Raw genomic sequence first — 72,089 nt, forward strand, 5'->3', positions numbered from 1 at the left:
TTCAAAAACCTTATATCCACGCGTTCAGTGAATGTTGCTGAATCTCCTGATATAGGCCACGCCCATTTTCGCCTACCGTTTTTTTTCGCTAGCTCGCGAAATGTCGCAAACCTACTTTTTCGAACTCCTCCCAGGCAATTTCACCGATTTGCACCAAACTTTGCACACAGCATCTGTGGACCCTCCTGACAAAAAGTTATTAAAAGAATTGTGCTATTCCAAACAATACTCAAGTTATTAAATAACAACTTCCTGTAGAGTTGGGTCAAAACAGGAAGTGTTGCATATCTCCACATTGGTCTGTCCAAATGACATGAAACTCAGAACACTACTTCCCCATGAGCCCCTAAGGCTCTGTGCAAAATCTTGGCCCATGACCACTAGGTGGCGCTATTTAAATTGAAGTATTTTATATCTCGACATCGGTTGGTCGGATTAACACAAAACTTGGTACACTCATTGCCAATGGCCTCCTGAGGACAACTGACGAAGGTGTTACCGATCTGACACTAGGTGGCGCTCTGGTGGCAGTTTCATTTTATATTTGGCACTGTGCCCACACCATAACACTTATGGATATGAAATTCATAGGGGTGGTATAGACTGGCCCCTGTAACTCACACACCAAAAATCACCAGCAGGTGGCGCTATTATCAAGAAAAAACGTTTTTTGCTAATTACTCCCACATAATATGGTGCACATTGTTAAACATTATATCTACGTGTTCCCTGAATACAGTCGAACCGTGTGATGTAGGCCACGCCCACGTTCGCAATGAATTTCCATTCGCAAATTCGCCAAATATTGCAGACCTACTTTTTCCAACTCCTCCCAGGCAATTTCTCCGATTTGCACCAAACTTTGCACGCATTATCTGTGGACCCTCCTGACAAAAAGTTATTAAAAGAAATGTGCTAGTCCACAGAACGCCCAAAATATAAAACAACAATTTCCTGCACATTGTGGTCAAACAGACATTCTTGTGTATCTTGATGAAACACAGTCCGATTAACACAAAACTTTTCCCAGTTGTGTTCCATAACCACATGACGATTTCTGACAAATTTGGTGCAAATCGGCCAATAGGGGGCGCTTTTATTGCTAAATGACTAAATAACAGCTTGACTGCCTTCACTTTTGATTCCTCAACGGAAGTTGTTGCATGAACAAGCCCCGACAGCAGCATGTCACGACAGCAGCATGCCCCGACGGCAGCATGTCCCGACAGCAGCACGCCCCGACGGCAGCACGCCCCGACCCGCGTGGACTGCGAGGGCCCGTTCATCGCTGCTTGCAGCTTTAATTATTATTATTTTTTGTTATTTTTCTTCTGACGAAATGATCGCATTTTTCACTGCCTGAATGTGAATGAAAACGCGATTTTATTTGGCAAAGTCATTAGGCTTGGCGAAAAATTTGATAATATGTTGTCGTTGTGAATTTTCACCACTAGGTGGCGCTATACTCAAGGAAAGTGTGTTTTGGCTAATAACTCCCACATACTTTGTCGCACATTCAAAAACCTTATATCCATGCGTTCAGTGAATTATGTTGAATCTCCTGATATAGGCCACGCCCATTTCCGCCTACCGTTTTTTTTCGCTAGCTCGCAAAATGTCGCAAACCTACTTTTTCGAACTCCTCCCGGGCACTTTCACCAATTTGCACCAAACTTTGCACACAACATCTGTGGACCCTTCTGACAAAAAGTTATTAAAAGAATTTTGATACGCCAAAGAATACTCAAGTTATTAAATAACAACTTCCTGTGGATTCGGGTCAAAACAGGAAGTGTTGCATATCTCCACATTGGTGTGTCCGAATGACGTGAAACTCAGGATATTACTTCCCCATGAGCCCCTAAGGTTCTGTGCAAAATCTTGGCCCATGACCACTAGGTGGCGCTATTTAAATTGAAGTATTTTATATCTCAACATTGGTTGGTCGGATTAACACAAAACTTGGTACACTGATTGCCAATGTCCTCCTGAGGACAACCGACGAAGGTGTTACCGATCTGACACTAGGTGGCGCTCTGGTGGCAGTTTCATTTTATAATTGGCACTGTGCCCACACCATAACACTTATGGATATGAAACTGATTGGGGTGGTACAGACTGGCACCTGTAACTCACACACTAAAAATCACCAGCAGGTGGCGCTATTATCAACACAAAGCAGTTTTTGACTAATAACTCCCACATAATTTGTCGGACATTGTTAAACCTTATATCTACGTGTTCCCTGAATTCAGCTGAATATTGTGATGTGGGCCACGCCCACGTTCGCACTGAATTTCCATTTGGAAATTTGCGAAATGTCGCAAACCTACTTTTTCGAACTCCTCCCAGGCAATTTCTCCGATTTACACCAAACTTTGCACGCAGCATCTCTGGACCCTCCTGACAAAAAGTTATTAAAAGAAATGTGCTAGTCCACAGAACGCCCAAAATATAAAACAACAATTTCCTGCGCATTGTGGTCAAACAGACATTCTTGTGTATCTTGATGAAATACAGTCCGATGAACACAAAACTTTTGGCAATTGTGTTCCATGGCACGATGAGCATTTCTACAAAATTTCGTGCAAATCGACCAATAGGTGGCGCTTTTATTGCTAAATGACGAAATGACAGCTTCACTGCCTTCACTTTCATTTCCTCAATGGAAGTTGTTGCAAGTACAAGCCCCGACAGCAGCATGTCACGACAGCAGCATGCCCCGACGGCAGCATGTCCCGACGCGCGTGGACTGCGAGGGCCCGTTCATCGCTGCTTGCAGCTTTAATTAGGGCCCGAGCAGGGAACCTGCGAGGTCCCTATTGTTTTTCGAATGATTATTTATTTTTTGTTATTTGTTTTTTTTTGTCGCAAATGATCGCATTTTTCACTGCCTGAACATACCCCAAAAGTCACCAAACTTGGAATATAGATCAGACCTGGCGAAAAATTTTATAATCTGTTGTCGTTGTGAATTTTCACCGCTAGGTGGCGCTATAGTCAAGGAAAGTGCGTTTTGGCCAATAACTCCCACATACTTTGTCGCACATTCAAAAACCTTATATCCACGCCTTCAGTGAATTGTGCTGAATCTCCTGATATAGGCCACGCCCATTTCCGCCTACCGTTTTTTTTCGCTAGCTCGCGAAATGTCGAAAACCTACTTTTTCGAACTCCTCCCAGGCAATTTCACCAATTTGCACGAAACTTTGCACACAGCATCTGTGGACCATTCTGACAAAAAGTTATTAAAAGAATTTTGATACGCCAAAGAATACTCAACTTATTAAATAACAACTTCCTGCAGATTTCATTCCAAACAGGAAGTGTTGTATATCTCCACAATGCTGTCTCCAAATGACAAGAAACTCAGTATACTACTTCCCCATGAGCCCCTAAGGCTCTGTGCAAAATTTTGGCGGATGACTCCTGGCGGGTGGCGCTCTTTAAATGTAAGTATTTTATATCTCCACATCGGTTGGTCGGATTAACACAAAACTTGGTACACTCATTGCCAATGCCATTCTGAGGACAGCTGATGAAGGTGTTACCGATCCGACACTAGGTGGCGCTCTGGTGGCAGTTTCATTTAATATTTGGCACTGTGCCCACACCATAACACTTATGGATATGAAATTCATAGGGGTGGTATAGACTGGCCCCTGTAACTCACACACCAAAAATGACCAGCAGGTGGCACTATTATCAACACAAAACCGTTTTTGGCTAGTAACTCCCACATAATATTCCGCACATTGTTAAACCTCATATATACGTGTTCCCTGCATATAGCTGATTTGTGTGCTGTAGGCCCCGCCCACTTTCAAGCTAGAATTCCATTCGCAAATTCGCAAAATGTCGCAAACGTACTTTTTCGAACTCCTCCCAGGCAATTTCTCCGATTTGCACCAAACTTTGCACACAGCATCTGTGGACCCTCCTGACAAAAAGTTATTAAAAGAATTGTGATAGTCTAAAGAACGCCCAAAATATAAAACAACAATTTCCTGCAAATTGTGGTCAAACAGACAGTCTTGCATATCTTGATGAAATACAGTCCCATTACCACAAAACTTTTGCTCATTGTCTTCCATCACTCGGTGACGGCTTCTGCAAAATTTGGTGCCAATCGGACAATAGGTGGCGCTTTTATTGCTAAATGACAAAAGGACGGCTTCACTGCCTTCACTTTTCATTGTAAATTCAGGCTTTCTCCAACAGATGGCAGTGCTGCCTTCCTAATGGATACAAACCTCTGTTTAACAGTCTGTAGGGTCATGCAGTGTAGTTGTCTCATTATTTGTTCTTCATGTACATTGGAGGGAGTTCTTCGAACTTCAGCGTACATTATTTACTACCGGTAGGAGCAGCCGACCCAAACACGGACAGTTAAGACATGCGTGCACAATAATTGGGCAATGGGGCCGGGTAAGAAGCACGGCCCGACGCGCGTGGACTGCGAGGGCCCGTTCATCGCTGCTTGCAGCTTTAATTAGGGCCCGAGCAGGGAACCTGCGAGGTCCCTATTGTTTTTGTATTGATTATTATTATTTATTATTTTTAGTTTTCCTTCGTCCCAAATGATCGCATTTTTCACTGCCTGAACATGTATGAAAACGCGATTTTTTTTGCCAAAGTCATTAGGCTTGGCGAAAAATTTGATAATCTGATGTCGTTGTGAATCTTCACCACTAGGTGGCGCTACAATCAAGGAAAGTGCGTTTTGGCTAATAACTCCCATATACTTTGTCGCACATTCAAAAACCTTATATCCACGCGTTCAGTGAATCTTGCTGAACCTCCTGATATAGGCCACGCCCATTTCCGCCTACCGTTTTTTTCCGCTAGCTCGTAAAATGTCGCAAACCTACTTTTTCGAACTCCTCCCAGGCAATTTCACCGATTTTCACCAAACTTTGCACACAGCATCTGTGGACCCTTCTGACAAAAAGTTATTAAAAGAATTTTGATACGCCAAAGAACACTCAAGTTATTAAATAACAACTTCCTGTAAAATCGGGTCAAAACAGGAAGTGTTGCATATCTCCACATTGGTTTGTCCGAATGACGTGAAACTCAGGATACTACTTGCTTATGAGCCCCAAAGGCTCTGTGCGAAATTTTGGCCGACGACCACTAGGTGGCGCTATTTAAATTGAAGTATTTTATATCTCAACATCGCTTGGTTGGATGAACACAAAACTTGGTACACTCATTGCCAATGCCCTCCTGAGCATAGCTGATAAAGGTGTTATTGATCTGACACTAGGTGGCGCTCTGGTGGCAGTTTCATTTTATAATTGGCACTGTGCCCACACTATAACACTTATGGATATGAAATTCATAGGGGTGGTATAGACTGGCCCCTGTAACTCACACACCAAAAATCACCAGCAGGTGGCGCTATTATCAAGAAAAAAAGTTTTTTGCTAATTACTCCCACATAATATGGTGCACATTGTTAAACATTATATCTACGTGTTCCCTGAATACAGCCGAACAGTGTGATGTAGGCCACGCCCACGTTCGCACTGAATTTCCATTTGCAAATTCGCCAAATGTCGCAAACCTACTTTTTCGAACTCCTCCCAGGCAATTTTTCCAATTTGCACCAAACTTTGCACGCAGCATCTCTGGACCCTCCTGACAAAAAGTTATTAAAAGAAATGTGCTAGTCCACAGAACGCCCAAAATATAAAACAACAATTTCCTGCGCATTGTGGTCAAACAGACATTCTTGTGTATCTTGATGAAATACAGTCCGATCAACACAAAACTTTTGGCAATTGTGTTCCATGGCACGATGAGCATTTCTACAAAATTTCATGCAAATCGACCAATAGGTGGCGCTTTTATTGCTAAATGACGAAATGACAGCTTGACTGCCTTCACTTTCATTTCCTCAATGGAAGTTGTTGCAAGTACAAGCCCCGACAGCAGCATGTCACGACAGCAGCATGTAACAACGGCAGCATGTAACGACGGCAGCATGCCGCGACGGCAGCACGCCCCGACCCGAGGGGACTGCGAGGGCCCGTTCATCGCTGCTTGCAGCTTTAATTAGGGCCCGAGCAGGGAAACCTGCGAGGTCCCTATTGTTTTTCTCGTGATTATTTTTTTTATTATTTGTTTTTCTTTGTCCCAAATGATCGCATTTTTCACTGCCTGAACATACCCCAAAACTCACCAAACTTGGAATATAGATCAGACCTGGCGAAAAATTTTATAATCTGTTGTCATTGTGAATTTTCACCACTAGGTGGCGCTATAATCAAGGAAAGAGCGTTTTGGCTAATAACTCCCACATACTTTGTCGCACATTCAAAAACCTTATATCCACACGTTCAGTGAATTGTGCTGAGTCTTCTGATGTAGGCCACGCCCATTTCCGCCTACCGTTTTTTTTCGCTAGCTTGCGAAATGTAGAAAACCTACTTTTTCGAACTCCTCCCAGGCAATTTCACCAATTTGCTCCAAACTTTGCACACAGCATCTGTGGACACGTCTGACAAAAAGTTATTAAAAGAATTTTGATACACCAAAGAATACTCAAGTTATTAAATAACAACTTCCTGTGGATTTGGGTCACAACAGGAAGTGTTGCACATCTCCACATTGGTGTGTCCGAATGACGTAAAACTCAAGATACTACTTCCGCATGAGCCCCTAAGGCTCTGTGCAAAATCTTGGCCCATGACCACTAGGTGGCGCTATTTAAAATGAAGTATTTTATATCTCCACATCGGTTGGTGGGATTAACACAAAACTTGGTACACTCATTGCCACTGCCCTCCTGAGGATAGCTGACAAAAGGGTTACCGATCTGACACTAGGTGGCGCTCTGGTGGCAGTTTCATTTTATATTTGGCACTGTGCCCACACCATAACACTTATGGATATGAAATTCATAGGGGTGGTATAGACTGGCCCCTGTAACTCACACACCAAAAATGACCAGCAGGTGGCGCTATTATCAAGAAAAAACGTTTTTTGCTAATTCCTCCCACATAATATGGTGCACATCGTTAAACATTATATCTATATGTTCCCTGAATACAGCCGAACCGTGTGATGTAGGCCACGCCTACGTTCGCACTGAATTTCCATTCGCAAATTCGCCAAATGTCGCAAACCTACTTTTTCGAACTCCTCCCAGGCAATTTTTCCGATTTGCACCAAACTTTGCACGCAGCATCTGTGGACTCTCCTGACAAAAAGTTATTAAAAGAATTGTGATAGCCTAAAGAACGACCAAAATATAAAACAACAATTTCCTGCATGTTGTGGTAAACCACACAGTCTTGCATATCTTGATGAAATACAGTCCGATTAACACAAAACTTTTTTGATTTGTCTTCCATGACCACATGAGGGTTTGTGCCAAATTCGGTGCATATCCACCAATAGGTGGCGCTTTTATTGCTAAATGACGAAATGACAGCTTGACTGCCTTCACTTTCATTTCCTCAATGGAAGTTGTTGCAAGTAGAAGCCCCGACAGCAGCATGTCACGACAGCAGCATGCCCCGACAGCAGCGCGCCCCGACAGCAGCACGCCCGACAGCAGCACGCCCCGACGCGCGTGGACTGCGAGGGCCCGTTCATCGCTGCTTGCAGCTTTAATTAGGGCCCGAGCAGGAAACCTGCGAGGTCCCTATTGTAATCGTATCGATTCTTATTATTAGGGCCCGAGCAGTGAAACTGCAAGGACCTATTGTAATTGTAATGATTATTATTATTATTATTATTATTTTTTTTTTTTTTTTCCTGCCAAAATGATCGCATTTTTCACTGCCTGAACATACCCCAAAACTCATCAAACTTGGAATATATGTCACACCTGGCGAAAAATTTTATAATCTGTTGTCGTTGTGAACTTTCACCACTAGGTGGCGCTACAATCAAAGAAAGTGCGTTTTGGCTAATAACTCCCACATACTTTGTCGCACATTCAAAAACCTTACATCCACGCGTTCAGTGAATTGTGCTGAATCTCCTGATATAGGCCACGCCCATTTCCGCCTACCGTTTTTTTTCGCTAGCTCGCGAAATGTCGAAAACCTACTTTTTCGAACTCCTCCCAGGCAATTTCACCGATTTGCACGAAACTTTGCACACAGCATCTGTGGATGCTTCTGACAAAAAGTTATTAAAAGAATTTTGATACGCCAAGGAGTACTCAAGTTATGAAATAACAACTTCCTGTGGATTCGGGTCACAACAGGAAGTCCTGCATATCTCCACATTGGTTTTTCCAAATGACGTGAAACTCAGGATCCTACTTCCCCATGAGCCCCTAAGGCTCTGTGCAAAATCTTGGCCCATGACCACTAGGTGGCGCTATTTAAATTGAAGTATTTTATATCTCGACATTGGTTGGTCGGATTAACACAAAACTTGGTACACTGATTGCCAATGCCCTCCTGAGGATAGCTGAGAAAGGGGTTACCAATCTGACACTAGGTGGCGCTCTGGTGGCAGTTTCATTTTATAATTGGCACTGTGCCCACACCATAACACTTATGGATATGAAACTGATTGGGGTGGTATAGACTGGCCCCTGTAACTCACACACCAAAAATGACCAGCAGGTGGCGCTATTATCAAGAAAAAACGTTTTTTGCTAATTACTCCCACATAATATGGTGCACATTGTTAAACATTATGTCTATATGTTCCCTGAATACAGCCGAACAGTGTGAGTAGGCCACGCCCACGTTCGCACTGAATTTCCATTTGCAAATTCGCCAAATGTCGCAAACCTACTTTTTCGAACTCCTCCCAGGAAATTTTTCCAATTTGCACCAAACTTTGCACGCAGCATCTCTGGACCCTCCTGACAAAAAGTTATTAAAAGAAATGTGCTAGTCCACAGAACGCCCAAAATATACAACAACAATTTCCTGCGCATTGTGGTCAAACAGACATTCTTGTGTATCTTGATGAAATACAGTCCGATGAACACAAAACTTTTGGCAATTGTGTTCCATGGCACGATGAGCATTTCTACAAAATTTCGTGCAAATCGACCAATAGGTGGCGCTTTTATTGCTAAATGACGAAATGACAGCTTCACTGCCTTCACTTTCATTTCCTCCATGGAAGTTGTTGCATGAACAAGCCCCGACAGCAGCATGCCCCGACAGCAGCACGCCCGACAGCAGCACGCCCCGACCCGCGTGGACTGCGAGGGCCCGTTCATCGCTGCTTGCAGCTTTAATTATTAGGGCCCGAGCAGTGAAACTGCGAGGACCCTATTGTAATTGTAATTAGGGCCCGAGCAGGAAACCTGCGAGGTCCCTATTGTAATCGTATCGATTCTTATTATTATTATTATTTTTCTGCCAAAATGATCGCATTTTTCACTGCCTGAACATACCCCAAAAGTCATCAAACTTGGAATATATGTCATACCTGGCGAAAAATTTTATAATCTGTTGTCATTGTGAATTTTCAGCACTAGGTGGCGCTATAATCAAGGAAAGTGTGTTTTGGCTAATAACTCCCACATACTTTGTCACACATTCAAAAACCTTATATCCACGCGTTCAGTGAATCTTGCTGAATCTCGTGATATAAGCCACGCCCATTTTCGCCTACCGTTTTTTTTCGCTAGCTCGCGAAATGTCGCAAACCTACTTTTTCGAACTCCTCCCAGGCAATTTCACCAATTTGCACCAAACTTTGCACACAGCATCTGTGGACGCTCCTGACAAAAAGTTATTAAAAGAATTTTGATACACCAAAGAATACTCAAGTTATTAAATAACAACTTCCTGTGTATTTGGGTCACAACAGGAAGTGTTGCATATCTCCACATTGGTGTGTCCAAATGACGTGAAACTCAGGATACTACTTCCCCATGCGCCCCTAAGGCTCTGTGCAAAATCTTGGCACATGACCACTAGGTGGCGCTATTTAAATTGAAGTATTTTATATCTCGACATCGGTTGGTCGGATTAACACAAAACTTGGTACACTGATTGCCAATGGCCTCCTGAGGACAACTGACGAAGGTGTTACCGATCTGACACTAGGTGGCGCTCTGGTGGCAGTTTCATTTTATAATTGGCACTGTGCCCACACCATAACACTTATGGACATGAAACTGATTGGGGTGGTATAGACTGGCATCTGTAACTCACACACCAAAAATCACCAGCAGGTGGCGCTATTATCAAGACAAAACGTTTTTTGCTAATTACTCTCATATAATATGGTGCACATTGTTAAACATTATATCTATATGTTCCGTGAATACAGCCGAACCGTGTGATGTCAGCCACGCCCACGTTCGCACTGAATTTCCATTCGCAAATTCGCCAAATGTTGCAAACCTACTTTTTCGAACTCCTCCCAGGCAATTTTTCCAATTTGCACCAAACTTTGCACAGAGCATCTGTGGACTCTCCTGACAAAAAGTTATTAAAAGAATTGTGATAGTCTAAAGAACGACCAAAATATAAAACAACAATTTCCTGCACGTTGTGGTAAACCACACAGTCTTGCATATCTTGATGAAATACAGTCCGATTAACACAAAACTTTTTTGATTTGTCTTCCATGCCCACATGAGGGTTTGTGCCAAATTCGGTGCATATCCACCAATAGGTGGCGCTTTTATTGCTACATGACGAAATGACAGCTTGACTGCCTTCACTTTCATTTCCTCAATGGAAGTTGTTGCAAGTAGAAGCCCCGACAGCAGCATGTCACGACAGCAGCATGCCCCGACAGCAGCACGCCCGACAGCAGCACGCCCCGACCCGCGTGGACTGCGAGGGCCCGTTCATCGCTGCTTGCAGCTTTAATGATTATTATTATTTTTATTTTTATTTTTCCCAAATGATCGCATTTTTCACTGCCTGAACATACCCCAAAACTCACCAAACTTGGAATATAGATCAGACCTGGCGAAAAATTTTATAATCTGTTGTCATTGTGAACTTTCACCACTAGGTGGCGCTATAATCAAGGAAAGTGTGTTTTGCCTAATAACTCCCACATACTTTGTCGCACGTTCAAAAACCTTATATCCACGAGTTCAGTGAATTGTGCTGAATCTCCTGATATAGGCCACGCCCATTTCCGCCTACCGTTTTTTTTCGCTAGCTCGCGAAATGTCGCAAACCTACTTTTTCGAACTCCTCCCAGGCAATTTCACCAACTTGCACCAAACTTTGCACACAGCATCTGTGGACGCTCCTGACAAAAAGTTATTAAAAGAATTTTGATACACCAAAGAATACTCAAGTTATTAAATAACAACTTCCTGTGTATTTGGGTCACAACAGGAAGTGTTGCATATCTCCACATTGGTGTGTCCAAATGACGTGAAACTCAGGATACTACTTCCCCATGCGCCCCTAAGGCTCTGTGCAAAATCTTGGCACATGACCACTAGGTGGCGCTATTTAAATTTAAGTATTTTATATCTCGACATCGGTTGGTCGGATTAACACAAAACTTGGTACACTGATTGCCAATGGCCTCCTGAGGACAACTGACGAAGGTGTTACCGATCTGACACTAGGTGGCGCTCTGGTGGCAGTTTCATTTTATAATTGGCACTGTGCCCACACCATAACACTTATGGACATGAAACTGATTGGGGTGGTAGAGACTGGCATCTGTAACTCACACACCAAAAATCACCAGCAGGTGGCGCTATTATCAAGACAAAACGTTTTTTGCTAATTACTCTCATATAATATGGTGCACATTGTTAAACATTATATCTATATGTTCCGTGAATACAGCCGAACCGTGTGATGTCAGCCACGCCCACGTTCGCACTGAATTTCCATTCGCAAATTCGCCAAATGTTGCAAACCTACTTTTTCGAACTCCTCCCAGGCAATTTTTCCAATTTGCACCAAACTTTGCACAGAGCATCTGTGGACTCTCCTGACAAAAAGTTATTAAAAGAATTGTGATAGTCTAAAGAACGACCAAAATATAAAACAACAATTTCCTGCACGTTGTGGTAAACCACACAGTCTTGCATATCTTGATGAAATACAGTCCGATTAACACAAAACTTTTTTGATTTGTCTTCCATGCCCACATGAGGGTTTGTGCCAAATTCGGTGCATATCCACCAATAGGTGGCGCTTTTATTGCTACATGACGAAATGACAGCTTGACTGCCTTCACTTTCATTTCCTCAATGGAAGTTGTTGCAAGTAGAAGCCCCGACAGCAGCATGTCACGACAGCAGCATGCCCCGACAGCAGCACGCCCGACAGCAGCACGCCCCGACCCGCGTGGACTGCGAGGGCCCGTTCATCGCTGCTTGCAGCTTTAATTAGGGCCCGAGCAGGAAACCTGCGAGGTCCCTATTGTAATCGTATCGATTCTTATTATTATTATTATTATTTTTCTGCCACAATGATCGCATTTTTCACTGCCTGAACATACCCCAAAACTCATCAAACTTGGAATATAGATCAGACCTGGCGAAAAATTTTATAATCTGTTGTCATTGTGAATTTTCAGCACTAGGTGGCGCTATAATCAAGGAAAGTGTGTTTTGGCTAATAACTCCCACATACTTTGTCGCACATTCAAAAACCTTATATCCACGCATTCAGTGAATCTTGCTGAATCTCCTGATATAAGCCACGCCCATTTTCGCCTACCGTTTTTTTTCGCTAGCGCGCGAAATGTCGCAAACCTACTTTTTCGAACTCCTCCCAGGCAATTTCACCGATTTTCACCAAACTTTGCACACAGCATCTGTGGATGCTCCTGACAAAAAGTTATTAAAAGATTTTTGATACGCCAAAGACAGCTCAAGTTATTAAATAACAACTTCCTGTGGATTCGGGTCACAACAGGAAGTGCTGCATATCTCCACATTGGTGTGTCCAAATGACATGAAACTCAGGATACTACTTCCCCATGAGCCCCTAAGGCTCTGTGCAAAATCTTGGCCCATGACCACTAGGTGGCGCTCTTTTAATTGAAGTATTTTATATCTCGACATCGGTTGGTCGGATTAACACGAAACTTGTTACAGTCTTTGCCAATGCCCTCCTGAGGACAACTGACGAAGGTGTTACCGATCTGACACTAGGTGGCGCTCTGGTGGCAGTTTCATTTTATAATTGGCACTGTGCCCACACCATAACACTTATGGATATGAAACTGATTGGGGTGGTATACACTGGCCCCTGTTACTCACATACCAAAAATCACCAGCAGGTGGCGCTATTATCAAGAAAAAACGTTTTTTGCTAATTACTCCCACATAATATGGTGCACATTGTTAAACATTATATCTATATGTTCCCTGAATACGGCCGAACCGTGTGATGTAGGCCACGCCCACGTTTGCACTGAATTTCCATTCGCAAATTCGCCAAATGTTGCAAACCTACTTTTTCGAACTCCTCCCAGGCAATTTCATCGATTTGCACCAAACTTTGCACACAGCATCTGTGGACCCTCCTGACAAAAAGTTATTAAAAGAAATGTGCTAGTCCACAGAACGCCCAAAATATAAAACAACAATTTCCTGCACATTGTGGTCAAACAGACATTCTTGTGTATCTTGATGAAATAGAGTCCGATTAACACAAAACTTTTGGCAATTGTGTTCCATGGCACGATGAGCATTTCTACAAAATTTCGTGCAAATCGACCAATAGGTGGCGCTTTTATTGCTAAATGACGAAATGACAGCTTCACTGCCTTCAGTTTTGATTCCTCAACAGAAGTTGTTGCATGAACAAAGCCCGATAGCAGGATGCCTCGACAGCAGCACGTAATGACAGCAGCATGTCCCGACAGCAGCACGTGACGACGGCAGCATGCCGCGACAGCAGCACGCCCCGACCCGCGTGGACTGCGAGGGCCCGTTCATCGCTGCTTGCAGCTTTAATTATTATTATTTTTCTGCCAAAATGATCGCATTTTTCACTGCCTGAACATACCCCAAAAGTCATCAAACTTGGAATATATGTCATACCTGGCGAAAAATTTTATAATCTGTTGTCATTGTGAATTTTCAGCACTAGGTGGCGCTATAATCAAGGAAAGTGTGTTTTGGCTAATAACTCCCACATACTTTGTCGCACATTCAAAAACCTTATATCTACGCGTTCAGTGAATCTTGCTGAATCTCCTGATATAAGCCACGCCCATTTTCGCCTACCGTTTTTTTTCGCTAGCGCGCGAAATGTCGCAAACCTACTTTTTCGAACTCCTCCCAGGCAATTTCACCAATTTTCACCAAACTTTGCACACAGCATCTGTGGACGCTCCTGACAAAAAGTTATTAAAAGAATTTTGATATTCCAAAGAATACTCAAGTTATTAAATAACAACTTCCTGTGGATTCGGGTCACAACAGGAAGTCCTGCATATCTCCACATTGGTTTGTCCAAATGACGTCACACTCAGGATACTCCTTCCCCATGAGCCCCTAAGGCTCTGTGCAAAATCTTGGCCCATGACTGCTAGGTGGCGCTATTTAAATTGAAGTATTTTACATCTCGACATTGGTTGGTCGGATTAACACAAAACTTGGTACACTGATTGCCAATGGCCTCCTGAGGACGACTGACGAAGGTGTTACCGATCAGACACTAGGTGGCGCTCTGGTGGCAGTTTCATTTTAGAATTGGCACTGTGCCCACACCATAACACTTATGGATATGAAATTCATAGGGGTGGTATAGACTGGCCTCTGTAACTCACACACCAAAAATCACCAGCAGGTGGCGCTATTATCAAGAAAAAATGTTTTTTGCTAATTACTCCCACATAATATGGTGCACATTGTTAAACATTATATCTATATGTTCCCTGAATACACCCGAACCGTGTGATGTAGGCCACGCCCACGTTCGCACTGAATTTCCATTCGCAAATTCGCCAAATGTCGCAAACCTACTTTTTCCAACTCCTCCCAGGCAATTTCTCCGATTTGCACCAAACTTTGCACGCAGCATCTGTAGACCCTCCTGACAAAAAGTTATTAAAAGAAATGTACTAGTCCACACAACGCCCAAAATATAAAACAACAATTTCCTGCGCATTGTAGTCAAACAGACATTCTTGTGTATCTTGATGAAATACAGTCCGATGAACACAAAACTTTTGGCAATTGTGTTCCATGACACGATGAGCATTTCTACAAAATTTCGTGCAAATCGACCAATAGGTGGCGCTTTTATTGCTAAATGACGAAATGACAACTGGACTGCCATCAGTTTTGATTCCTCTATGGAAGTTGTTGCATGAACAAGCCCCAACAGCAGCATGTAACAACAGCAGCATGTAACGACGGCTATCAGTTAAGACATGCGCGCACAATAACGGGGCATTGGGTCCGGGTAAGGAGCACGCCCCGACGGCAGCACGCCCCGACCCGCGTGGACTGCGAGGGCCCGTTCATCGCTGCTTGCAGCTTTAATTAGGGCCCGAGCAGGAAACCTGCGAGGTCCCTATTGTTTTTCGAGTGATTATTATTTTTTTTTTTCTTTGTCCCAAATGATCGCATTTTTCACTGCCTGAACATACCCCAAAACTCACCAAACTTGGAATATATGTCACACCTGGCGAAAAATTTTATAATCTGTTGTCGTTGTGAATTTTCACCACTAGGTGGCGCTACAATCAAGGAAAGTGCTTTTTGGCTAATAACTCCCACATACTTTGTCGCACATTCAAAAACCTCATATCCACACGTTCAGTGAATTGTGCTGAATCTTTTGATATAGGCCACGCCCATTTCCGCCTACCGTTTTTTTTCGCTAGCTCGCAAAATGTCGCAAACCTACTTTTTCGAACTCCTCCCAGGCAATTTCACCGATTTGCACGAAACTTTGCACACAGCATCGGTGGACCCTTCGGACAAAAAGTTATTAAAAGAATTTTAATACGCCAAAGAATACTCAAGTTATTAAATAACAACTTCCTGTGGATTCGGGTCACAACAGGAAGTGTTGCATATCTCCACATTGGTGTGTCCAAATGACGTGAAACTCAGGATACCACTTCCCCATGAGCCCCTAAGGCTGTGTGCAAAATCTTCGCCCATGACCACTAGGTGGCGCTATTTAAAATGAAGTATTTTATATCTCCACATCGGTTGGTGGGATTAACACAAAACTTGGTACACTCATTGCCACTGCCCTCCTGAGGATAGCTGACAAAGGGGTTACCGATCTGACACTAGGTGGCGCTCTGGTGGCAGTTTCATTTTATATTTGGCACTGTGCCCACACCATAACACTTATGGATATGAAACTGATTGGGGTGGTATAGACTGGCCCCTGTAACTCACACACCAAAAATGACCAGCAGGTGGCGCTATTACCAAGAAAAAAGGTTTTTTGCTAATTACTCCCACATAATATGGTGCACATTGTTAAACATTATGTCTATATGTTCCCTGAATACAGCCGAACCGTGTGATGTAGGCCACGCCCACGTTCGCACTGAATTTCCATTCGCAAATTCGCCAAATGTCGCAAACCTACTTTTTCGAACTCCTCCCAGGCAATTTTTCCAATTTGCACGAAACTTTGCACACAGCATCTGTAGACTCTCCTGACAAAAAGTTATTAAAAGAATTGTGATAGCCTAAAGAACGACCAAAATATAAAACAACAATTTCCTGCACGTTGTGGTAAACCACACAGTCTTGCATATCTTGATGAAATACAGTCCGATTAACACAAAACTTTTTTGATTTGTCTTCCATCCCCACATGAAGGTTTGTGCCAAATTCGGTGCATATCCACCAATAGGTGGCGCTTTTATTGCTAAATGACGAAATGACAGCTTGACTGCCTTCACTTTCATTTCCTCAATGGAAGTTGTTGCAAGTAGAAGCCCCGACAGCAGCATGTCACGACAGCAGCATGCCCCGACAGCAGCGCGCCCCGACAGCAGCACGCCCGACAACAGCATGCCCCGACAGCAGCACGCCCCGACGCGCGTGGACTGCGAGGGCCCGTTCATCGCTGCTTGCAGCTTTAATTAGGGCCCGAGCAGTGAAACTGCGAGGACCCTATTGTAATTGTAATGATTATTATTAGGGCCCGAGCAGGGAACCTGCGAGGTCCCTATTGTTTTTCTCGTGATTCTTATTATTATTATTATTATTTTTAGGCCAAAATGATCGCATTTTTCACTGCCTGAACATACCCCAAAACGTATCAAACTTGGAATATAGATCAGACCTGGCGAAAAATTTTATAATCTGTTGTCGTTGTGAATTTTCAGCACTAGGTGGCGCTATAATCAAGGAAAGTGTGTTTTGGCTAATAACTCCCACATACTTTATCGCACATTCAAAAACCTTATATCCACGCGTTCAGTGAATCTTGCTGAATCTCCTGATATAGGCCACGCCCATTTCCGCCTACCGTTTTTTTTCGCTAGCGCGCGAAATGTCGCAAACCTACTTTTTCGAACTCCTCCCAGGCAATTTCACCAATTTGCACCAAACTTTGCACACAGCATCTGTGGACCCTCCTGACAAAAAGTTATTAAAAGAATTTTGCTATTCCAAACAATACTCAAGTTATTAAAGAACAACTTCCTGTAGATTTGGGTCAAAACAGGAAGTGTTGCACAGCTCCACATTGGTGTGTCCAAATGACATGAAACTCAGGATACTACTTCCCCATGAGCCCCTAAGGCTCTGTGCAAAATCTTGGCCCATGACCACTAGGTGGCGCTATTTAAATTGAAGTATTTTATATCTCAACATCGGTTGGTCAGATTAACACAAAACTTGGTACACTGATTGCCAATGGCCTCCTGAGGACAACTGACGAAGGTGTTACCGATCTGACACTAGGTGGCGCTCTGGTGGCAGTTTCATTTTATATTTGGCACTGTGCCCACACCATAACACTTATGGATATGAAATTCATAGGGGTGGTATAGACTGGCCCCTGTAACTCACACACCAAAAATGACCAGCAGGTGGCGCTATTATCAAGAAAAAATGTTTTTTGCTAATTACTCCCACATAATATGGTGGACATTGTTAAACATTATATCTATATGTTCCCTGAATACAGCCGAACCCTGTGATGTAGGCCACGCCCACGTTCACACTGAATTTCCATTCGCAAATTCGCCAAATGTCGCAAACCTACTTTTTCGAACTCCTCCCAGGCAATTTGTCCCATTTGCACCAAACTTTGCACACAGCATTTGTGAACCCTCCTGACAAAATGTTATTAAAAGAATTTTGATAGTCCAAAGAACGCCCCAAATATAAAACAACAATTTCCTTCACATTGTGGTCAAACAGACAATCCTGCATATATTGATGAAATACAGTCCCATTAACACTAAAGTTCTTTTCATTGTTTTCCATGGCCCAATGCTGGTTTGTGAAAAATTTGGTGCTAATCCACCAATAGGGGGCGCTTTTATTGCTAAATGATGAAAGAACAGCTTCATTTTCTTCACTTTTGATCTTACATTTAGCACGGGGAGCATTTGACATGGTAGATCTCCAAGCCCACATGGCTGTGTTGATTCTGGATGGAGCTAACTTGGTAGAATCTGGTTGAAACCAAAAGTGGACACACGTCTGGCACAGGACAGAAAGATTCTATATTTGAACACCACTGAATTCACAGCTGATGATGGTTTGAGGTTGATGCTGCTGGAGAGCTGTGCGGTGTGTAGCTGCTCAAAGGACTGCAGAACAGGTTGAGTGCTGCAGAGGTGCTGAGGAATTGGTACGCTGAAGCTGAGTCACATGTGGTCAGCGCTCACATGGTGACTGTACACAAAGCAAGGCAAAGTTAGTTGTTTTACTGGAAAACACAGGTGCACTAGAGTTAGCCTAGAAAACACTATTGACAGAGCCCTATACCATGTGTTGTTCACAAAATCATCTGGCAGCAGCTACAGTGAGGATCAGGGCCTATAAGCGGGCGTTGATTGTCAACCTGCTGCAGGTGCGTGAGTGTCATGCTACGTGAGAGTGTAAACGACACCCTGCCTTTCAGTGCACATCTGCAAGCAAACACAACACACAAGCACAAAAAATACAACACAGACACTGCACCCATAGGTTGTGCCAAGATGATTATTAGAATTTTCAGTGTCTATTCTTTGTACTTTCACTGCAGTTATGCACGTTCACCACTAGTTAGAAACACTGTTCACAGTATTAAAAGCTGTGGAATAAAATGTCATTATGATTATGTTTGAATGATGTTTTTTTGTGGTAATGTAAGGGGTACTTTGATGTTGATTTTCTGTTATAGAGTTCACTCACACGTGTTATACATTTAATTGAGTCAAATATATCCTTTCATGTAAATGCCAGAACAATCAGCAGGACACCGCAGGGAATTGAACCCCATCCCAGTAAACCAGGAGTACCATTACCAGTGCCTTTTGCTTTTTGAGGCTACATGAAAGGTAAAGCAAAACCTGCATTAGCAACAGCACATGATTGGCAGCAATTGATATTATGCAATTACTGCAGTACAGTAAGTGCTATATATGAGCTTAAATGTTTTCTATGTGTATCATTGACATTAGTGATTAAAATTATTGTTACTATTTCTCATAACATGTTTTAGTTTAAAATGCTGTTGTAATGCAGGAAACGAAACCCTTTTACATCAAAGTTTTTTTTGTGTTTTTTTTTTTTTTTTGGTTATTTATTGAACACACAATATAGAACTACACAAAACTCCTAAGGAAAAGTGCATATATAAATAAATGAACATTATGAAGAACTTTTTTGTAGTGTTTTTCTATATTTTTTTGGTTATTTGTTTTTATTGAACACACAATATATAATTACACAAAAATCCTAAGGAAAATTGCACATATACATAAATGAACATTATGAAGAACTTTTTGTTTTGTTTTTTTATATATTAAAACACAAAACATAAAACTCCTAAAAGGACATATGCATATATAAATAATAATACAATATAAATACAATATAAACATTATCACCAATTATTTTTTGGTCATATATATATATATATATATATATATATATATATATATATATATATATATAGATATAGATATATATATATATATTATTACTGCTGCTATTTTTGCTCTTGTCCCTAACTTTTCTTCTAGGTCCTAGATGTAAAAGAACACATGATCCCCTCATGGTCACTGAAATAAGTTGGCACCACTAATGATTCAAAAATATAATGTGTTGTTTTCACATACACATGATCAATTAGAGTGCCGTTTTCTGTTGTCGGTTGTTTCACAAATTGAACAAACCCTTTGTTTGTCATGAATTTGGCAACTGACGATGATTTCAAAATGTCGTCATTGAAATCTCCCATGACTGCAATTGTGTCACTTTGTGGATTTAGCCAATCAAGTAATTTGCCTAAATTTGGTTTAAACAAGTTCATGGGATAAGATGGTGGTCTGTAAATTACTGCCATCAATATGTTGTATGTAGTGCAGTGGTAAACCAAACATTCTAAATTTACATTTGGTACCTGGAGAACATTACATGCCAAATTGTCTGCACTATAAAGGCCAACTCCACCATGTTGTTGGCCTTGAATTTCTGTCAATATTGGGTTGCTGCTACTGTAGGACAAATTCCTTGACTGATTATGAAAGACATAACCATCCATCTTTACAGTTTCAAATGAGGAAACTGCAGGCAGCCATGTTTCTGTAACAGCAATGCAGTTAAGCTGCAAATGCTGTGTACATAATGCCAAATCAGATACATGTTGTGTCAAATTCTGCACATTCATCAAAAACACAGTAAAGGTCTGCGTATTGAATATGTGCCTTGTAATGTTGGTGACCATGAAGGGAGGCATCTGTTCAATTGCTTCTTTAATTTTATCCTTACAATAGATGGCTTTCTCCTTAAAATCCCTAATCACTAACCCTGACAAATTTCTGACCCGACTTAGAGCTACATACGCCTGTCCAGCTGCGAAAATCTTTTCAAGCGACACTACCGCTTTATCTACTGTAATGCCTTGTACTTTGTGGACAGTACAAGCCCAGGCAAGCTTCAGTGGAAATTGCCTTCGCATTCCACCTTTCGTAGTTGCTCTGTCTTCTTCTGGTTCAATGCCCGTGGAACCCATTTCTACTGCATCGGCAAATGCACAACGCTTCCTCTTCTGTATGCCTACCCTATCGTCATCAAATTTCACGTACACCGTCTGAGGAAAGCGCCTTTCGTCATTCTCTGGATAAAGTATGTGTGTCACAGTGCCACATACCCCATTAACTAATCCGTCCGCCACATCCAAGTTTTTAAACAACATTACACGGGCATCTTTCCCTAAAAGCAGTGTCTCATCCAGACATGTGTCATATGCTCTGGAATGATGTCCACTTATCAACTCCAGCTTGCCTGTTTTCTTACTATTAACATAGTCCAGAGCCTCTATCCTAACATAATCCGGACAACTTTCAAACAACTGCTTCACATTATGATCATTTACTTGTCTATTTGTCGGAAATATGTGCAAATCTGAGCTGACTTCACCGGTTTCACAACCTTTTAACATTTCTATGTCACTCTCCAACATCGGGGTACCTTTTGAACGAACTCTAACTCTGTTCAACAAGTCTGCAAATACCTGATCTTTTTGACGAACAACAGTTTTCAATTCTGCAACCTTAAACAACTGAGACCACAAATTAACACCTTCGTCGTCTAAATACAGAGCTCTCCCTTTCACTGGAGGCAACTGATAAAAATCTCCAACTGCAATTACACTAACATTTCCAAACGGGGAATAGTCACCAGATTGCTTAATTTGTCTTAATCTTCCATGGATATAAGCCAATAGTTTGTGATCAACCATGGAGATTTCATCCATTATCAAAAGTTGCAAGCTACTGTATTTAGCACGTAAAGAATTCAGCTTCTCCTCACCCAATGGAGTGTAAGGTAAGCGTACATCTTTACCAATGCTAAATGCACTGTGAATAGTAGCCGCATTTATATTATGTGCTGCTATCCCCGTCGGAGCTGTTAGTAGAACGCAAATGTCGTCCGGATCGTGACACAATCTCGATAACAACCTCATTGCTTCGTACTGTAGAGCCCTGATCAAATGGCTCTTACCTGTCCCTGCACCACCTGTAATAAACACATGTATCGGATTTGGCTTTGCTCCATTTACCCTCTCTAAGCACCACTGCCTAATCTGATAAAAAATACACATCTGTGTCTCATTCAGAGACCTAACTAAAGCCAAACCGTCACGTCTGCAGAGGACATTGTTCCTCTTTTCTAAATGTGCAACATCTTTGCCAGTTACCGCTAAATCTGGAATGCTATCTACATGTTCGTCCACTATCTGCTCAGTCTCTCTACGTTCCTCTATACACTCTAAACGCTCCAACTCCTGCTCTGGGCACAACTCGCACCAGGCATCTTCTACAACACCGTCACTACTGATTCCAGTTTGGATATCATCCAACTCGTCTGCATCTCTTTCAAATTTGCATCTGTTCTGATCAACAACCGCTTTAACCAAATGTAGTGATTTATCACTTAATCTCACACGACCATGACTATAAAATTGCTCAAATGTCTCAAATCCAGCCGGTTTGAGCTGGCTGTCTTTACAATACGGCAGGAACAACTGCAAAATGCTCTGATGGAACAATTCCGGACTCTTAGTCTCCGAAAAGCGAACATAACGAACAACAGCGGGCTGCGAACGTGTTCTTTTCACAACAAAACCACAATTATTGTTCAATTTAACCCTATTGACACACCTTTCATTTTTACTCAGAACACGATACTCTGATGCAAATGTTGCCAAACACATGTCATTAAATGTACCATCCTTCGGCCTGTTCTTGTACCTGTCAACAGTGTTCCTCATCCACATATCTTCATCGTTAAGATCATGTGATGATGCCTTTTGTTTTAACAAACTTAAAGGCAAACTCATTCTAACTGTATTCTCCCCTACTGGCACAAACACAACTTTCCTAGAGCACTCCTTAAGATGCATGTTTGTCAATCTGTACACTGCCTCTTGAGCACAAACATCCCTGTTGTGTAAATACACACTTCCTAAATTTTTCAATGCATCTTTAGCATTACTATTACCCTCTTTAGCTGCTTCCCTCTGAGCATTTCCTAACAACAACCCCATCTCCTTTTCTGCCTTGGAGATGTAAGAAATAATGTACACGACACAAGCATAGGCATCAACGACATATTGGATGTCAATATTAGCATTCCAGCATTTTAAAAGTGGTTTGCTATACTGATTTATCCAAACCTCGTTTGCCTGCCTCTTCAAAACAACATGCGTCTTCCTGCCAACACGATTGTACGCAGCCTCAAAAACGGTTTGATTTAATCCTAAATGTCTAAACAACTGTTCCACACTATCAAAACTGGCATTCTCATCTGAAAGAGCTGTTTTAATTTTTGTCATGATGGCAACTGCAATCTCTTTTTTCATGATCTCTGGTTTTTTCTGCCCCACATTTTTGCACGCACAGCTGTCCAATGTCTGTGCTTCATCTATCTTACATTTACAAGATTTTGTGTCGTCCTCTTCACTGACTTGACGTGAAATAAAAGTTTTTGCGGACGGCGGCTTAGGAAAATTGAAACGACAAACAGTTTTATTCTTTTTACAAGATTTTGAATGTCGTTTTGAATGTTGTTGCACAGATGTAACAATGTCCAATAATGCTTCATCCTGTGCTGGTAATTCACATGTGACATACTGATCAATAAATTGAACCACGTCTTCATCTGTGTTTTTATCAATTACTGGGGCATTCTCTATCCAAAAGAGGCAGTGAACATGTGGTGATCCACGCTGCTGGAATTCCACCCTATAAAAATAGTCCTTTATTTTGCCAATAGGATTAGATGGAGACATGAGCACCTCTCTCAAAAAACAGTGCCAGCGAAAATCAAACATTGTGGCCGCAGTGACCGGATTGCCACGCAAAAGTTGACACCTATCTGCCCATTCTAACTGTTCAGCTGTCTCTGTTCTACCTGCCTGCTTCAAAATACTATTAAGGAGATTTTTCCACCGCATGTCAGCTGAAGAAAATGAACAAAACCAGGTGGGGACACCCAGCTGACGAACACAAGCCAACAAATCACGCTGGGCTCCCTGCCAAAAAGATGGGGTACCTCGAATAGGTTTAAGAAAACGAAACCCATCATCAAACTGCAACAACTTTTTCAAAGATTCTTCGTCATTCAATAAATCTCTGCTAACTTTTTGAGATCTAGCACCTCCTTTACCCTTCCGCAATGCTATTGATACATTTGATACAACCTGTTCGACCTCAGATAGGTACTGAGCAAAAAAGATGTATTCAACATTTTTTGCAAATCTACCATCAGCATGTAAAATCCTGTTATTAAAGTAACGCGACAAAGTCAAACGATGCTGTCTACTATCACGATATGTACCAACTCCACTAGGAAACAACACCGGGAAGCATTTTGCTTCATTTGTATGATCAGACAACAACCTGACAGGAGAGTTCCCTTCTGCTGGAGCCAAATTCAATATATCATCAAAATATTGATCCAGTGTTTCCTGACCAATATCTACAGGCATAAGACAAGTGTCCTGGAACATGCAATGTTGTTGTCTATCATGCAAAAGCTCATCTTCCCCAACATCTGCAGATGCTTCACCACCACCATTACAATCAGTTTCTGGTTCCCTAGAGAACTGGTTTATCCACGCTTCATTAAACTCTACATCTTTATAATGGATATTTGTCTGTTTTAAATATTGCAAAGCCTGCCTTACGCGCATACTATCAACAAACTGATACTCATAATGTCCTTTATAAGTCAGTTTCCGCTTCAACTTTACCGGCAACAAAGATCCTTCCATGTCTGTACGTGGCAGCAAATTGCTCGTCTGCAAAATATTTGCAGGAACACACGTTACAGGTCCATGTACTCCATTTTGCCCACCTTTAGGCAACGCCAACATCTTCATGAACGGAATATGCAACGCGATCAAATGTTGCTCTAAACTATTCAAACACGCCAATTCTGGTGGAATGGGACAAACCGCCAAATTGTTCAATGCACATTCAGGTGGCACTACACCTTTACTAATCTTAGAATGACATGTGCTACAAATCCACAGCTCTCCTCTAGCTGTATCCAACCATTTACATGGCAAAATGCAGACTTCATTACATTTATGTAAATACTTTTCACTAATACATTTATCTGCAATTAAACTTATTTCTTTACTTTTTGTGTAATCATCTCTTTTACACTTTAAAACCTGATTTTTAAACAACCCTCTGTGGCATACACAGCACACAAAATCTGGACCATCTTTAACTTTATCCCAAAACTGTTCTGTAACATAATCAAACTCCTCTGCCTTTTCTTTATTTTGTTCCCTCTTCAATTTGTTTCTAGCTATAACCCGTTTCTTATGCTCAAGACTTCCATAATACTTACTTGTACTGATGGCTTTTACATGCTGCCTGTGAACTTCACTGTCCCTATATTTCATTTTACTCATCTCCTTAACGTTATGCTTATGTACTAAATTTAGCCTATATTTCATTTTACTCATCTCCTTTACTTGATGCTTATGTACTAAATTTAGCCTATATTTCATTTTACTCATCTCCTTAACTTTGTGCTTATGTACTTCATTTAGCCTATATTTCATTTTACTCATGTCCTTAACTTTATGCTTATGTACTTCATTTAGCCTATATTTCATTTTACTCATCTCCTTAACTTTATGCTTATGTACTACATTTACCTTATATTTCATTTTACTCATCTCCTTAACTTTATGCTTATGTGCTACATTTTCCATATATGTCTTTTTATTGATTTCAATTACTTTCTTCCTATGCAAATCATTTACCTGGTACGTTATTTTTTTTTTTAAGTTCTTCTTACTTTTCAAATACTTAGAAGAATTAACATTACTTGGCTTAAATGTAAATGAAGTCTGCTCTTGCGTAGAAACAGTACTGTCCTGCTGTTTCAAAACATTATCTTCAATATCAATAACTTCTTCAGTTACACAACCTGAAGCTACAACTGGACCTGAACTCTCAGCAAAAACACTGTTCTCTCTACTTTGTTGTCTAAAATTGTACCCTCCAGAAGAAGACGCGCTCACTTTGCAGTACCTATAACAACTCTGCATCTGAGGCTGCATGACACAAACAACAGTCTCATAATGGTTACCGTTACAATTCTCCAAATACACTGCCTGATTGGACAACTGCTTATTCTTACAACTGTATTCAAGCCAGCGATCACCACAAAACGTGAAAATATTTACTCCTAAACAATCTGCTGCTGCTTGAATCTCCACTTCAGTGGCCCAACTACCAACATAGCGCATTTTTGATCTACTCAGATAATCTGCCATTGAGGAATACTCGGGACGCAACATATATGCTAGAGGATTAGCCTGTAATTGCTTAAACACAGCAAATCTAATTTTTTTATGATTATTCTCTGTGCCACACACAGCTTGACTAACCGCTCTAAAGAAACAATTACCATCACCAACTATTTGCTCGTTCTTACAAGGAGCCCCTAATGCACCAACCTCTGTCGATACCAGATCAAGTTTCTCCGACTCTACGTTCAACTGTTTGCACAAAGCTCGTGCAACGTCACTACGCAGAGGATTAAACTCAAGACTTTTACTTGTCACATCGCTGACAAATACAACGTCTGAATTAACCACATTAACATCCTTGCTTTTCAACTTTTTTGATTCACGATTACCCACTGAAAACTTGCGTTTCACACCTCTCTGATTGTTTTTGTCAAGTGTTACCTGTTCAGCCGACACTTTAAGTGCTGGCTGAAGAGGTAAGCTACAACCAAAGTCAACCACTCTGCTTTCCTCATTTACACTTTGACTTTTGTGAGTGACACAAACACCAGCAATCTCAAACGGCTTTGGAGCGTTCATTGCGGTGGCAAATTTGCACATGTGGTCAAACACACGGTCAAGGCAACTAAAATACACAACAACGCTTAACCCGTTCTCATCTACCATGCCATCTGCATCGCGTGCGTGGGAGTCAACAACGGCATACTGCCCATCTCGACCAATGATAGCACACGTGGTGCCACTCACAGTCAGAAAGCATGTGTCATATTTACTACACATCTTTCTCAAACCATTCCTGAGAGTGGTGTACACGCCTGCATCAACAAGCTGTCCCTCAACCACATCAACATCACCAGAAACGTAGTCACCATACTCAAACTGAAATTTCTGTCCATCAATAATTGACTCTTTGGGCAAATCTGGAACACACAGCAGTTCAGACGTCCCACTGATGGAATTACTTTCCCGCAACGACGTGTAGAGCTCATCCCCTAACTCTACAACCTTATCCAGATCACCAGACTGCCACGAAAACACAGAATCGATGCTGTGTTTGGCTAAAGCTACCAAACTTACAGCCATACACTGGAGCCCTCCATGTTGGAACCGATCGTCCCCTTGATGAAAAGTTCCCCTGATGGAACTTATGTCAATCTCTGGCCTTACTGAAATGCTGTCCTGGACCTCTGCTGCAACATCGACATCAACAGTCTCACCTACAAACAATGTAGCACTCTCCCTGTCGCCATCAACTGGACACAATACGACAGAAATGCCATGGACGGCATACCACTTCGCACCTAAAGACTCCTTCAAATGACTGATGTGAAGCATCAAGTCATTAAGGCACGTGTTGAACACAACCACAGATGTGCCAATACTAGATGCCATCCCAGATGCATCACGCGTACCACAATCAACAACCACAAAGTACTCGTTATGGAGAATAATGGCACTAACCGCACCCCCGAGGTTCAACAGACACGTGCCATGGTTAAACAAGTGCTCTTGAAGCTTCTCGTACATCATAGTGTCCTCATCCAGCCAATTAAAGTCACTACGTGCTGGAGGAGGAATCGCTACCTGCCACTGCCTACCAAACACATTGTGCTGTTCAATCAACTTGCACAACTCCTGTTTAGCGCCGCTCTTCTGCCTAGCTTCAATGTAACTTCCCAGTTTGCCACCTTCTACGCCTATGTTATCAATATCTGTCCCTTTCCATGTACACACTGGAGACATGACATGTTGCATAACTGCTGCAACACCACATGCCATGGGTGTATTTATGTCATAAGTGACTGGTGCACTTCTGACATAAATACCAGGGACAACAGACTGCAGGGACTCTGCACACCTGCAAGAAACGGGGTTAGCGTCACACTTACCTTTGTTGGACCTTGGTGTCGGAGAGACACCAAGATCGACGACAGGCTGAAGGTCCCCCCCCGGCGCAGCGACGACGGTGGCAGCGGCGGCGACGACCTAGGAAAAAAAAAAAACATTAAATGATCTGGATAAATAAACTATACTACTATTATTATAAAAAGGTACTACACACACATTTTGCACAAACTGTACTAACCTCCCCCCTGGCGTCCACTTTCACATGAGCAGTTGCAGGCGGTGGCACGGGTTTCACCACGGGCAAAGCTCTCGCCGGGACCTAGAGAAGATTTTTTACAATGATTATCCAATTATTGACGTAATACTGCAGACACGCAGCAAAAAAAAGTCACAATAACTGAAATATTGAATAAAATCAAGACAAACCTTCTGGCTTGCAGAAGTCCGACGATGTTCCACTTTTGGACGCTAATGGAAGAAAAACAAAATACACTTTATTAAGCCATATTTGAGCAAAAGTCATTGTGGAACATATTGTGAAGTTTTGCATGTTGTTGTGAGTGTATCAGCAAAAAGGAGATACTAAACAGACTTCAACAAACCAAGAGAAACAACTTGCATGCAGTTTACCTTTGAGCTTCGTGGAACAGCAGTTGATTCAGGGGTAGGAAGATGGGATGGAACAGCAGCATCCATCGCAGCCAACACTGAACTGCTGAACCAAACAGGGTTTGGCTGGATGAAACAGTGCTGCAGTGCACTTGCGTCAACCTGTGAAATACATATAGAGAACAACTACTCTGTCAAAACGCCATCATCTACTCAACAATCATGTCAAAAACCGTCCAGGTGAATTGATCGTAGCATACCTGCTGCTGAACCACCCTCTCTGCACCAGAGGACTGCTCAAGTTTCTCAGGTGCTCTCCTCTGTAATGACAAAATAAGATATTTTGTATTAAACACCCCGTCAACCATTACAGAGGTCAGCTCATCAAAATTACATCAACCACAGTGTTACAATGTGTAATCAATTACCTTCCCGCCCTTGCCAACAGCTGTCCACCCAAAGGGGTCTGATGGACGAGGTACGGTGACCTGTCCCGTGACGACCACCTTTGGGACGACGTGCCTACGAGGCGGCGACATTCTGGGAGCGACCAGTAGCTTCGGTGTTGGAGGCTGCAGTTGTTCGAACGCAGCCGTCCACAGCAGCCCAGCTAGAATGGGCATGCCGTCACTGTCGCTGAGGTGAACCTGTGAAAATAAGGAAAATGAAACAGATTAAATGATATGGATCTGCAATAACCTTGTCATTCAACTACAGAGAAAGTGTAGATGACACTATGTGCTCTACTTACACCATCTCTGCTCCACAGCTCACGACGGTTCATGGGGAAATGATCAGCTGTAGGGAAGTACCTGACACCTAAAACAGAAAAATAACAAACATTATTGTAATATCTCTCTATGTAATATCTACATTTTAAAGGAATGATTATGGAAATTATAATATTCATCCAAACAGTCTGCCTAACAACATATCGTGCATCATACATGGAACTGTGGTCGAACTAGTCTTTTTAAAGCTTACCCATACGTGCTGCCACACGGCGGAACTCTTGACGCATGAAGTCTTGCTGAAGGACTTCAGCGGCCAAGCGAGGTGGGAAGTCTGCGACACACACCTGTAGAGCAAAGTGGTTGTTAATAACAAATACATTTTGTCTGAAAATGCCATAACTAGTAATATAAATATACATTATTCTGCAACAGTTCATACAACTACATTAACTATGGTAATATATCAATACATACAATAGAAAAAAACCTACGTTAGACCATCGATCGCAGGCAGCGTGCAGGAGCTTAGCGAAGTCTGCCCCTGCCTCGTCGATGGTCCTGCTGGATGTCAGGTTGTTACTAGGTGCCAACACCAGGACTGCGTCAGGAGACCGAGGAACAACAGCATGCAGCAACTCGGTCCTCAGCTCCCTCGCACAGCCCCCGGGCGTGGACATGATGCCAAAGGAGAGGGACCCCTCTGGCATCGGGACAAAGCCATCTGCGATAGCACGCAGATGGGAATCTCCTACAAGAAGAACGAACTGGGAAAAAAATTGGACTGTTATTGAATGAAATGCACTAATTATTACAAGCGCTGTTGTTGTTATTATCATTATTTTACCTTCTCGTCAGGGAGTTGGCGCGGAATGACCAACTTGTGCTGTCGTCCCGTCAGAGACGACTTTGGCCATTGTCGCACAGGGTTGCGGTAACCAGTACCGCGCTCTATTAATACACAGAGAAAAAAAATACATCAAGATCACACTGTTAATGAAACCTTACAAATCATGTAAACACAACACACCCTGCCACTAGGCAAATCTATACACCATACAAGCAAAAAATGTACATACGTGCAACAGAGACATTGGCGGACCGCTGCGGTTCCACGTCAACCGTTCGCCGTTCTGCCATGCGTCGTTTGGCTGCCTCCGAGCGACGATAAGACTTGCCCCGTGGCATCTAATAACATGTAGACAATTGATTAATATTGACATTACAACCCATCTTTAGCCTGCAATAATTGGATAAAATACATCTCAAACACACATTTAACAAGCAAGCAGTGATGGAAGAAGAAGAATTAAAATTGTTACTTAAGTTAAAGTATTCATACAACACAGAAAAATACTACACTAAAATGGTGATGGTTTACTTTAACCCTTGTATTATATTGTTTCTCCCCCCTTGCTTTGATGTTCCCCGTCAAATTTCACCGGTCTGGTTCAACTGCTCTTACATTAACACAAAAAACATCATTCAGACATAATCATCACCAAATTGTATTTAACACCTTCTAATGCTGTAAATAATGTATCCAACTAGCGGTGAACATGAATAACTACAGTGAATATCCAAAGAACAGATACTGAAAATTAGAATAATAATGAAAACAGACACCAAATTCACAGCACATCAGAAAATCAATATGAACAGTCATCTCTCTCTCACTGTGTGTTTGTGTGTGTGTGAGTGAGTGAGTGAGTGTGCATGGGGATGTTTTCCATCTATTGGATGAAAATAATCTAATACTAACCCTTTCATTTCCAGTAATTTTGGAGTGGCAACCACAGCTGTTACTAAGTTGATTAGACCACTCAAAATTCAATGAAACTGATGATAAACAATTTTATATACAAATGCCTAGTGTGGGGGACATCATAAGGCTTTGAGGCAATCAGAGGAAAAATCACATTTGTATGATATTATGAAGTTATAGATCAGTCAGATTTAACCTGAACAGCACAGGAGGGTTAAAAATACAATTTATAGCCATGTTACAATAACATTCTCCCCAATACATAGCTATATTAATGAAAACAATAATTACTGAAAAGCTCTTTACAGTTAGTGTATTGTTGTTCTACAGTTTGATTATATTGCTAAATTAGGAGTACAGTAGAGGGTGCAATCAGTAACTTGCTTGTTTCTTTTTCTCTGTCTGTCTGCAATGAAGCGCTACAACGCCCGCGAAGTTCAAAAATGTACTCCAGCCAATCATGGCGCAAAACGCCTCGAAGTTGAAAATTTACTCCCGACAACCACCGCGCGAAAAGACCAGCGAAATATGAAATGTACGGAGTTGTTTACCAGTGCGCCGATGTGACAGTTGAAATGACTTTTGATATTAAATTAAATGAATATTGTCTAAAGACTGGCGTTGCTAGCAGCTTGTCGCTGATTTAGCAAACAAACCAAAGGCATATGCTGCCAAACATGTGCTTAATAACCTCTGCTAACAGCCAACCACCTCTCCTATGACAACCGCGAAGTTCAAAAATGTGCTCCAGCCAATCACGGCGCTAAACGCCCCGCAGTTGAAAATGTACTCCCGACACCCACCGCGCGACAAGACCACCGAAATTTGAAAAATACTCGCACCGATCACAGCGCAATAACGGAGTTATTTACCGGTGCGGTGATATGACAGTTGAAATGACTTGTGATATTAAAATAAATGAACATTGTCTAAAGACTAGCACTGCTAGTAGCTTGTAGCTGTGTTAGCAAACAAACCGAAGGCACTCATATGCTACCAAAGACGTGGTTATAGTCCCCAAAGGCACTCATATGCTAACAAACATGTGGTTATAACTGTGCTAACAGCCAACCACCTCTACTATGACAACAGGGCAGCTGGTTACAGTAGCTACAGCAGGAGAAGGCTCGGTAACGTTCAGCTCGTTTAGAACAAAGCACCCAAAGGTTTCTGCTGCCGAGCAATGCTAACAAAGTTCGCTAACTAGCTCTGTCGTTACAGCAAACCAGCCAAAAGTGTTAATAACAGCACTGATAATACTCATTTCCAAACCATATACACGCAATTAACCTTACTAAAGTTAGCAGTATTTTAGAGAAATTCAGAACTACACATTCAACATTACAGGTCGATGAGGCAGCTAGCCTGCATGTTAGCTCGTATCCCGGCACAGAAGCCCTCTGTGTGCCGCGACGGCAAACAGCGAACTTAATCAAAATTAACTCACCGTGTTGAGCAAGTTGAGGTTCCTTGAAAGAATGCTGCTGTCTTGATCCGAAAGGTTTTGGAAATGTATTTTTGTAAATCTCTGTGTATGTTGTGAAAAATCAGTGAGCCAAGGTAGATGAGTCTGTACGGGACGGAATCCAGATACAGACAAAGAGATTCAAACGTTGCAGCTGAGACGTCACGTTCTTCTCACGACGTGATTGGTTGATGCGTTCAAGTCCATTTCAAAAGCTAAGTCAAATCAAACTCCGCTGCTATTTCGCGCATTTCCATAAACAACAGATATGATACATTGTTAGGAGACCATGGCTGCCAGATGGGCATATTACCGCGAGAAAGACACTGATTACAGTCTGAAATATTAAACATTTGTCAAACATTTGTCACTTTCCAGAAGCCATGGTGGGTGAGGATATCAATGACAACACATTATAACAGCATCCATATGATGACAAACAGTCAGCGGGTATATTTTTAAATTACCAAGAGGAAATCGGGGAAACACCTTGAAGAAAACACACACGTCATCATCATGACGTGTAGCGTCACGCCTCTTTTAAAGTAGAAGCGCCGAATTGGTCGCTCTTTAACGCCGGAAATGCATGGCTGTGTGTGGCCACAACACAGCAGCGGCGATAATGCAGAATCTCTATATGAAAAGGGCGAGTGTGTGTCCAGTGTACTGTCTTTAGTGTATTGTCTAGTGGAGTGATGTTTTTGTTTGAAATGTCAAAACAATGAGCCGATAGCCACACACACACACACACACACACACACACACACACACACATATACATACGCACACGCACACACACTCTCTCACACATAACACAGGCACAAATTTAAGTAACATCTCCTACAGATTGCAGATGAAAACCGTCACTGTTGTGTTTTGGGTAACATGTATCATATTTAGGTAGACACCTTTCCAAGACACCACCCACTGAAAATAGGAAGTCAGCCTCACATCCATCAATCACACTTTATTGATATAGCACATTTTATACAAATAACATATAGCTGTAAAACTATATGTTTACATTCAAGCAGAAACATCACCATTAAGGAGAAGGCAACAAAGTTGTCAACTTAATGATAAACACGGCTACAACTTATTTTCAGGTTTTTGTGATAACAAAATTAATCATGTGGACATTGTTAAAATTATATGCATTCTTTAATCTGCCATTATATACAACAGAAAACACTGACAATGTTCACATTTCTATGATGACACAATAAATGTATTCTTCATAACTGCTACATTTTACAATCACAATCATTAAAAAGCTAAGGATAGTCCCAGCCAACATTAACACTGACTAAACTGGATTCCTCACAGTTTTAAATCCAAACTCATTACATCCTGTTTCAAGCAGACAAACAAATGTCATAGCCCTTTCAGAGGACATTTACATGCAACATTAATGCAGAGAAGGCAGAAGTGCTTACAATACAAACTGCTGTCCTCTGCTAAATCTTTTTCACCTTTATTGACATGCATCAGTAAAAAACAGCACTACATCAAATTAAATCACTGTAGAGTCGTTACAGTACAGTAACATAGTCAGCCAGTAGGCCAAAATTATTGGATGCATTTGTGATTCATTAATAAACACTTCAAGTGTCCCTGATGGCCGTCTTTTCTGTTGAATGGCAGAGCAAGTTTGTGTTTCACAACAATCTGATTTTGGTTATACTGTGAAAAGAAAGCAGAAAAACAGTTCAATAAGTATTGGAAATTTGACAAGTTGTTACTAATTCGCTTTAGTTGAAATGACAGGAGAATCTGACAATACTACTTTTAAGACCATTGATGCTCTGCTCAAACATTTGGCAACATCTATTCACAGCCGAAATGATATTTGTCTTAAATTTTCTAAAGGAAGGACGTGCACGCCCCGACAGCAGCATGCCGGAACACCAGCACACCCCGACGGCAGCACGCCCCGACCCGCGTGGACTGCGAGGGCCCGTTCATCGCTGCTTGCAGCTTTAATTATTATTATTATTATTATTTTTTTTTTTTTTTTTCTGCCAAAATGATCGCATTTTTCACTGCCTGAACGTGTATGAAAACGCGATTTTATTTGGCAAACACATTAGGCCTGGCGAAAAATTTTATAATCTGCTGTCGTTGTGAACTTTCACCACTGGGTGGCGCTATAATCAAGGAAAGTGTGTTTTGGCTAATAACTCCCACATACTTTGACGCACATTCAAAAACCTTACATCCACGCGTTCAGTGAATTGTGCTGAATCTCCTGATATAGGCCACGCCCATTTCCGCCTACCGTTTTTTTTCGCTAGCTCGCGAAATGTCGCAAACCTACTTTTTCGAACTCCTCCCAGGCAATTTCACCGATTTGCACCAAACTTTGCACGCAGCATCTGTGGACCCTCCTGACAAAAAGTTATTAAAAGACTTTTGATATTCCAAAAAATACTCAAGTTATTAAATAACAACTTCCTGCAGATTTCGTTCCAAACAGGAAGTGTTGCATATCTCCACATTGGTTTGTCCAAATGACGTCAAACTCAGGATCCTACTTCCTCATGAGGCCCTAAGGCTCTGTGCTAAATTTTGGTTGATAACCACTAGGTGGTGCTCTTTAAATTGAACTATTTTATATCTCAACATCGGTTGGTCAAATGAACACAAAACTTGGTACACTCATTGCCACTGCCCTCCTGAGCACAGCTGACAAAGGGGTTACCGATGTGACACTAGGTGGCGCTCTGGTGGCAGTTTCATTTTAGATTTGGCACTGTGCCCACACCATGACACTTATGGACATGAAATTCATAGGGGTGGTACAGACCAGCCCCTGTAACTCACACACCAAAAATGACCAGCAGGTGGCGCTATTGTCAAGAAAAAACGTTTTTTGCTAATTACTCCCACATAATATGGTGCACATTGTTAAACATTATATCTACGTGTTCCCTGAATACAGCCGAACAGTGTGATGTAGGCCACGCCCACGTTCGCACTGAATTTCCATTCGCAAATTTGCCAAATGTCGCAAACCTACATTTTCGAACTCCTCCCAGACAATTTCTCCGATTTGCACCATACTTTGCACGCAGCATCTGTGGACCCTCCTGACAAAAAGTTATTAAAAGAAATGTGCTAGTCCACAGAACGGCCAAAATATAAAAAAACAATTTCCTGCACATTGTGGTCAAACAGACATTCTTGTGTATCTTGATGAAATACAGTCCGATTAACACAAAACTTATATGAAATTCATAGGGGTGTTACAGACTTGCCCCTGTAACTCACACACCAAAAATCACCAGCAGGTGGCGCTATTATCAACACAAAACCATTTTTGTGTAGTAATTCCCACATAACATGGTGCACATTGTTAAACCTTATATCTATGTGTTCCATGCATTTAGCTGAATTGTGTGATGTTGGCCACGCCCACTTTCACGCTACATTTCCATGTGCAAATTCAGGAAATGTCGCAAACCTACTTTTTTCAACTCCTCCCAGGCAATTTCTCAGATTTACATCAACCTTTGCACACAGCATCCGTTGACCCTCCTGACAAAAAGTTATTAAAAGATTTGTGATCGTCCAAAGAGCGCCCACCATATAAAACAACAACGATAAATAAGTACTTTGTATGACAAATGTTTTAGTTAAAATGCTATAGGAAAATAAACCAGTGTTACTCACTGTTAGGAAAATATTCTTACGTATTGAATTTGATGTTGATTTTGTCTTATGGAGTTCAGTGACAGTTGTTATTGAGTAAAATGTCAGCTTTCATGTAAATGCCACAAAATCAGCAGGACACTGCAGGGAATCGAACCCCATCCCAGTAAACCAGGAGTACCATTACCAGTGCCTTTTGCTTTTTGAGCCTACATGAAAGGTAAAGCAAAACCTGCATTAGCAACAGCATGACTGGCACGTATTGATAATATGCGTTTACTGCAGTATAGTAAGAGCTATATATACGCTTAAACGTTTTCAAAAAAATGTTTGACTTATAAAGTTCCAAATGTGTATCATTGAGATCAGTGATTACATTTATTATTACTATTTGTCATAACATGTTTTAGTTAAAAATGCTGTTGTAATGCAGGAAACGAAACCCTTTTTCTATCCAACAGTTTTTTTTAACTTTTTTTTATATTGAAAACACAATATAGAACTTCACAAAACTCCTAAGGAAACATGCATTTATAAATAACTAAACATTATGAAGAACTTTTTTTTTTTTTTTTTTTTTTTTTTTTATATTGAAACACACACCATAAACTCCTATATACATACATATACATACATATATATTTATTTCTTTATTTATATTTTTTACTACTGCTATTCTGCTCTTCTCCCTAACTATTCTTCTAGGTCATAGATGTAAAAGAACACATGATCCCCTCATGGTCACTGAAATAAGTTGGTACCACTAATGATTCAACAACATAATGTGTTGTTTTCACATACACATGATCAATTACTGTGCCGTTTTCTGTTGTTGGTTCTTTCACACATTGAACAAACCCTTTGTTTGTCATGAATTTGGCAATTGACGATGATTTCAAAATGTCGTCATTGAAATCTCCCATGACAGCAATTGTATCACTTTGTGAATTCAGCCAATCAAGTAATTTGCCCACATTTTGTTTAAACAAAGTCATGGGATAAGATGGTGGTCTGTAAATTACTGCTATCAATATTTTGTATGTAGTGCAGTGGTAAACCAAACATTCTAAATTTACATTTGGTACCTGGAGAACATTACATGCCAAATTGTCTGCACTATAAAGGCCAACTCCACCATGTTGTTGGCCTTGAATTTCTGTCAATATTGGGTTGCTGCTACTGTAGGACAAACTCCTTGGCTGATTATGAAAAACATAACCATCCATCTTTACAGTTTCAAATGAGGAAACTGCAGGCAGCCATGTTTCTGTAACAGCAATGCAGTTAAGCTGCAAATGCTGTGTACACAATGCCAAATCGTGTACATGTTGGGTCAAATTCTGCACGTTCATCAAAAACACAGTAAAGGTCTGTGTATTGAATTTGTGCCTTGAAATATTGTCGACCATGAAGGGAGGCATGTTTTCAATTGCATCTTTAATTGTCTCCTTACAATAGATTGCTTTCTCCTTAAAGTCCCTAATCACTAACCCTGACAAATTTCTAACCCGACTCAAAGCTACATACGCCTGTCCAGCTGCAAAAATTCTGTCAAGCGACACTACCGCTTGATCTACTGTAATGCCTTGTACTTTATGTACTGTACAAGCCCAGGCAAGCTTCAGTGGAAATTGCCTACGCATTCCACCCTTTTTTGTCACCCTGTCCTCTTCAGGTCCAATGGCCGTGGAACCCATTTCCACTGCAGAGGCAAATGTACAGCGTTTCCTCTTCTGTACTCCTACCCTATCGTCATCAAATTTTACATACACCGTCTGAGGAAACCTTGTTCCGTCGTTCTCTGGATAAACTATGTGTGTGACAGTGCCACACACCCCATTAACTAGACCATCCGCTACATCTATGTTTTTAAACAGCATTACACGGGCATCTTTCCCTAAAAGCAGCGTCTCATCCAGACATGTGTCGTATGCTCTGGAATGATGTCCGCTTATCAACTCGAGCTTGCCTGTTCTCTTACTGTTCACATAGTCCTGAGCCTCTATCTCGACATAATCCGGACAACTCTTCAACAACTGCTGTACATTATGCTCATTTACTTGTCGATTTGTGGGAAATATGTGCAACGCTGAGCTGTCCTCGCCAGTTTCACAACGTTGTAATATTTCAATGTCGCTGTCCAACATCACGGTACCTTTTGAACGACTTCTAACTCTGTTCAACAACTCTGCAAATACGTGATCTTTCTGGCGAACGATTGTTTTCAATTCCGCAATCTTAAACAACCGAGACCACAAATCAACACCTACGTCATCTATATACAAAGCTTTACCTTTCACTGGAGGCAACTGATAAAAATCTCCAACTGCAATTACACTAACATTTCCAAACGGGGAATAGTCACCAGATTGCTTAATTTGTCTTAATCTTCCATGGATATAAGCCAATAGTTTATGATCAACCATAGAGATTTCATCTATTATCAAAAGCTGCAAGCTACTATATTTAGCACGTAAAGAATTCAGCTTTTCCTCACCCAATGGAGTGTAAGGTAAGCGTACATCTTTACCAATGCTAAATGCATTGTGAATAGTAGCCGCATTTAAATTGTGTGCCGCTATCCCCGTAGGAGCTGTTAGTAGAACGCAAATGTCGTCCGGATCGCAACACGCTCTCGATAACAACCTCATTGCTTCGTACTGTAGAGCCCTGATCAAATGGCTCTTACCTGTCCCCGCACCGCCTGTAATAAACACATGTATCGGATCTGGCTTGGCTCCATGTACCCTTTCTAAGCACCACTGCCTAATCTGATAAAAAATACACATCTGTGTCTCATTCAGAGACCTAACTAAAGCCAGACCATCACGTCTGCAGAGGACATTGTTCCTCTTTTCTAGATGTGCAACATCTTTACTGTTTACCGCTAAATCTGGAATGCTATCTACGGGTTCGTCCACTATCTGCTCAGTCTCTCTACGTTCCTCTATACACTCTAAACGCTCCAACTCCTGCTCTGGGCACAGCTCGCACCAGGCATCTTCCACAACACCATCACAACTGATAGAATTTTGGATATCATCCAACTTGTCTGCATCTTTTTCAAATTTGCATCTATTCTGATCGACGAGTGCTTTCACCGAATGTAGCAATTTATCACCTAATCTCACATGACCATGACTATAAAACTGCTCAAACGTCTCAAACCCTGGTGGTTTGAGCTGCCCATCTTTACAATACGGCAGGAACAACTGTAAAATGCTCAGATGGAAGAGTTCTGGGTTCTTAGTCTCAGAAAAGCGCACGTAACGAACAACACCAGGCTGCGAACGTGTTCTTTTCACAACAAAACCACAATTATTGTTTAATTTAACCCGATTGACACATGTTTCATTTTTACTCAAAACACGATACTCTGATGCAAATGTTGCCAAGCACATGTCATTAAATGTACTATCTTTCGGCCTGTTCTTGTACCTGTCAACAATGTTCCTCATCCACATATCTTCATCACTAAGATCATGTGAAGATGCCTTTTGTTTTAACACACTTAAAGGCAAACTCATTCTAACTGTATTCTCCCCTACCGGCACAAACACAACTTTCCTAGAACACTCCTTAAGATGCATGTTTGTCAATCTGTACACTGCTTCTTGAGCACAAACATCCCTGTTGTGTAAATACACACTTCCTAAATTTTTCAATGCATCTTTAGCACTACTATTGCCCTCTTTAGCTGCTTCCCTCTGAGCATTTCCTAACAACAACCCCATCTCCTTTTCTGCCTTGGAGATGTAAGAAATAATGTACACCACACAAGCATAGGCATCAACGACATATTGGATGTCAATATTAGCATTCCAGCATTTCAAAAGTGGTTTGCTGTACTGATTTATCCAAACCTCGTTCGCCTGCCTCTTCAAAACAACATGCGTCTTCCTACCAACACGATTGTACGCGGCCTCAAAAACAGTTTGATTTAATCCTAAATGTCTAAACAACTGTTCCACACTATCAAAACTGGCATTCTCATCTGAAAGAGCTGTTTTAATTTTTGTCATAATGGCGACTGCAATCTCTTTTTTCATGATCTCTGGTTTTTTCTGCCCCTCATTTTTGCATGCACAGCTGTCCAATTTCTGTGCTTCATCTACCTTACATTTACAAGATTTTGTGTCGTCCTCTTCACCGACTTGACGTGAAATAAAAGTTTTTGCAGACGGCGGCTTAGGAAAATTGAAACGACAAACAGTTCTATTCTTTTTACAAGATTTTGAATGTCGTTTTGAATGTTGTTGCACAGATGTAACAATGTCCAATAATGTTTCATCCTGTGCTGGTTTCTCACATGTAACATACTGATCAATAAATTTAACGACCTCTTCATCTGTGTTTTTATCAATTATTGGGGCATTCTCTATCCAAAACAGGCAGTGAACATGTGGTGATCCACGCTGCTGGAATTCCACCCTATAAAAATAATCCTTTATTTTGCCAATAGGATTAGATGGAGACATGAGCACCTCTCTCAAAAAACAATGCCAGCGAAAATCAAACATTGTGGCTGCAGTGACCGGATTGCCACGCAAAAGTTGACACCTATCTGCCCATTCTAACTGTTCAGCCGTCTCTCTTCTACCTGCCTGCTTCAAAATACTATTGAGGAGATTTTTCCACCGCATGTCAGCTGAAGAAAACGAACAAAACCAGGTGGGGACACCCAACTGACGAACACAAGCCAACAAATCACGCTGGGCTGCCTGCCAAAAAGATGGGGTACCTCGAATAGGTTTAAGAAAACGAAACCCATCATCAAACTGCAACAACTTTTTCAAAGATTCTTCGTCATTCAATACATTTTTGCTCACTTTTTGAGATCTGGCACCTCCTTTACCCTTCCGCAATGCTATTGATACATTTGACACAACCTGTTCTACCTCAGATAAGTACTGAGCAAAAAAGATGTATTCAACATTTTGTGCAAATCTACCATCAGCATGTAAAATCCTGTTATTAAAATAACGCGACAAAGTCAAACGATGCTGTCTACTATCACGATATGTACCAAGTCCACCAGGAAACAACACCGGGAAGCATTTTGCTTCATTTGTATGATCAGACAACAACCTCACAGGAGAGTTCCCTTCTGCTGGAGCCAAATTCAGTATATCATCAAAATATTGATCCAGTGTTTCCTGACCAATATCTACAGGCATAAGACAAGTGTCCTGGAACATGCAATGTTGTTGTCTATCATGCAGAAGCTCATCTTCCCCAACATCTGCAGATGCTTCACCACCACCATTACAATCACTATCTGGTTCCTTACAAAACTGGTTTATCCACGCTTCATTGAACTCTACATCTTTATAATGGACATTTGTTTGTTTTAAATATTGCAAAGCCTGCCTTACGCGCGTACTATCAACAAACTGATACTCATAATGTCCCTTATAAGTTAGCTTCCGCTTCAACTTTACTGGCAACAAAGATCCTTCCATGTTTGTACGTGGCAGCAAATTGCTCGTTTGCACAATATTTGCAGGAACACAGGTTACAGGTCCATGTACTCCATTTTGCCCACCTTTAGGCAATGCCAACATCTTCATAAAAGGAATATGCAACGCGATCAAATGTTGTTCTAAACTATTCAAACATGCCAGTTCTGGTGGAACGGGACAAACCGCCAAATTGTTCAATGCACATTCAGGTGGCACCACACCTTTAGTAATCTTAGAATGACACGTGTTACAAATCCACAGCTGTCCTCTAGCTGTATCCAACCATTCACATGGTAATACACAGACTTCATTACATTTATGTAAGTACTGTTCACTAATACATTTATCTGCAATTACACTTATTTCTTTCCTTGTAGTATAATCATCTCTTTTACACTTCAAAACCTGATTCTTAAACAACCCTCTGTGGCACACACAGCACACAAAATTTGGCCCATCTTTTACTTTGTCCCAAAACTGTTCTCTAACATAATCAAACTGCTCTGCCTTTTCTTTATTTTTTTCCCTCTTCAATTTATTCCCTGCTATAATACGCTGCTTATGCTCAAGACCTCCATGATACTTCTTTGTACTCATGGCTTTTACATGCTGTCTGTGCACTTCACTTTCCTTATATTTCCTTTGACTCATCTCCTTAACTTTAAGCTTATGTTGTACATTTTCTCTATATTTCCTTTGACTCAACTCCTTAACTTTAAGCTTATGTTGTACATTTTCTCTATATTTCCTTTGACTCAACTCCTTAACTTTAAGCTTATGTTGTACATTGTCTCTATATTTCCTTTGACTCATCTCCTTAACTTTAACCTTATGTAGTACATTTTCCCTATATTTCCTTTGACTCAACTCCTTAACTTTAAGCTTATGTTGTACATTGTCTCTATATTTCCTTTGACTCATCTCCTTAACTTTAACCTTATGTAGTACATTTTCCCTATATTTCCTTTGACTCATCTCCTTAACTTTAAGCTTATGTAGTACATTTTCCCTATATTTCCTTTTATTCATTTCAATAAGTTTATGCTTGTACACTACATTTTCCTTATATTTCCTTTTATTCATTTCAATAAGTTTATGCTTGTACACTACATTTTCCTTATATTTCCTTTTATTCATTTCAATAAGTTTATGCTTGTACACTACATTTTCCTTATATTTCCTTTTATTCATTTCAATAAGTTTATGCTTGTACACTACATTTTCCTTATATTTCCTTTTATTCATTTCAATGACTGTCTTTCTAAGCAAATCATTTCCCTGGTATTTTACTTTAGTTTTTAAGTTCTTTTTACTTTTCAAATACTTAGAAGGACTAACATTAGTTGGGTTAAATGTAAATGAAGTCTGCTCTTGCGTAAACACATTAATGTCATCTTCAGCCACACAACCTGATGCTATAACTGGACTTGAAGTGTCAACACAAACACTACTCTCTCTACTTTGCAGTCTAAAATTGTACCGTCTGGAAGAAGACGCATTCAGTTTGCAGTAACAATAACAAGTCTGCATCTGAGGTCGCATAACACAAACAACAGTCTCATAATGGTTACCGTTACAATTCTCCAAATACACTGCCTGATTGGACAACTGCTTATTCTTACAACTGTATTCAAGCCAGCGATCACCACAAAACGTGAAAATATTTACTCCTAAACAATCTGCTGCTGCTTGAATCTCCACTTCAGTGGCCCAACTACCAAGATAGCGCATTCTTGATCTACTCAGATAATCTGCCATTGAGGAATACTCAGGGCGCAACATATATGCTAGAGGATTGGCCTGTAATTGCTTAAACACAGCAAATCTAATTTTTCTATGATTATTCTCTGTGCCACACACAGCTTGACTAACCGCTCTAAAGAAACAATTACCATCACCAATTATTTGCTCGTTCTTACAAGGAGCACCTAATGCACCGACCTCTGTGGATGCCAGATCAAGTTTTTCCGACTCTACATTCAACTGTTTGCACAAAGCTTGTGCAACATCACTACGCAGCGGATTGAACTCAAGACTTTTACTTGTCACATCGCTGACAAACACAACGTCCGAATTAACCACATGAACATCCCTGCTCTTCAACTTTTTTGATCCACGATTACCCACTGAAATCTTGCGTTTCACACCTCTCTGACGAGTGCTGTCAAGTGTTACCTGTTCAGCCGACACTTTAAGTGCTGGCTGAAGAGGTAAGCTACAACCAAAGTCAACCTCTCTGCTTTCCTCATTTGCACTTTGACTTTTGTGAGTGACACAAACACCAGCAATCTCAAACAGCTTTGGACTGTTCATTGCAGTGGCAAATTTGCATATGTGATCAAACACACGGTCAAGGCAACTAAAATACACAACAACGCTTAACCCGTTCTCATCTACCATGCCATCTGCATCGCGTGCGTGGGAGTCAACAACGGCATACTTCCCATTTCGACCAATGATAGCACACGTTGTGCCACTCACAGTCAGAAAGCATGTGTCATATTTGCTACACATCTTTCCCAAACCGTTCCTGAGAGTGGTGTACACACCTGCATCAACAAGCTGTCCCTCAACCACATCAACATCACCAGAAACGTAGTCACCATACTCAAACTGAAATTTCTGTCCATCAATAACAGACTCTTTGGGCAAATCTGGAACACACAGCAGTTCAGACGTCCCACTGATGGAATTACTTTCCCGCAACGACGTGTAGAGCTCATCCCCTAACTCTACAACCTTATCCAGATCGCCAGACTGCCACAAAAACACAGAATCGATGCTGTGTTTGGCTAAAGCTACCAAACTTACAGCCATACACTGGAGCCCTCCGTGTTGGAACCGAGCATCCCCTTGATGAAAAGTTCCCCTGATGGAACTTACGTCAATCTCTGGCCCTACTGAAATGCTCTCCTGGACCTCCGCTGCAACACCGACATCAACAATCTCGCCTGCAAACGATGTAGCACTCTCCCTGTCACCATCAACTGAACACAACACGACAGAAATGCCATGGACGGCATACCACTTCGCACCTAGAGACTCCTTCAAATGACTGATGTGAAGCATCAAGTCATTAAGACACGTGTTGAAGACAACCACAGACGTGCCAATACTACACGCCATCCCAGATGCATCACGCGTGCCACAATCAACCACCACAAAATACTCGTTATGAAGAACAATGGCACTAACCGCACCCCCAAGGTTCAACAGACACGTCCCGTGGTTAAACAAATGCTCTTGCAGCTTCTCGTACATCATAGTGTCCTCATCCAGCCAATTAAAATCACTACGTGCTGGAGGAGGAATCGCTACCTGCCACTGCCTGCCAAACACATTGTGCTGTTCAATCAACTTGCACAACTCCTGTTTAGCACCGCTCTTCTGCCTAGCTTCAATGTAACTGGCCAGTTTGCCACCTTCTACGCCTATGCTATCAATATCTGTCCCTTTCCACGTACACACTGGAGAAATTACATGTTTCATAACAGCTGCAACACCACATGCCATGGGTGTATTTATGTCATAAGTGACTGGTGCACTTCTGACATAAATACCAGCAACAACAGACTGCAGGGACTCTGCACACCTGCAAGAAACGGGGTTAGCGTCACACTTACCTTTGTTGGACCTTGGTGTCGGCGAGACACCAAGATCGACGACAGGCTGAAGGTCCCCCCCCGGCGCAGCGACGACGGTGGCAGCGGCGGCGACGGCGGTGGCGACCTAGAAGGAAAAAAAACCATTAAATGATCTGGATAAATAAACTATACTACTATTATTATAAAAAGGTACTACACACACATTTTGCACAAACTGTACTAACCTCCCCCCTGGCGTCCACTTTCACATGAGCAGTTGCAGGCGGTGGCACGGGTTTCACCACGGGCAAAGCTCTCGCCGGGACCTAGAGAAGATTTTTTACAATGATTATCCAATTATTGACGTAATACTGCAGACACGCAGCAAAAAAAAGTCACAATAACTGAAATATTGAATAAAATCAAGACAAACCTTCTGGCTTGCAGAAGTCCGACGATGTTCCACTTTTGGACGCTAATGGAAGAAAAACAAAATACACTTTATTAAGCCATATTTGAGCAAAAGTCATTGTGGAACATATTGTGAAGTTTTGCATGTTGTTGTGAGTGTATCAGCAAAAAGGACATACTAAACAGACTTCAACAAACCAAGAGAAACAACTTGCATGCAGTTTACCTTTGAGCTCCGTGGAACAGCAGTTGATTCAGGGGTAGGAAGATGGGATGGAACAGCAGCATCCATCGCAGCCAACACTGAACTGCTGAACCAAACAGGGTTTGGCTGGATGAAACAGTGCTGCAGTGCACTTGCGTCAACCTGTGAAATACATATAGAGAACAACTACTCTGTCAAAACGCCATCATCTACTCAACAATCATGTCAAAAACCGTCCAGGTGAATTGATCGTAGCATACCTGCTGCTGAACCACCCTCTCTGCACCAGAGGACTGCTCAAGTTCCTCAGGTGCTCTCCTCTGTAATGACAAAATAAGATATTTTGTATTAAACACCCCGTCAACCATTACAGAGGTCAGCTGATCAAAATTACATCAACCACAGTGTTACAATGTGTAATCAATTACCTTCCCGCCCTTGCCAACAGCTGTCCACCCAAAGGGGTCTGATGGACGAGGTACGGTGACCTGTCCCGTGACGACCACCTTTGGGACGACGTGCCTACGAGGCAGCGACATTCTGGGAGCGACCAGTAGCTTCGGTGTTGGAGGCTGCAGTTGTTCGAACGCAGCCGTCCACAGCAGCCCAGCTAGAATGGGCATGCCGTCACTGTCGCTGAGGTGAACCTGTGAAAATAAGGAAAATGAAACAGATTAAATGATATGGATCTGCAATAACCTTGTCATTCAACTACAGAGAAAGTGTAGATGACACTATGTGCTCTACTTACACCATCTCTGCTCCACAGCTCACGACGGTTCATGGGGAAATGATCAGCTGTAGGGAAGTACCTGACACCTAAAACAGAAAAATAACAAACATTATTGTAATATCTCTCTATGTAATATCTACATTTTAAAGGAATGATTATGGAAATTATAATATTCATCCAAACAGTCTGCCTAACAACATATCGTGCATCATACATGGAACTGTGGTCGAACTAGTCTTTTTAAAGCTTACCCATACGTGCTGCCACACGGCGGAACTCTTGACGCATGAAGTCTTGCTGAAGGACTTCAGCGGCCAAACGAGGTGGGAAGTCCGCGACACACACCTGTAGAGCAAAGTGGTTGTTAATAACAAATACATTTTGTCTGAAAATGCCATAACTAGTAATATAAATATACATTATTCTGCAACAGTTCATACAACTACATTAACTATGGTAATATATCAATACATACAATAGAAAAAAACCTACGTTAGACCATCGATCGCAGGCAGCGTGCAGGAGCTTAGCGAAGTCTGCCCCTGCCTCGTCGATGGTCCTGCTGGATGTCAGGTTGTTACTAGGTGCCAACACCAGGACTGCGTCAGGAGACCGAGGAACAACAGCATGCAGCAACTCGGTCCTCAGCTCCCTCGCACAGCCCCCGGGCGTGGACATGATGCCAAAGGAGAGGGACCCCTCTGGCATCGGGACAAAGCCATCTGCGATAGCACGCAGATGGGAATCTCCTACAAGAAGAACGAACTGGGAAAAAAATTGGACTGTTATTGAATGAAATGCACTAATTATTACAAGCGCTGTTGTTGTTATTATCACTATTTTACCTTCTCGTCAGGGAGTTGGCGCGGAATGACCAACTTGTGCTGTCGTCCCGTCAGAGACGACTTTGGCCATTGTCGCACAGGGTTGCGGTAACCAGTACCGCGCTCTATTAATACACAGAGAAAAAAAATACATCAAGATCACACTGTTAATGAAACCTTACAAATCATGTAAACACAACACACCCTGCCACTAGGCAAATCTATACACCATACAAGCAAAAAATGTACATACGTGCAACAGAGACATTGGCGGACCGCTGCGGTTCCACGTCAACCGTTCGCCGTTCTGCCATGCGTCGTTTGGCTGCCTCCGAACGACGATAAGACTTGCCCCGTGGCATCTAATAACATGTAGACAATTGATTAATATTGACATTACAACCCATCTTTAGCCTGCAATAATTGGATAAAATACATCTCAAACACACATTTAACAAGCAAGCAGTGATGGAAGAAGAAGAATTAAAATTGTTACTTAAGTTAAAGTATTCATACAACACAGAAAAATACTACACTAAAATGGTGATGGTTTACTTTAACCCTTGTATTATATTGTTTCTCCCCACTTGCTTTGATGTTCCCGGTCAAATTTCACCGGTCTGGTTCAACTGCTCTTACATTAACACATTCAGACATAATCATCACCAAATTGTATTTAACACCTTTTAATGCTGTAAATAATGTATCCAACTAGCGGTGAACATGAATAACTACAGTGAATATCCAAAGAACAGATACTGAAAATTAGAATAATAATGAAAACAGACACCAAATTCACAGCACATCAGAAAATCAATATGAACAGTCATCTCTCTCTCACTGTGTGTTTGTGTGTGTGTGAGTGAGTGAGTGTGCATGGGGATGTTTTCCATCTATTGGATGAAAATAATCTAATACTAACCCTTTCATTTCCAGTAATTTTGGAGTGGCAACCACAGCTGTTACTAAGTTGATTAGACCACTCAAAATTCAATGAAACTGATGATAAACAATTTTATATACAAATGCCTAGTGTGGGGGACATCATAAGGCTCTGAGGCAATCAGAGGAAAAAATCACATTTGTATGATATTATGAAGTTATAGATCAGTCAGATTTAACCTGAACAGCACAGGAGGGTTAAAAATACAATTTATAGCCATGTTACAATAACATTCTCCCCAATACATAGCTATATTAATGAAAACAATAATTACTGAAAAGCTCTTTACAGTTAGTGTATTGTTGTTCTACAGTTTGATTATATTGCTAAATAAGGAGTACAGTAGAGGGTGCAATCAGTAACTTGCTTGTTTCTTTTTCTCTGTCTGTCTGCAATGAAGCGCTACAACGCCCGCGAAGTTCAAAAATGTACTCCAGCCAATCATGGCGCAAAACGCCTCGAAGTTGAAAATTTACTCCCGACAACCACCGCGCGAAAAGACCAGCGAAATATGAAATGTACGGAGTTGTTTACCAGTGCGCCGATGTGACAGTTGAAATGACTTTTGATATTAAATTAAATGAATATTGTCTAAAGACTGGCGTTGCTAGCAGCTTGTCGCTGATTTAGCAAACAAACCAAAGGCATATGCTGCCAAACATGTGCTTAATAACCTCTGCTAACAGCCAACCACCTCTCCTATGACAACCGCGAAGTTCAAAAATGTGCTCCAGCCAATCACGGCGCTAAACGCCCCGCAGTTGAAAATGTACTCCCGACACCCACCGCGCGACAAGACCACCGAAATTTGAAAAATACTCGCACCGATCACAGCGCAATAACGGAGTTATTTACCGGTGCGGTGATATGACAGTTGAAATGACTTGTGATATTAAAATAAACGAACATTGTCTAAAGACTAGCACTGCTAGTAGCTTGTAGCTGTGTTAGCAAACAAACCGAAGGCACTCATATGCTACCAAAGACGTGGTTATAGTCCCCAAAGGCACTCATATGCTAACAAACATGTGGTTATAACTGTGCTAACAGCCAACCACCTCTACTATGACAACAGGGCAGCTGGTTACAGTAGCTACAGCAGGAGAAGGCTCGGTAACGTTCAGCTCGTTTAGAACAAAGCACCCAAAGGTTTCTGCTGCCGAGCAATGCTAACAAAGTTCGCTAACTAGCTCTGTCGTTACAGCAAACCAGCCAAAAGTGTTAATAACAGCACTGATAATACTCATTTCCAAACCATATACACGCAATTAACCTTACTAAAGTTAGCAGTATTTTAGAGAAATTCAGAACTACACATTCAACATTACAGGTCGATGAGGCAGCTAGCCTGCATGTTAGCTCGTATCCCGGCACAAAAGCCCTCTGTGTGCCGCGACGGCAAACAGCGAACTTAATCAAATTAACTCACCGTGTTGAGCAAGTTGAGGTTCCTTGAAAGAATGCTGCTGTCTTGATCCGAAAGGTTTTGGAAGTGTATTTTTGTAAATCTCTGTGTATGTTGTGAAAAATCAGTGAGCCAAGGTAGATGAGTCTGTACGGGACGGAATCCAGATACAGACAAAGAGATTCAAACGTTGCAGCTGAGACGTCACGTTCTTCTCACGACGTGATTGGTTGATGCGTTCAAGTCCATTTCAAAAGCTAAGTCAAATCAAACTCCGCTGCTATTTCGCAGCGTTTTCCATAAACAACAGATATGATACATTGTTAGGAGACCATGGCTGCCAGATGGGCATATTACCGCGAGAAAGACACTGATTACAGTCTGAAATATTAAACATTTGTCAAACATTTGTCACTTTCCAGAAGCCATGGTGGGTGAGGATATCAATGACAACACATTATAACAGCATCCATATGATGACAAACAGTCAGCGGGTATATTTTTAAATTACCAAGAGGAAATCGGGGAAACACCTTGAAGAAAACACACACGTCATCATCATGACGTGTAGCGTCACGCCTCTTTTAAAGTAGAAGCGCCGAATTGGTCGCTCTTTAACGCCGGAAATGCATGGCTGTGTGTGGCCACAACACAGCAGCGGCGATAATGCAGAATCTCTATATGAAAAGGGCGAGTGTGTGTCCAGTGTACTGTCTTTAGTGTATTGTCTAGTGGAGTGATGTTTTTGTTTGAAATGTCAAAACAATGAGCCGAAAGCCACACACACACACACACACACACACACACACACACATATACATACGCACACGCACACACACTCTCTCACACATAACACAGGCACAAATTTAAGTAACATCTCCTACAGATTGCAGATGAAAACCGTCACTGTTGTGTTTTGGGTAACATGTATCATATTTAGGTAGACACCTTTCCAAGACACCACCCACTGAAAATAGGAAGTCAGCCTCACATCCATCAATCACACTTTATTGATATAGCACATTTTATACAAATAACATATAGCTGTAAAACTATATGTTTACATTCAAGCAGAAACATCACCATTAAGGAGAAGGCAACAAAGTTGTCAACTTAATGATAAACATGGCTACAACTTATTTTCAGGTTTTTGTGATAACAAAATTAATCATGTGGACATTGTTAAAATTATATGCATTCTTTAATCTGCCATTATATACAACAGAAAACACTGCCAATGTTCACATTTCTATGATGACACAATAAATGTATTCTTCATAACTGCTACATTTTACAATCACAATCATTAAAAAGCTAAGGATAGTCCCAGCCAACATTAACACTGACTAAACTGGATTCCTCACAGTTTTAAATCCAAACTCATTACATCCTGTTTCAAGCAGACAAACAAATGTCATAGCCCTTTCAGAGGACATTTACATGCAACATTAATGCAGAGAAGGCAGAAGTGCTTACAATACAAACTGCTGTCCTCTGCTAAATCTTTTTCACCTTTATTGACATGCATCAGTAAAAAACAGCACTACATCAAATTAAATCACTGTAGAGTAGTTACAGTACAGTAACATAGTCAGCCAGTAGGCCAAAATTATTGGATGCATTTGTGATACATTAATAAACACTTCAAGTGTCCCTGATGGCCGTCTTTTCTGTTGAATGGCAGAGCAAGTTTGTGTTTCACAACAATCTGATTTTGGTTATACTGTGAAAAGAAAGCAGAAAAACAGTTCAATAAGTATTGGAAATTTGACAAGTTGTTACTAATTCGCTTTAGTTGAAATGACAGGAGAATCTGACAATACTACTTTTAAGACCATTGAAGCTCTGCTCAAACATTTGGCCAAACATCTATTCACAGCCCAAATGATATTTGTCTTAAATTTTCTAAAGGAAGGACGTGCACGCCCCGACAGCAGCATGCCGGAACACCAGCACACCCCGACGGCAGCACGCCCCGACCCGCGTGGACTGCGAGGGCCCGTTCATCGCTGCTTGCAGCTTTAATTAGGGCCCGAGCAGTGAAACTGCAAGGACCTATTGTAATTGTAATGATTATTATTATTATTATTTTTTTTTTTTTTTTTCTGCCAAAATGATCGCATTTTTCACTGCCTGAACGTGTATGAAAACGCGATTTTATTTGGCAAACACATTAGGCCTGGCGAAAAATTTTATAATCTGCTGTCGTTGTGAACTTTCACCACTAGGTGGCGCTATAATCAAGGAAAGTGTGTTTTGGCTAATAACTCCCACATACTTTGTCGCACCTTCAAAAACCTTATATCCACGCGTTCAGTGAATGGTGCTGAATCTCCTGACTTAGGCCACGCCCATTTCCGCCCACCGTTTTTTTTCGCTAGCTCGTGAAATGTCGAAAACCTACTTTTTCGAACTCCTCCCGGGCAATTTCACCGATTTGCACCAAACTTTGCACACAGCATCTGTGGACCCTTCTGACAAAAAGTTATTAAAAGAATTTTGATACGCCAAACAATACTCAAGTTATTAAATAACTACTTCCTGCAGATTTCGTTCCAAACAGGAAGTGTTGCATATCTCCACATTGGTTTGTCCGAATGACGTGAAACTCAGGACACTACTTCCACATGAGCCCCTAAGGCTCTGTGCAAAATATTAGCCGATGACCACTAGGTGGCGCTCTTTAAATTGAAGTAATTTATATCTCAACATCGGTTGGTCGGATGAACACAAAACTTGGTACACTCATTGCCACTGCCCTCCTGAGGAAAGCTGACAAAGGGGTTACCGATCTGACACTAGGTGGCGCTCTGGTGGCAGTTTCATTTTATATTTGGCACTGTGCCCACACCATAACACTTATGGATCTGAAATTCATAGGGGTGGTATAGACTGGCCCCTGTAACTCACACACCAAAAATGACCAGCAGGTGGCGCTATTATCAAGAAAAAATGTTTTTTGCTAATTACTCCCACATAATATGGTGCACATTGTTAAACATTATATCTACGTGTTTCCCTGAATACAGCTGAACCATGTGATGTAGGCCATGCCCACGTTCGCACTGAATTTCCATTTGCAAATTCGCCAAATGTTGCAAACCTACTTTTTCGAACTCCTCCCAGGCAATTTTTCCAATTTGCACCAAACTTTGCACGCAGCATCTCTGGACCCTCCTGACAAAAAGTTATTAAAAGAAATGTGCTAGTCCACAGAACGCCCAAAATATAAAACAACAATTTCCTGCGCATTGTGGTCAAACAGACATTCTTGTGTATCTTGATGAAATACAGTCCGATCAACACAAAACTTTTGGCAATTGTGTTCCATGGCACGATGAGCATTTCTACAAAATTTCGTGCAAATCGACCAATAGGTGGCGCTTTTATTGCTAAATGACGAAATGACAGCTTCACTGCCTTCACTTTCATTTCCTCATGGAAGTTGTTGAAAGTACAAGCCCCGACAGCAGCATGTCACGACAGCAGCATGTAACGACGGCAGCATGTAACGACGGCAGCATGCCGCAACGGCAGCACGCCCCGACCCGCGTGGACTGCGAGGGCCCGTTCATCGCTGCTTGCAGCTTTAATTAGGGCCCGAGCAGGGAACCTGCGAGGTCCCTATTGTAATTGTAGTGATTATTATTTTATTTTTTCTGCCAAAATGATCGCATTTTTCACTGCCTGAATATGAATGAAAACGCGATTTTATTTGGCAAAGTCATTAGGCTTGGCGAAAAATTTGATAATCTGATGTCGTTGTGAACTTCCACCACTAGGTGGCGCAATAATTAAGGAAAGTGTGTTTTGGCTAATAACTCCCACATACTTTGTCGCACATTCAAAAACCTTATATCCACGCGTTCAGTGAATGTTGCTGAATCTCCTGATATAGGCCACGCCCATTTTCGCCTACCGTTTTTTTTCGCTAGCTCGCGAAATGTCGCAAACCTACTTTTTCGAACTCCTCCCAGGCAATTTCACCGATTTGCACCAAACTTTGCACACAGCATCTGTGGACCCTCCTGACAAAAAGTTATTAAAAGAATTGTGCTATTCCAAACAATACTCAAGTTATTAAATAACAACTTCCTGTAGAGTTGGGTCAAAACAGGAAGTGTTGCATATCTCCACATTGGTCTGTCCAAATGACATGAAACTCAGAACACTACTTCCCCATGAGCCCCTAAGGCTCTGTGCAAAATCTTGGCCCATGACCACTAGGTGGCGCTATTTAAATTGAAGTATTTTATATCTCGACATCGGTTGGTCGGATTAACACAAAACTTGGTACACTCATTGCCAATGGCCTCCTGAGGACAACTGACGAAGGTGTTACCGATCTGACACTAGGTGGCGCTCTGGTGGCAGTTTCATTTTATATTTGGCACTGTGCCCACACCATAACACTTATGGATATGAAATTCATAGGGGTGGTATAGACTGGCCCCTGTAACTCACACACCAAAAATCACCAGCAGGTGGCGCTATTATCAAGAAAAAACGTTTTTTGCTAATTACTCCCACATAATATGGTGCACATTGTTAAACATTATATCTACGTGTTCCCTGAATACAGTCGAACCGTGTGATGTAGGCCACGCCCACGTTCGCAATGAATTTCCATTCGCAAATTCGCCAAATATTGCAGACCTACTTTTTCCAACTCCTCCCAGGCAATTTCTCCGATTTGCACCAAACTTTGCACGCATTATCTGTGGACCCTCCTGACAAAAAGTTATTAAAAGAAATGTGCTAGTCCACAGAACGCCCAAAATATAAAACAACAATTTCCTGCACATTGTGGTCAAACAGACATTCTTGTGTATCTTGATGAAACACAGTCCGATTAACACAAAACTTTTCCCAGTTGTGTTCCATAACCACATGACGATTTCTGACAAATTTGGTGCAAATCGGCCAATAGGGGGCGCTTTTATTGCTAAATGACTAAATAACAGCTTGACTGCCTTCACTTTTGATTCCTCAACGGAAGTTGTTGCATGAACAAGCCCCGACAGCAGCATGTCACGACAGCAGCATGCCCCGACGGCAGCATGTCCCGACAGCAGCACGCCCCGACGGCAGCACGCCCCGACCCGCGTGGACTGCGAGGGCCCGTTCATCGCTGCTTGCAGCTTTAATTATTATTATTTTTCTTTGTCCTTAATGATCGCATTTTTCACTGCCTGAACATGTATGAAAACGCGATTTTATTTGGCAAGATCATTAGGCTTGGCGAAAAATTTGATAATCTGTTGTCGTTGTGAACTTCCACCACTAGGTGGCGCAATAATTAAGGAAAGTGCGTTTTGCCTAATAACTCCCACATACTTTGTCGCACATTCAAAAACCTTACATCCACGCGTTCAGTGAATCTTGCTGAATCTCCTGATATAGGCCACGCCCATTTCCGCCTACCGTTTTTTTTCGCTAGCTTGCAAAATGTCGAAAACCTACTTTTTCGAACTCCTCCCAGGCAATTTCACCAATTTGCACGAAACTTTGCACACAGCATCTGTGGACCCTTCTGACAAAAAGTTATTAAAAGAATTTTGATACGCCAAAGAACACTCAAGTTATTAAATAACAACTTCCTGTGGATTCGGGTCACAACAGGAAGTGTTGCATATCTCCACATTGGTGTGTCTGAATAACGTGAAACTCAGGACAATACTTCCCCATGAGCCCCTAAGGCTCTGTCCAAAATCTTGGCCCATAACCACTAGGTGGCGCTATTTAAATTGAAGTATTTTATATCTCAACATCGGTTGGTCAGATTAACACAAAACTTAGTACACTGATTGCCAATAGCCTCCTGAGGACAACTGACGAAGGTGTTACCGATCTGACAGTAGGTGGCGCTCTGGTGGCAGTTTCATTTTATAATTGGCACTGTGCCCACACCATAACACCTATGGATATGAAACTGATTGGGGTGGTATAGACTGGCATCTGTAACTCACACACCAAAAATCACCAGCAGGTGGCGCTATTATCAAGAAAAAACGTTTTTTGCTAATTACTCCCACATAATATGGTGCACATTGTTAAACATTATATCTATATGTTCCCTGAATACAGCCGAACCGTGTGATGTAGGCCACGCCCACGTTCGCACTGAATTTCCATTCGCAAATTTGCCAAATGTCGCAAACCTACTTTTTCGAACTCCTCCCAGGCAATTTATCCAATTTGCACCAAACTTTGCACGCAGCATCTCTGGACCCTCCTGACAAAAAGTTATTAAAAGAAATGTGCTAGTCCACAGAACGCCCAAAATATAGAACAACTATTTCCTGAGCATTGTGGTCAAACAGACATTCTTGTGTATCTTGATGAAATACAGTCGGATGAACACAAAACTTTTGGCAATTGTGTTCCATGGCACGATGAGCATTTCTACTAAATTTCGTGCAAATCGACCAATAGGTGGCACTTTTATTGCTAAATGACGAAACAGCAGCTTCACTGCCTTCAGTTTTGTTTCCTCTACAGAAGTTGTTGCATGAACAAGCCTCGACAGCAGCATGCCCGGACAGCAGCATGTCACGACAGCAGCATGCCCCGACGGCAGCACGCCCCGACGGCAGCACGCCCCGACCCGCGTGGACTGCGAGGGCCCGTTCATCGCTGCTTGCAGCTTTAATTTTATAATTGGCACTGTGCCCACACCATAACACTTATGGACATGAAACTGATTGGGGTGGTACAGACTGGCATCTGTAACTCACACACCAAAAATCACCAGCAGGTGGCGCTATTATCAACACAAAACCGTTTTTGCCTATCAGTTAAGACATGCGCGCACAATAACGGGGCAATGGGTCCGGGTAAGGAGCACGCCTCGACAGCAGCACGCCCCGACCCGCGTGGACTGCGAGGGCCCGTTCATCGCTGCTTGCAGCTTTAATTAGGGCCCGAGCAGGGAACCTGCGAGGTCCCTATTGTTTTTCGAATGATTATTTATTTTTTGTTATTTGTTTTTTTTTGTCGCAAATGATCGCATTTTTCACTGCCTGAACATACCCCAAAAGTCACCAAACTTGGAATATAGATCAGACCTGGCGAAAAATTTTATAATCTGTTGTCGTTGTGAATTTTCACCGCTAGGTGGCGCTATAGTCAAGGAAAGTGCGTTTTGGCCAATAACTCCCACATACTTTGTCGCACATTCAAAAACCTTATATCCACGCCTTCAGTGAATTGTGCTGAATCTCCTGATATAGGCCACGCCCATTTCCGCCTACCATTTTTTTTCAAAAATTCGCGAAATGTCGCAAACCTACTTTTTCGAACTCCTCCCAGGCAATTTCACCGATTTGCACCAAACTTTGCACACACCATCTGGGGACCATTCTGACAAAAAGTTATTAAAAGAATTTTGATACGCCCAAGAATACTCAACTTATTAAATAACAACTTCCTGCAGATTTCATTCCAAACAGGAAGTGTTGTATATCTCCACAATGCTGTCTCCAAATGACAAGAAACTCAGTATACTACTTCCCCATGAGCCCCTAAGGCTCTGTGCAAAATTTTGGCGGATGACTCCTGGCGGGTGGCGCTCTTTAAATGTAAGTATTTTATATCTCCACATCGGTTGGTCGGATTAACACAAAACTTGGTACACTCATTGCCAATGCCATTCTGAGGACAGCTGATGAAGGTGTTACCGATCCGACACTAGGTGGCGCTCTGGTGGCAGTTTCATTTAATATTTGGCACTGTGCCCACACCATAACACTTATGGATATGAAATTCATAGGGGTGGTATAGACTGGCCCCTGTAACTCACACACCAAAAATGACCAGCAGGTGGCACTATTATCAACACAAAACCGTTTTTGGCTAGTAACTCCCACATAATATTCCGCACATTGTTAAACCTCATATATACGTGTTCCCTGCATATAGCTGATTTGTGTGCTGTAGGCCCCGCCCACTTTCAAGCTAGAATTCCATTCGCAAATTCGCAAAATGTCGCAAACGTACTTTTTCGAACTCCTCCCAGGCAATTTCTCCGATTTGCACCAAACTTTGCACACAGCATCTGTGGACCCTCCTGACAAAAAGTTATTAAAAGAATTGTGATAGTCTAAAGAACGCCCAAAATATAAAACAACAATTTCCTGCAAATTGTGGTCAAACAGACAGTCTTGCATATCTTGATGAAATACAGTCCCATTACCACAAAACTTTTGCTCATTGTCTTCCATCACTCGGTGACGGCTTCTGCAAAATTTGGTGCCAATCGGACAATAGGTGGCGCTTTTATTGCTAAATGACAAAAGGACGGCTTCACTGCCTTCACTTTTCATTGTAAATTCAGGCTTTCTCCAACAGATGGCAGTGCTGCCTTCCTAATGGATACAAACCTCTGTTTAACAGTCTGTAGGGTCATGCAGTGTAGTTGTCTCATTATTTGTTCTTCATGTACATTGGAGGGAGTTCTTCGAACTTCAGCGTACATTATTTACTACCGGTAGGAGCAGCCGACCCAAACACGGACAGTTAAGACATGCGTGCACAATAATTGGGCAATGGGGCCGGGTAAGAAGCACGGCCCGACGCGCGTGGACTGCGAGGGCCCGTTCATCGCTGCTTGCAGCTTTAATTAGGGCCCGAGCAGGGAAACCTGCGAGGTCCCTATTGTTTTTCTAGTGATTATTATTCTTTGTTTTAATTCGTCCAAAATGATCGCATTTTTCACTGCCTGAACATACCCCAAAACTCACCAAACTTGGAATATATGTCACACCTGGCGAAAAATTTTATAATCTGTTGTCGTTGTGAATTTCCACCACTAGGCGGCGCTATTATTAAGGAAAGTGCGTTTTGGCTAATAACTCCCACATACTTTGTCCCACATTCAAAAACCTTACATCCACACGTTCAGTGAATTGTGCTGAATCTTTTGATATAGGCCACGCCCATTTCCGCCTACCGTTTTTTTTCGCTAGCTCGCAAAATGTCGCAAACCTACTTTTTCGAACTCCTCCCAGGCAATTTCACCGATTTGCACGAAACTTTGTACACAGCATCTGTGGACCCTTCTGACAAAAAGTTATTAAAAGAATTTTGCTATTCCAAACAATACTCAAGTTATTAAATAACAACTTCCTGTGGAATCGGGTAACAACAGGAAGTGTTGCATATCTCCACATTGGTGCGTCCAAATGACGTGAAACTCAGGATAGTACTTCCCCATGAGCCCCTAAGGCTCTGTGCAAAATCTTGGCCCATGACCACTAGGTGGCGCTATTTAAATTGAAGTATTTTATATCTCGACATTGGTTGGTTGGATTAACACAAAACTTGGTACACTCATTGCCAATGCCCTCCTGAGGATAGCTGACAAAGGGGTTACCGATCTGACACTAGGTGGCGCTCTGGTGGCAGTTTCTTTTTAGATTTGGCAGTGTGCCCACACCATAACACTTATGGATATGAAATTCATAGGGGTGGTATAGACTGGCCCCTGTAACTCACACACCAAAAATGACCAGCAGGTGGCACTATTATCAACACAAAACCGTTTTTGGCTAGTAACTCCCACATAATATTCCGCACATTGTTAAACCTCATATATACGTGTTCCCTGCATATAGCTGATTTGTGTGCTGTAGGCCCCGCCCACTTTCAAGCTAGAATTCCATTCGCAAATTCGCAAAATGTCGCAAACGTACTTTTTCGAACTCCTCCCAGGCAATTTCTCCGATTTGCACCAAACTTTGCACACAGCATCTGTGGACCCTCCTGACAAAAAGTTATTAAAAGAATTGTGATAGTCTAAAGAACGCCCAAAATATAAAACAACAATTTCCTGCAAATTGTGGTCAAACAGACAGTCTTGCATATCTTGATGAAATACAGTCCCATTACCACAAAACTTTTGCTCATTGTCTTCCATCACTCGGTGACGGCTTCTGCAAAATTTGGTGCCAATCGGACAATAGGTGGCGCTTTTATTGCTAAATGACAAAAGGACGGCTTCACTGCCTTCACTTTTCATTGTAAATTCAGGCTTTCTCCAACAGATGGCAGTGCTGCCTTCCTAATGGATACAAACCTCTGTTTAACAGTCTGTAGGGTCATGCAGTGTAGTTGTCTCATTATTTGTTCTTCATGTACATTGGAGGGAGTTCTTCGAACTTCAGCGTACATTATTTACTACCGGTAGGAGCAGCCGACCCAAACACGGACAGTTAAGACATGCGTGCACAATAATTGGGCAATGGGGCCGGGTAAGAAGCACGGCCCGACGCGCGTGGACTGCGAGGGCCCGTTCATCGCTGCTTGCAGCTTTAATTAGTTTTTTTCCTTCCTCCGAAATGATCGCATTTTTCACTGCCTGAATGTGAATGAAAACGCGATTTTATTTGGCAAAGTCATTAGGCCTGGCGAAAAATTTGATAATCTCTTGTCGTTGTGAATTTCCACCACTAGGTGGCGCTACAATCAAGGAAAGTGCGTTTTGGTTAATAACTCCCACATACTTTGTCACACATTCAAAAGCCTTATATCCACGCATTCAGTGAATCTTGCTGAATCTCCTGATATAGGCCACGCCCATTTCCGCCTACCGTTTTTTTTCGCTAGCGCATGAAGTGTCGCAAACCTACTTTTTCGAACTCCTCCCAGGCAATTTCACCAATTTGCACCAAACTTTGCACACAGCATCAGTGGACGCTCCTGACAAAAAGTTATTAAAAGAATTTTGATATTCCAAACAATACTCAAGTTATTAAATAACAACTTCCTGTAGATTCGGGTCACAACAGGAAGTGTTGTATATCTCCACATTGGTGTGTCCAAATGACGTCAAACTCAGGATACTACTTGCTCATGAGCCCCAAAGGCTCTGTGCGAAATTTTGGCCGTCGACCACTAGGTGGCGCTATTTAAAGTATTTTATATCTCGACATCGGTTGGTCGGATGAACACAAAACTTGGTACACTCATTGCCACTGCCCTCCTGAGGATAGCTGACAAAGGGGTTACCGATCTGACACTAGGTGGCGCTCTGGTGGCAGTTTCATTTTATATTTGGCACTGTGCCCACACCATAACACTTATGGATATGAAATTCATAGGGGTGGTATAGACTGGCCCCTGTAACTCACACACCAAAAATGACCAGCAGGTGGCGCTATTATCAAGAAAAAACGTTTTTTGCTAATTACTCCCACATAATATGGTGCACATCGTTAAAAATTATATCTATATGTTCCCTGAATACAGCCGAACCGTGTGATGTAGGCCACGCCCACGTTCGCACTGAATTTCCATTCGCAAATTCGCCAAATGTCGCAAACCTACTTTTTCGAACTCCTCCCAGGCAATTTTTCCAATTTGCACCAAACTTTGCACACAGCATCTGTGGACTCTCCTGACAAAAAGTTATTAAAAGAATTGTGATAGCCTAAAGAACGACCAAAATATAAAACAACAATTTCCTGCACGTTGTGGTAAACCACACAGTCTTGCATATCTTGATGAAATACAGTCCGATTAACACAAAACTTTTTTGATTTGTCTTCCATGCCCACATGAAGGTTTGTGCCAAATTCGGTGCATATCCACCAATAGGTGGCGCTTTTATTGCTAAATGACGAAATGACAGCTTGACTGCCTTCACTTTCATTTCCTCAATGGAAGTTGTTGCAAGTAGAAGCCCCGACAGCAGCATGTCACGACAGCAGCATGCCCCGACAGCAGCGCGCCCCGACAGCAGCACGCCCGACAGCAGCACGCCCCGACGCGCGTGGACTGCGAGGGCCCGTTCATCGCTGCTTGCAGCTTTAATTAGGGCCCGAGCAGTGAAACTGCGAGGACCCTATTGTTTTTCGAATGATTATTATTTGTTATTTTTCTTTGTCGCAAACGATCGCATTTTTCACTGCCTGAACATACCCCAAAACTCACCAAACTTGGAATATAGATCAGACCTGGCGAAAAATTTTATAATCTGCTGTCGTTGTGAATTTTCAGCACTAGGTGGCGCTATAATCAAGGAAAGTGCGTTTTGCCTAATAACTCCCACATACTTTGTCGCACATTCAAAAACCTTACACCCACGCTTTCAGTGAATTGTGCTGAATCTCCTGAGATAGGCCACGCCCATTTCCGCCTACCGTTTTTTTCGCTAGCTCGCAAAATGTCGAAAACCTACTTTTTCGAACTCCTCCCAGGCAATTTCACCGATTTGCACGAAACTTTGCACACAGCATCTGTGGACCCTTCTGACAAAAAGTTATTAAAATAATTTTGATACGCCAAAGAATACTCAAGTTATTAAATAACAACTTCCTGTGGATTCAGGTCACAACAGGAAGTGTTGCATATCTCCACATTGGTTTGTCCAAATGACGTGAAACTCAAGACACTACTTCCCCATGAGCCCCTAAGGCTCTGTGCAAATTCTTGGCCCATGACAACTAGGTGGCGCTATTTAAATTGAAGTATTTTATATCTCGACATTGGTTGGTCCGATTAACACAAAACTTGGTACACTGATTGCCAATGTCCTCCTGAGGAAAACTGACGAAGGTGTTACCGATCTGACACTAGGTGGCGCTCTGGTGGCAGTTTCATTTTATAATTGGCACTGTGCCCACACCATAACACTTATGGACATGAAACTGATTGGGGTGGTACAGACTGGCATCTGTAACTCACACACCAAAAATCACCAGCAGGTGGCGCTATTATCAACACAAAACCGTTTTTGCCTATCAGTTAAGACATGCGCGCACAATAACGGGGCAATGGGTCCGGGTAAGGAGCACGCCTCGACAGCAGCACGCCCCGACCCGCGTGGACTGCGAGGGCCCGTTCATCGCTGCTTGCAGCTTTAATTAGGGCCCGAGCAGGGAACCTGCGAGGTCCCTATTGTTTTTCGAATGATTATTATTAGGGCCCGAGCAGTGAAACTGCAAGGACCTATTGTAATTGTAATGATTATTATTATTATTTTTTTTTTTTTTTTTTTTCCTGCCAAAATGATCGCATTTTTCACTGCCTGAACATACCCCAAAACTCATCAAACTTGGAATATATGTCACACCTGGCGAAAAATTTTATAATCTGTTGTCGTTGTGAACGTTCACCACTAGGCGGCGCTATAATCAAGGAAAGTGTGTTTTGGCTAATAACTCCCACATACTTTGTCGCACATTCAAAAACCTTATATCCACGCGTTAGGTGAATCTTGCTGAATCTCCTGATATAGGCCACGCCCATTTTCGCCTACTGTTTTTTTTCGCTAGCTCGCGAAATGTCGAAAACGTACTTTTTCGAACTCCTCACAGGCAATTTCACCGATTTGCACGAAACCTTGCACACAGCATCTGTGGACCCTTCTGACAAAAAGTTATTAAAAGAATTTTGGTACGCCAAAGAACACTCAAGTGATTAAATAACAACTTCCTGTGGATTCGGGTCACAACAGGAAGTGTTGCATATCTCCACATTGGTGTGTCCGAATGACGTGAAACTCAGGACACTACTTCCCCATGAGCCCCTAAGGCTCTGTGCAAAATCTTGGCCCATGACCACTAGGTGGCGCTATTTAAATTGAAGTATTTTATATCTCAACATCGGTTGGTCAGATTAACACAAAACTTAGTACACTGATTGCCAATGGCCTCCTGAGGACAACTGAAGAAGGTGTTACCGATCTGACACAAGATGGCGCTCTGGTGGCAGTTTCATTTTATAATTGGCACTGTGCCCACACCATAACACCTATGGATATGAAACTGATTGGGGTGGTATAGACTGGCATCTGTAACTCACACACCAAAAATCACCAGCAGGTGGCGCTATTATCAAGAAAAAACGTTTTTTGCTAATTACTCCCACATCATATGGTGCACATTGTTAAACATTATATCTACGTGTTCCCTGAACACAGCCGAACAGTGGGATGTAGGCCACGCCCACGTTCACACTGAATTTCCATTTGCAAATTCGCCAAATGTCGCAAACCTACTTTTTCGAACTCCTCCCAGGCAATTTTTCCAATTTGCACCAAACTTTGCACGCAGCATCTCTGGACTCTCCTGACAAAAAGTTATTAAAAGAAATGTGCTAGTCCACAGAACGCCCAAAATATAAAACAACAATTTCCTGCGCATTGTGGTTAAACAGACATTCTTGTGTATCTTGATGAAATACAGTCCGATTAACACAAAACTTTTCCCAGTTGTGTTCCATGACACGATGAGCATTTCTACAAAATTTCGTGCAAATCGACCAATAGGTGGCGCTTTTATTGCTAAATGACAAAACAGCAGCTTCACTGCCTTCAGTTTTGTTTCCTCTACGCAAGTTGTTGCATGAACAAGCCTCAACAGCAGCAAGCCCACACAGCAGCATGTAACGACAGCAGCATGCCCCGACAGCAGCATGTCCCGACAGCAGCACGCCCCGACACGCGTGGACTGCGAGGGCCCGTTCATCGCTGCTTGCAGCTTTAATTATTATTATTTTTCTTTGTCCTTAATGATCGCATTTTTCACTGCCTGAACATGTATGAAAACGCGATTTTATTTGGCAAGATCATTAGGCTTGGCGAAAAATTTGATAATCTGTTGTCGTTGTGAACTTCCACCACTAGGTGGCGCAATAATTAAGGAAAGTGCGTTTTGCCTAATAACTCCCACATACTTTGTCGCACATTCAAAAACCTTACATCCACGCGTTCAGTGAATCTTGCTGAATCTCCTGATATAGGCCACGCCCATTTCCGCCTACCGTTTTTTTTCGCTAGCTTGCAAAATGTCGAAAACCTACTTTTTCGAACTCCTCCCAGGCAATTTCACCAATTTGCACGAAACTTTGCACACAGCATCTGTGGACCCTTCTGACAAAAAGTTATTAAAAGAATTTTGATACGCCAAAGAACACTCAAGTTATTAAATAACAACTTCCTGTGGATTCGGGTCACAACAGGAAGTGTTGCATATCTCCACATTGGTGTGTCTGAATAACGTGAAACTCAGGACAATACTTCCCCATGAGCCCCTAAGGCTCTGTCCAAAATCTTGGCCCATAACCACTAGGTGGCGCTATTTAAATTGAAGTATTTTATATCTCAACATCGGTTGGTCAGATTAACACAAAACTTAGTACACTGATTGCCAATAGCCTCCTGAGGACAACTGACGAAGGTGTTACCGATCTGACAGTAGGTGGCGCTCTGGTGGCAGTTTCATTTTATAATTGGCACTGTGCCCACACCATAACACCTATGGATATGAAACTGATTGGGGTGGTATAGACTGGCATCTGTAACTCACACACCAAAAATCACCAGCAGGTGGCGCTATTATCAAGAAAAAACGTTTTTTGCTAATTACTCCCACATAATATGGTGCACATTGTTAAACATTATATCTATATGTTCCCTGAATACAGCCGAACCGTGTGATGTAGGCCACGCCCACGTTCGCACTGAATTTCCATTCGCAAATTTGCCAAATGTCGCAAACCTACTTTTTCGAACTCCTCCCAGGCAATTTATCCAATTTGCACCAAACTTTGCACGCAGCATCTCTGGACCCTCCTGACAAAAAGTTATTAAAAGAAATGTGCTAGTCCACAGAACGCCCAAAATATAGAACAACTATTTCCTGAGCATTGTGGTCAAACAGACATTCTTGTGTATCTTGATGAAATACAGTCGGATGAACACAAAACTTTTGGCAATTGTGTTCCATGGCACGATGAGCATTTCTACTAAATTTCGTGCAAATCGACCAATAGGTGGCGCTTTTATTGCTAAATGACGAAACAGCAGCTTCACTGCCTTCAGTTTTGTTTCCTCTACAGAAGTTGTTGCATGAACAAGCCTCGACAGCAGCATGCCCGGACAGCAGCATGTCACGACAGCAGCATGCCCCGACGGCAGCACGCCCCGACGGCAGCACGCCCCGACCCGCGTGGACTGCGAGGGCCCGTTCATCGCTGCTTGCAGCTTTAATTTTTTTTCTTTTTTGTTATATTTTTGTATGAAAACGCGATTTTATTTGGCAAGATCATTAGGCTTGGCGAAAAATTTGATAATCTGTTGTCGTTGTGAACTTCCACCACTAGGTGGCGCAATAATTAAGGAAAGTGCGTTTTGCCTAATAGCTCCCACATACTTTGTCGCACATTCAAAAACCTTATATCCACGCGTTCAGTGAATTGTGCTGAATCTCCTGATGTAGGCCACGCCCATTTCCGCCTACCGTTTTTTTTCGCTAGCTCGCAAAATGTCGAAAACCTACTTTTTCGAACTCCTCCCAGGCAATTTCACCAATTTGCACGAAACTTTGCACACAGCAGCTGTGGACCCTTCTGACAAAAAGTTATTAAAAGAATTTTGATACGCCAAAGAACACTCAAGTTATTAAATAACAACTTCCTGGGGATTCGGGTCACAACAGGAAGTGTTGCATATCTCCACATTGGTGTGTCTGAATGACGTGAAACTCAGGACAATACTTCCCCATGAGCCCCTAAGGCTCTGTCCAAAATCTTGGCCCATGACCACTAGGTGGCGCTATTTAAATTGAAGTATTTTATATCTCAACATCGGTTGGTCAGATTAACACAAAACTTAGTACACTGATTGCCAATAGCCTCCTGAGGACAACTGACGAAGGTGTTACCGATCTGACACTAGGTGGCGCTCTGGTGGCAGTTTCATTTTATAATTGGCACTGTGCCCACACCATAACACTTATGGATATGAAACTGTTAGGGGTGGTATAGACTGGCCCCTGTAACTCACACACCAAAAATGACCAACAGGTGGCGCTATTATCAACACAAAGCAGTTTTTGACTAATAACTCCCACATCATTTGTCAGACATTGTTAAACCTTATATCTACGTGTTCCCTGAATTCACCCGAACTGGATGATGTAGGCCACGCCCACTTTTGCGCTACATTTCCATTCGCAAATGCGCAAAATGTCACAAACCTACATTTTCGAACTCCTCCCAGGTAATTTCTCCGATTTGCACCAAACTTTGCACGCAGCATCTGTGGACCCTCCTGACAAAAAGTTATTAAAAGAAATGTGCTAGTCAACAGAACGGCCAAAATATAAAACAACAATTTCCTGCACATTGTGGTCAAACAGACATTCTTGTGTATCTTGATGAAATACAGTCCGATTAACACAAAACTTTTGGCAATTGTGTTCCATGGCACGATTAGCATTTCTACAAAATTTCGTGCAAATCGACCAATAGGTGGCGCTTTTATTGCTAACTGACGAAACAGCAGCTTCACTGCCTTCAGTTTTGTTTCCTCTACGGAAGTTGTTGCATGAACAAGCCTCGACAGCAGCATGCCCAGACAGCAGCATGTCCCGACAGCAGCACGCCCCGACAGCAGCACGTCCCGACAGCAGCACGCCCCGACCCGCGTGGACTGCGAGGGCCCGTTCATCGCTGCTTGCAGCTTTAATTAGGGCCCGAGCAGGAAACCTGCGAGGTCCCTATTGTTTTTCGAGTGATTATTATTTTTTTTTTTCTTTGTCCCAAATGATCGCATTTTTCACTGCCTGAACATACCCCAAAACTCACCAAACTTGGAATATATGTCACACCTGGCGAAAAATTTTATAATCTGTTGTCGTTGTGAATTTTCACCACTAGGTGGCGCTACAATCAAGGAAAGTGCTTTTTGGCTAATAACTCCCACATACTTTGTCGCACATTCAAAAACCTCATATCCACACGTTCAGTGAATTGTGCTGAATCTTTTGATATAGGCCACGCCCATTTCCGCCTACCGTTTTTTTTCGCTAGCTCGCAAAATGTCGCAAACCTACTTTTTCGAACTCCTCCCAGGCAATTTCACCGATTTGCACGAAACTTTGCACACAGCATCGGTGGACCCTTCGGACAAAAAGTTATTAAAAGAATTTAAATACGCCAAAGAATACTCAAGTTATTAAATAACAACTTCCTGTGGATTCGGGTCACAACAGGAAGTGTTGCATATCTCCACATTGGTGTGTCCAAATGACGTGAAACTCAGGATACCACTTCCCCATGAGCCCCTAAGGCTGTGTGCAAAATCTTCGCCCATGACCACTAGGTGGCGCTATTTAAAATGAAGTATTTTATATCTCCACATCGGTTGGTGGGATTAACACAAAACTTGGTACACTCATTGCCACTGCCCTCCTGAGGATAGCTGACAAAGGGGTTACCGATCTGACACTAGGTGGCGCTCTGGTGGCAGTTTCATTTTATATTTGGCACTGTGCCCACACCATAACACTTATGGATATGAAACTGATTGGGGTGGTATAGACTGGCCCCTGTAACTCACACACCAAAAATGACCAGCAGGTGGCGCTATTACCAAGAAAAAAGGTTTTTTGCTAATTACTCCCACATAATATGGTGCACATTGTTAAACATTATGTCTATATGTTCCCTGAATACAGCCGAACCGTGTGATGTAGGCCACGCCCACGTTCGCACTGAATTTCCATTCGCAAATTCGCCAAATGTCGCAAACCTACTTTTTCGAACTCCTCCCAGGCAATTTTTCCAATTTGCACGAAACTTTGCACACAGCATCTGTAGACTCTCCTGACAAAAAGTTATTAAAAGAATTGTGATAGCCTAAAGAACGACCAAAATATAAAACAACAATTTCCTGCACGTTGTGGTAAACCACACAGTCTTGCATATCTTGATGAAATACAGTCCGATTAACACAAAACTTTTTTGATTTGTCTTCCATCCCCACATGAAGGTTTGTGCCAAATTCGGTGCATATCCACCAATAGGTGGCGCTTTTATTGCTAAATGACGAAATGACAGCTTGACTGCCTTCACTTTCATTTCCTCAATGGAAGTTGTTGCAAGTAGAAGCCCCGACAGCAGCATGTCACGACAGCAGCATGCCCCGACAGCAGCGCGCCCCGACAGCAGCACGCCCGACAACAGCATGCCCCGACAGCAGCACGCCCCGACGCGCGTGGACTGCGAGGGCCCGTTCATCGCTGCTTGCAGCTTTAATTAGGGCCCGAGCAGTGAAACTGCGAGGACCCTATTGTAATTGTAATGATTATTAGGGCCCGAGCAGGGAACCTGCGAGGTCCCTATTGTTTTTCGAATGATTATTTATTTTTTGTTATTTGTTTTTTTTTGTCGCAAATGATCGCATTTTTCACTGCCTGAACATACCCCAAAAGTCACCAAACTTGGAATATAGATCAGACCTGGCGAAAAATTTTATAATCTGTTGTCGTTGTGAATTTTCACCGCTAGGTGGCGCTATAGTCAAGGAAAGTGCGTTTTGGCCAATAACTCCCACATACTTTGTCGCACATTCAAAAACCTTATATCCACGCCTTCAGTGAATTGTGCTGAATCTCCTGATATAGGCCACGCCCATTTCCGCCTACCATTTTTTTTCAAAAATTCGCGAAATGTCGCAAACCTACTTTTTCGAACTCCTCCCAGGCAATTTCACCGATTTGCACCAAACTTTGCACACACCATCTGGGGACCATTCTGACAAAAAGTTATTAAAAGAATTTTGATACGCCCAAGAATACTCAACTTATTAAATAACAACTTCCTGCAGATTTCATTCCAAACAGGAAGTGTTGTATATCTCCACAATGCTGTCTCCAAATGACAAGAAACTCAGTATACTACTTCCCCATGAGCCCCTAAGGCTCTGTGCAAAATTTTGGCGGATGACTCCTGGCGGGTGGCGCTCTTTAAATGTAAGTATTTTATATCTCCACATCGGTTGGTCGGATTAACACAAAACTTGGTACACTCATTGCCAATGCCATTCTGAGGACAGCTGATGAAGGTGTTACCGATCCGACACTAGGTGGCGCTCTGGTGGCAGTTTCATTTAATATTTGGCACTGTGCCCACACCATAACACTTATGGATATGAAATTCATAGGGGTGGTATAGACTGGCCCCTGTAACTCACACACCAAAAATGACCAGCAGGTGGCACTATTATCAACACAAAACCGTTTTTGGCTAGTAACTCCCACATAATATTCCGCACATTGTTAAACCTCATATATACGTGTTCCCTGCATATAGCTGATTTGTGTGCTGTAGGCCCCGCCCACTTTCAAGCTAGAATTCCATTCGCAAATTCGCAAAATGTCGCAAACGTACTTTTTCGAACTCCTCCCAGGCAATTTCTCCGATTTGCACCAAACTTTGCACACAGCATCTGTGGACCCTCCTGACAAAAAGTTATTAAAAGAATTGTGATAGTCTAAAGAACGCCCAAAATATAAAACAACAATTTCCTGCAAATTGTGGTCAAACAGACAGTCTTGCATATCTTGATGAAATACAGTCCCATTACCACAAAACTTTTGCTCATTGTCTTCCATCACTCGGTGACGGCTTCTGCAAAATTTGGTGCCAATCGGACAATAGGTGGCGCTTTTATTGCTAAATGACAAAAGGACGGCTTCACTGCCTTCACTTTTCATTGTAAATTCAGGCTTTCTCCAACAGATGGCAGTGCTGCCTTCCTAATGGATACAAACCTCTGTTTAACAGTCTGTAGGGTCATGCAGTGTAGTTGTCTCATTATTTGTTCTTCATGTACATTGGAGGGAGTTCTTCGAACTTCAGCGTACATTATTTACTACCGGTAGGAGCAGCCGACCCAAACACGGACAGTTAAGACATGCGTGCACAATAATTGGGCAATGGGGCCGGGTAAGAAGCACGGCCCGACGCGCGTGGACTGCGAGGGCCCGTTCATCGCTGCTTGCAGCTTTAATTATTTTTAGTTTTCCTTCCTCCGAAATGATCGCATTTTTCACTGCCTGAACATACCCCAAAAGTCACCAAAGTTGGAATATAGATCAGACCTGGCGAAAAATTTTATAATCTGTTGTCATTGTGAACTTTCACCAGTAGGTGGCGCTATAATCAAGGAAAGTGCGTTTTGGCTAATAACTCCCACATACTTTGTCGCACATTCAAAAACCTTACATCCATGCGTTCAGTGAATTGTGCTGAATCTCCTGATATAGGCCACGCCCATTTCCGCCTACCGTTTTTTTTGGCTAGCTCGCGGAATGTCGAAAACCTACTTTTTCGAACTCCTCCCAGGCAATTTCACCGATTTGCACGAAACTTTGCACACAGCATCTGTGGACCCTTCTGACAAAAAGTTATTAAAAGAATTTTGATACGCCAAAGAATACTCAAGTTATTACATAACTACTTCCTGTGGATTGGGGTCAAAACAGGAAGTGTTGCATATCTCCACATTGGTGTGTCCGAATGACGTGAAACTCAGGGTAATACTTCCCCATGAGCCCCTAAGGCTCTGTGCAAAATCTTGGCCCATGACCATTAGGTGGCGCTATTTCAATTGAAGTATTTTATATCTCGACATTGGTTGGTCGGATTAACACAAAACTTGGTACACTGATTGCCAATGGCCTCCTGAGGAGAACTGACAAAGGTGTTACCGATCTGACACTAGGTGGCGCTCTGGTGGCAGTTTCATTTTATAATTGGCACTGTGCCCACACCATAACACTTATGGATATGAAACTGATTGGGGTGGTATAGACTGGCATCTGTAACTCACACACCAAAAATCACCAGCAGGTGGCGCTATTATCAAGAAAAAACGTTTTTTGCTAATTACTCACACATAATATGGTGCACATTGTTAAACATTATATCTATACATTCCCTGAATACAGCCGAACCGTGTGATGTAGGCCACGCCCACGTTCACACTGAATTTCCATTCGCAAATTCGCCAAATGTCGCAAACCTGCTTTTTCGAACTCCTCCCAGGCAATTTTTCCAATTTGCACCAAACTTTGCACACAGCATCTGTGGACTCTCCTGACAAAAAGTTATTAAAAGAATTGTGATAGTATAAAGAACAACCAAAATATAAAACAACAATTTCCTGCACGTTGTGGTAAACCACACAGTCCTGCATATCTTGATGAAATACAGTCCGATTAACACAAAACTTTTTTGATTTGTCTTCCATGCCCACATGAGGGTTTGTGCCAAATTCGGTGCATATCCACCAATAGGTGGCGCTTTTCTTGCT

General features: G+C 42.1%; 4 protein-coding genes across 4 annotated transcripts; all 4 read right to left on the bottom strand.

Annotated features, from left to right (window-relative positions):
- Positions 1 to 20,090: 20,090 nt before the first annotated feature.
- Positions 20,091 to 25,610, bottom strand: LOC141012004 (uncharacterized). Its single transcript, XM_073485382.1, has one exon. The coding sequence runs from the start codon at positions 25,608 to 25,610 to the stop codon at positions 20,091 to 20,093; it is 5,520 nt and encodes a 1,839-aa protein (XP_073341483.1).
- A 407-nt stretch (positions 25,611 to 26,017) lies between these two features.
- Positions 26,018 to 30,727, bottom strand: LOC141012005 (uncharacterized). Its single transcript, XM_073485384.1, has 12 exons — positions 30,619 to 30,727; positions 30,387 to 30,490; positions 30,034 to 30,306; positions 29,793 to 29,886; positions 29,560 to 29,627; positions 29,237 to 29,455; positions 29,069 to 29,128; positions 28,830 to 28,970; positions 28,438 to 28,518; positions 27,561 to 28,337; positions 26,121 to 27,506; positions 26,018 to 26,026 (listed from the first exon to the last, which is right to left on the bottom strand). Exons 1-12 carry the CDS (start codon positions 30,725 to 30,727, stop codon positions 26,018 to 26,020), a joined length of 3,321 nt encoding a protein of 1,106 aa, XP_073341485.1.
- Positions 30,728 to 37,121: 6,394 nt separating this feature from the next.
- LOC141012006 (uncharacterized) lies at positions 37,122 to 42,695 on the bottom strand. Its single transcript, XM_073485385.1, has one exon. The coding sequence runs from the start codon at positions 42,693 to 42,695 to the stop codon at positions 37,122 to 37,124; it is 5,574 nt and encodes a 1,857-aa protein (XP_073341486.1).
- Positions 42,696 to 43,272: 577 nt separating this feature from the next.
- On the bottom strand, positions 43,273 to 48,001 carry LOC141012008 (uncharacterized). Its single transcript, XM_073485387.1, has 12 exons — positions 47,893 to 48,001; positions 47,661 to 47,764; positions 47,308 to 47,580; positions 47,067 to 47,160; positions 46,834 to 46,901; positions 46,511 to 46,729; positions 46,343 to 46,402; positions 46,104 to 46,244; positions 45,712 to 45,792; positions 44,842 to 45,611; positions 43,363 to 44,790; positions 43,273 to 43,276 (listed from the first exon to the last, which is right to left on the bottom strand). The coding sequence occupies exons 1-12, from the start codon at positions 47,999 to 48,001 to the stop codon at positions 43,273 to 43,275; spliced, it is 3,351 nt and encodes a 1,116-aa protein (XP_073341488.1).
- Positions 48,002 to 72,089: the final 24,088 nt, after the last annotated feature.

The sequence above is a fragment of the Pagrus major genome, chromosome 17 (assembly GCF_040436345.1).
Source record: "Pagrus major chromosome 17, Pma_NU_1.0".
NCBI lineage: Eukaryota > Metazoa > Chordata > Actinopteri > Spariformes > Sparidae > Pagrus > Pagrus major.

Bases quoted from the DNA above. Each gene is read 5' to 3' on its own strand.
- LOC141012008 (XM_073485387.1), bottom strand. From the start codon at position 48,001: ATGCCACGGGGCAAGTCTTATCGTCGTTCGGAGGCAGCCAAACGACGC. The intron at 46,245-46,342 runs GTATGCTACGAT...TGTATTTCACAG, and splicing joins AGAGGGTGGTTCAGCAGCAG to GTTGACGCAAGTGCACTGCA. The intron at 44,791-44,841 runs GTTTGCAGGCGA...GGTCCAGGAGAG, and splicing joins GACAGGGAGAGTGCTACATC to CATTTCAGTAGGGCCAGAGA.
- LOC141012004 (XM_073485382.1), bottom strand. From the start codon at position 25,610: ATGAGTAAAATGAAATATAGGCTAAATTTAGTACATAAGCATCAAGTA.
- LOC141012006 (XM_073485385.1), bottom strand. From the start codon at position 42,695: ATGAGTCAAAGGAAATATAGAGACAATGTACAACATAAGCTTAAAGTT.
- LOC141012005 (XM_073485384.1), bottom strand. From the start codon at position 30,727: ATGCCACGGGGCAAGTCTTATCGTCGCTCGGAGGCAGCCAAACGACGC. The intron at 29,628-29,792 runs GTAAGCTTTAAA...TTTCTGTTTTAG, and splicing joins CCGTGTGGCAGCACGTATGG to GTGTCAGGTACTTCCCTACA. The intron at 29,456-29,559 runs GTAAGTAGAGCA...TTATTTTCACAG, and splicing joins AGCTGTGGAGCAGAGATGGT to GTTCACCTCAGCGACAGTGA.